Raw genomic sequence first — 70,264 nt, 5'->3', positions numbered from 1 at the left:
AATTGGTTGGAATGGGTGTAGTGGGTGGGATGGGTGTAATGGGTGTAGTGGGTGTAGTGGGTGTAATGGGTGTAGTGGGTGTAATGGGTGTAGTGGGTGTAATGGGTGCAGTGGGTGTAATGGGTGCAGTGGGCATAGTGGATGTAATGGGTGTAGTGGGCGTAATGGGCGTAATGGGCGTAGTGGGTGTAGTGGGTGTAATGGGTGTAGTGGGTGTAATGGGTGCAGTGGGCATAGTGGGTGTAGTGGGTGTAATGGGCGTAATGGGTGTAGTGGGTGTAATGGGCGTAATGGGCGTAGTGGGTGTAGTGGGCGTAATGGGCGTAGTGGGTGTAATGGGTATAATGGGCGTAATGGGTGTAATGAGTGTAGTGGGTGTAGTGGGTGTAGTGGGCGTAATGGGCGTAATGGGCGTAGTGGGTGTAGTGGGTGTAGTTGGTGTAATGGGCGTAATGGGCGTAGTGGGTGTAATGGGTGTAGTGGGTGTAGTGGGTGTAATGGGCGTAATGGGTGTAGTGGGTGTAATGGGTGTAGTGTCTGTAGTGGCTGTAGTGGGCGTAGTGGGTGTAATGGGCATAATGGGTGTAGTGGGTGTAATGGGCGTAATGGGTGTAATGGGTGTAGTGGCTGTAGTGGGTGTAATGGGCATAATGGATGTAGTGGCTGTAGTGGGTGTAATGGGTGTAATGGGTGTAGTGAGTGTAATGGGCCTTATACAATGCTCTTGATTATTGCACACATCTACCTGCATTTAAAAAGGTACATAGATCAATGCAAAACTTGCACTGTTTTTCATATGGTAACAAGAAAAATATATTTTATTCCAACAATGTGACAGGGATAAATGCGGCGTACGTTGTATTCGTTTAATTTGGTCTTTGAGCTGAGCTGGACTCAGACTTTCTTCTTGGGATTTTTCTTCATCACACACATTTGCAACAGCGCCCTCTGGCTTCAGGAAGCCCACAGCAGTACAAAGCAGCCAATCAGCAGGCGTGTGGACCTCGCTGTTGGTTGTAAGTGTTTATATTATATTTGTTGATCTGCGGCAAATGGAAGTGTTACATGAGGGTAAAATATATATATTTGGAAACCAGAAGAAATAATTGAATTCCATAAATTGGTAAATAGGTAAATGAAGTGTTTGGTTGTGTGAAAAAACTTTGAGGCCAGCTCAGCGTACACTTTATATTCTTTATATTACTGTTATTTTTATTTAGTTGTTTGTGCTTCACACACAGGTGCCTGTAAACGCTTCTATCGCCACCTGCTGGTGGGGAGGACAAAACAAATGCAAAATCATATTTAAAAAAGCTAACACATAAGCTAATGAATGAATACTTGACAATCCCTAGAAACCAGTGTCCTCTAGAAAAATATGCTGAATGAACCAAATGCTGCTGTAGATTATTCAACTATTAAACGTGCATGACAACAGCTGACGCTCTTACAGTAGGAAAACATACTTCGTTTTGTCATCATGCCATAGAACGTATACACAGAGACATTCAAATAAATGCAAATTCATGCAGATTCACTCAACAAAATGCGAATGCAATAATCAGGCAATAAGAAGACTTTTCTGAGACAAGCATGATGTCGATACTAACAAACAAATGAGTGGCTATAACTTTACTGTACGCCAATGGTACTTTAATGCAGCATTTGCAATCCTATTAATTATTTTCTTTTAATTGATTTGTGCATCAGATGTCAATTCATGATTAAGTAATTCATTAGTTAATAACTCACTTAGTAACCCAGATATTTAATTAGCTATTTTATTAGTTATTTAATTTAAAGTATTTAGTCCAAATATATTAGGAATAGATGCACTAAGGTCACTAAAACCTTTAACTGAATATACATAAATAAATTAGAATATAAACTGATATCATCACATGAAAACAAAACCCCTGTTATTTACTAATATAGATGAATATTGATTAATATTGATAAATCAGATCAGTTCTTGTTTTTTTGGCATGTCATACCTAGAATACTGGCTTCCACAGGAAAAAAAAGGTTATTCTCAAATGTTTTTGTATTTTGACTAGTGTGGGTGTTTGTGAACTTGACGTTGTGGTGCACGGGGTTTACAGTACACGGGGCGTTTCAGCTACACTGAGGCCTCTGTAATGATCCACCACCGCAAATCTAAAAGCACTTTTGAAATGTTGCATCATGGAACAGGCGCCATGGAGGCGGAGCCTAAGCAGGATTGCTGATGTCATCCTGACTCTGCGTGGCGAGCGAGAGGCGGTGCTGTCTCAGCTTTTGTTACTGAGGTTTCTGAACGGCCTTGACAGGGCAGGACACAGGCAGCCTTGGCAGACAACAAACCACAGGCCAAGATAGAGGGACAAAATCTTTGCAGTGTTCAAGGTTTTCAAAGCAATGAGGAAGTGAAAGGAATGGGGAGGATGTGTTAGAAGATGAATGTTTCCTTTGGTGGTTTTCCTCTAGCGTAGCCTCGCGTTTCTTATCAGGTGGGACGTGAATGTAAACACACGATCTGTAGCAGACCAAAACTCAAGACTACAGCACCACGGTACTATTAAGGAGCTATTTGTTTCTGCACCGAGATCAAAAGGGTTAAGGCCTTAGAATCCAGGCCAGTCAGCATAAAGGTTTGGAAGTTGTATTGTGAGGGCAAACTTGTTTCCTTCTCATGTTACACTAAACTGTAATCTGAGGGATTACTCTTCGGTACGTACATGTCCCAATGCTCAACGTTTGCATTCCTCTGCACCAGATGGTTCTGGTTCAAACCATTTCTCTCATACCTTGGATGGCCTGGGGTGTGAAGATTGTGGCTGCACCTGAGGCTGTTGTAGTGGCCTGTGAAGGTACAGACTAGGTGATCAACTATACGAATGTAAAAATCGCATTTTAATTGAGTGCTAATCCAAACGAAGTGAGTGACAATTCTACGCTGCAGCTGTAGTTTCAATTAGAGCAGATGGAGCAGCGTAGGCCTGGACCTGGAGATGTGATGGAGGTTGTGAAAGGGCAGATTTCACGGTGCAGTACCTGAAAAAACAAGGGTGTATGTATTAAGGAGAAAACCGTTCTGGCCTCCGCGGCGTGACTGTGACCATTTAGCAATAAACATATGATACTGTAGCTGTGAACCAAATCTAATATAGAAGGTGCGGTTTAACATGCCTCTAGGGAGAATTTGTAGTCTTATGATTTTACCTGTCAGCATCAGGGGAAGAGGGGAGGGGCCAATATTTGATGTAGCAAAGGTCTGAAATAAGGAAATAAACCGCTCTTACAAGAACATTTTTGTAAGTGAGATTTTACGAAAGACTTGAAAGCAGTGTAAGATATAATTTTCTATTTTATGATTGTTTTCATCATTTTTAAAACATCTCTTAAGATGAAAGGAAAAGACATACACCGTTACACTTCTAACCTGACTTCACAGGCTATATTTAATGAGACATTAATGCAGTTGATGCTTGCGTGTGCAATGTGAGGCTGTATGTGTTTCTCAGTGTGGTGAAATTTCTTGATTCAAGTCCACCTTGTCAGCTGATCATGAATTAGTTGGATTGCCTTATAAATTTTAACTGCTTAAGATAATTGGTAATTAGTTAAATGTGCCTGATTGGCTGGATGAACTTTTGCTGCATTATCGAATCAGCATCATGCTAGACTTGTCTGAATAAGCTCATGATTGGCTGACGTGATAGGTGGAGTCAAGGGCTGATTTACAGTGAACCTCATTACTCAGAACCCAAAAAAACTTCCAACAAAGGTCAAGTCCCCTGAGCAATCTTGGCATGTCCACATTTACAGCCATAAGACTGGAACCCTCCCGGAAGTGAACCCTTCAGAAAGCACCTGGATTTTTGCATTAATTACCCATATTAATCACAAACATTTGTAGCTCTCGTCAACACTGAAAACAAGCATGTACAGTCCAGGTTTCACATTTCCAAACACCTCGTGTAGCTGGTAATGAGACTTACAGAAGAGTTAGGAGGTACTTTACTCCATGCCTTCTTACAAACCAGTTCCAATTCATTGAATTGTCTCTATTTTACCTGTTCAGCTATTAAGGATGATAAGGTCAATGATTTACTGTTTCTGTCATTGGCGCTGATTTTTGTTAATGTGTTTAATATTTTTTTATATATTAGTTTAAGCAGGTTGTGTTGTGTTGTTTGACAACCATTTTACATGCGTAATTGGTGCAGAAATCAAGGTTTGAAGGGTTAACTAACGATCTTACAGCCATTTGTTGTATTTCTGTAATAGCATCTGGTAGTCAGGGGCTGGAGATCAACTGAGCAGAAATGTGGACCAGCTAACACATCTAAATGGCTTCGTTCGGGGGCAGAACTATGCAACCTGCTGTGGTTTTAAGTCAAAGTAAGAGCATTACACTTGCGTTCCTAAAGTTTCCACGCATGTACTGTCCATACAGACTGAAGAGGTAATGTCAGGTCTATTTGTGCTGATCCTGGATCAGCTCAGTCCTGTCTGTGCTGCATTCACAAACCGTTCAAAATGACACATCCCAGTCATTATAGATCAGTGTTAAAATACCCCCAAATGTATATGTAAACAGTTTCAGCGATGACAAGATTATTCTGGACTATATTTGACTTTGATTACATGTGTGTCGGTCCAAGACCAATTCTCTTCATGGGATCCTGAAAATGGACCTTAATACTGTCAAATTACACAAAACCTAGCCATAAAATGGCTTCATGATCCAGAAATGTAGCACAGCTTTTCACCTCAGCCAGGCAATTCTCTTCTTCCATGATTAAAAAGGAATATTTGTTAAGCATGTGAACTGTGCTAACTAGCATAGCAGATGCTGTACTAATAATAACATTCATGCTATGCTGGAGTCTGATGACTTTACAGGATGATTCAAATTAACTGGCTTATTTGATTGGCTATATTACCCTATGTTACCATTCTGTAGGTGAAGTATTTAGGTCCAGTCACATGATACATATGCCAACTGGCTTCTGCCACAGCTACGTAAAAGAATGTAAAACAAAGGTAGTCTGTTTAGGTCTAGATTCTCCACTTTGGTCCCTTCCTTTAGCCTTAAGTGAACGTGCAGCCATTTTGTTCTGGATTTTAAACTGCACTGTCATGCATATCAATTATAATTGTTATATACTGCAAGAAAATATTGCTGTAGAAATAAAGTTTTGGATACCAGACGACGTGTCTCTCGTGCATCTGTTGATCGTTATGTTTAGTCTGCATGATGTTTCACATCCTTACATGTTAAGATATGATCAAGATACTAAAATAAAAGGCAAAAAAAAAAAACCACCACCTTTATTTCGCCCAATTAGCTTCTTTATTGAACTGTTATACTTTATTATTATTATCCACAAAGCAGAGTGCTTTAACTTCAAAGCAGCAACTTTGCTTTAACAATGAAACACTGATAAGAAATAATAAAAAATCTGACAGAATGACATATCACATTAAAAACATAACACCACAAATACTAAAAGGAACATTTTGGCCCAAAATAGAGTAGATCTTAAAACAGGTCAAGCAGGTGAGGCAGTGGAGTGCATGTTTCTATATATATATATATATATTATAACATCTATAACTACCATCTTTTGTGCATTACTACCAAGTTTAGAATTTTCTGATAACCACCGAGATGGATTCCCGTCACAGTAAAATTTTTTAAACTATGTCCGTATGACATTGTGGCCCCATCCATCCATCCATCCATCCATCTATCGCTGGTGCTCTTCAGTGCTTCAGTTGGTGAGTGACATACAGGCAGAAATAGAGTGAATTTAAATGGTTGGGCTAAACAGAATCAAGTAATAAATAAATAAAAGATAAAAATAAATAAATAAAATATACAGTAAATCCTGGATAAATGCATCTTTACTACCTTAAGTAGTTTGAATCTTTACGTTTAACTGATCCAGCACTGAACTGTGCTAAGCTAGGTCCCAAAACTTGGACCCAGTTTTAGTCTTAAGTTGGAAATTTGGAGAAGAGGTGTTTAGTAAAATTAAAAACATGGATTATTTGTGGAATTGTCACTGAACAATAACCATTCTAACCCAATATAATAAAGACCAACACAAAACCACTTTAGAACTTTCGTTATAGCTGGTATAATGACAATAAAGATATTCTGATTCTGAACCATTCCTACCCCATAAGTAAACAGCCCATCATACACACACACCTCCATGACGGTGTAAATCCAGTCGAGTGATTGGCTGATGTTGGTGTACACTCCGGGCTTTCCGCGGCGGGCACAGCCGGTGCCCCAGCTCACCACGCCCACCAGCTGCCACCGCGGCCCCAGCAGCACAAGCGGGCCCCCACTGTCCCCCTGCAGAAGCCATGGGGGAGAGGAGAGAGCAGACACACTCCTGCTGTCGGCTGCTCAACACGCCATTTGATCCCAAAGTCTTTGTAATGGGCTGCAAGTGTACGGTTAGAGAGTCACTTTATCAAATCAGGCAATGAGCTGTTTTCCAGTTATACCCCAGTACATTCTCCCCGCTGGACTCCTCTCCCAATACACCAACATCATTTTGGATTAAAAACATTTTAGATGCATAAAACTTATGTAAACACTGATAAAATTTTACCCATCGCTTAACTTTGGACTACATTTCAAGTCCCTGAAGATGCTAATCAGTGGAGTATCACAGTGGTGTGCTAACTTTGGCCTTCGTTTATGTCTGGGACTGATTACTGCACCTCCCTTCTGATTAGACCCCCGGCAAAGTTCATACAAGTGTTACAGTACATCCAGAACTCTGCAGCTAGAGTTGACACCCACACTAATTGCTTAGCTGAGCTACCCCATCTTTTCTTAGCTACACCGGCTCCGTGTCCCATCCTGTATGAAGTTTAAAATCTTGCTTCTCACCTTTGAAACCCTGGATAACTTTGCCCTAATCTACCCCAGCCAAGGTCCCGGAGCAACCTACTCACTGTCCCATTTGTACAATGGCATTGGGGTTGTTTAAGGTTCCATCAGTGCAACTTACTACACTCTTACCTGACAAGAATCTACTCCACCTTTCAGATAGCCAGCGCAAAGCATTCTGGGAGTGATGGCAGAGCCATAGATGGACGAATTTGAACACTTGGACCAGCCAATGAAAGGTACTGTGGCTTTCTCTAGTACCCTTGACAACACACCTGAGGATGGGAGAGGGGCGGGACTTAAAGGAGTGTTGCGTATTGTGTGCACCTTAGTGTTTTCTTGCCCCGCAGACTCACCATTCTCCCGCAGGGCACCCCACCCAGTCACCACAAGCTCCTCCCCCTCTTTGATTGACAGCTGGTATGGGGGCAGGCAGACTGGATGTATAGAGGCTGTAGATAGAAACAGGAAACTGATGAATAGACTCTAAAAGTTACGTTTAAAACGTAACATTTACGTTTTAATGGAAGTGTTGCATTTTGTTGGATTTCGACAAAATATCCTCAGGTATTAAAAGCGAAATCACAGCCAAAGGAACACCGAGTCATGTCCCAGACACCCACATGTTCTGTTCTCACAGCTGGCACCCCTGAGTCAGCTAATCAAAGCTTAGCAGAACACCGTCTGCTTACTTCAGTCAGGCTGGAGCAGGAATATGACCACATAATGGACTAACGAAAAACCCAGAGCCCGACTACAATGGATGGAGGCGTCGTTGGCTCGAGACAGAGCACCTCCGGGAGTGACGTCCCAGGCGAGGCGGAGCATGGAGATATCGTAGTCATGCCGTACAGGGTCGTAGTGTCCGTGGATGACTATGGTTTCCAGGGGAATGCCTCCATACCAGGTCATGACGGTCTGGCCTAGAACCACACGCCAGGCACCTAGATCTTGTGTCCGTCTGTGGGCATACACACGTGACAGAATGGAGCGTGAGAAAGGTATTTTCTAGACGCAATCTTCTTGAGAACAAATGTTACTGACGGGCTCCCTAAAACTATAATTTTACACACATTACATAAGACTCACAGACACGTGTGCTCCTGAGTGCAGGTGTTTTTGCACACTCACCCAGCAAAGCAGTGAGCAGCACTGATGACCCAGCGTGTGGAGATCAGAGCCCCTCCGCACACATGCTGACTGTACCTCTGCACGCTGGCCTGCCATGGCCACAGTTCGGCTACAGTCTCTGTACCTCCTATAACACGGTCCTCAAGAACCACTTCCCCACAGTCTACACACACACACACACACACTGCAGTTTCTGCACCACCTACCACACGGTCGTCAGCCACCACCTCCTTAATGCACTTTACATCCTGGCATCGGAACACTCCCACACCATTACCTGAGCAAGATAGTGATATTACTGAGCCCGAGCTGCACTCATCTCTGAAAGACCACAACAAGCGAAGAGGAACATCAGAAGTGTGTACGAGTGTCTCCGTGTTCCTCGAACATTTCCAGCTGTGTGTTGCGACCGTGATGCTCTGGGGCTCTTTGTGTGTTACCTCGCAGTGAGTGAACTCTGGATGTTTGCGCTTGCTCCTTGAGGTTCAGCATTAAGGGCGATAAACGCAGCGCGGAGGTCAGAGGGCAGACTCGCCACCGGCACCTGCATGCTCCTTGGGCTCCTGCAACACAGGGCGTGTCCCAATTCACCCATAGGGACTCCACTAAGTGCACTACTTTTGACAGAGGTGGTCATGAAAAGAACTCCATCATAACTCCAGTATGACGGAGTCAAGACAGAAAAGTTTGTAAAATGGCACTATAGTGTAGTGAGAAGTGTTTGGGATTATTAACACTGGGAAGTGTTTTGAAAGGGCCAGTCCTTGTCCAAGGCCTTCACGAGAGGGCCAAAGTTAGGAGCAGAGGGGATTGTGGGAAGGGGATGGCACAGGTGAGGCTGGCCAACACACTCACTGCGTGTAGCCCATCTGCTGGCAGGCTGCACGCGTGTGTCGGGTATTCCAGTTCTCCGCACACACACTGCTCCACTTGTGGTCCTCATCAGACACCTGCAGAATCAGCCTCTCACTCACAAGTCTCACTAAGAAAGAGCAACAGAGGTACAACGGTACACTTACAGGAATTCAGGAGTTCTGACTTGCTCCAAGTCAGATAAACTAGAGTGTAGAGAGGGAGTTTAAATACATTTTTGGCACCTTGATGTGTGATGTTTGGATCAGGGTGTGTGTGTGTGTGTGTGTGTGTGTGTGTGTGTGTGTACCTGGATATGCAGAGTTGGTCCTGAGGTTGGACACACAGGTGAGCTCGTCCCTTCCATCTGCACAATCATCCTTCCCATCACACACTGCTTCTACGTCAACAAACTCCAGGGACCCAGCACAGAAGTAAAACTTCGAGTTTATGAACCTGATAACTGGGGGAGCAAAAAAGAAAACATCGAACGTTCTTTAATGCAGGTTTAAAGGCTTTAACACAGATCCTTTTTCAATATGACATTGAATGTAATAAGTTCGACTATAATTACAACAGACGCAACAAGGGACCACGTTCAGATTACAGATCCGTGGACTTTTCTTACCGTAGTACAACCCCAGAGCCAGTACAGCCAGTGTCAGCAGAACACAGCAAGTGCTGATTACAGTCGTCTTCAGTCTCTTCTTTCTCCTTCTCTCGGTCTGTAACTTCGGCAGACTCCTCGGCATGGTCCCTGTGTGTGTGTGTGTGTGTGTGTGTGTGTGTGTGTGTGTGTCAGAGAATGGGCAAAAGACCAAAAAAGTGAAGGCTAAGAAGAGCACAAAGTCTAAACTTTCCAAAGGTGAAGTATCTCTCCCGAGAGCTAAACTCGTGCATCTCTAACTGTCTCTTCGGTAAGATATTCACCGTTGGTGGTTGTGTGAGTCCGGCGTGTTTGTTTGTAAGAAACAGATGCATATCACCTTGCATCCGCACTGCTCGCCAATGAATCCGGCCGGAGTGCCATGACATCATTTGTGCAGCTATTAGTGATTTGCGCTGATTAATGTCCGGTGCTTGGTATCATTTATTTCAGGCCTGCTTCGACATTTGAACTTAAAGTCGTACGATCTCTGGATCGAAATGACGTTGTCGGTTATTTTGGGAAGGGGAAGCTTTTAAACATTTCAGCTAGTGTCCGATGTTTCTCTGAAAGGTCACACAGTTTCGCTCTTCTTTTGAGAGCAGACGTATCAAGTTCCACAAGGAGGTCTGATTAACGTTTCCCCACATTAGTGTTGTGTAAAATGTTTCTCTACAAGATGCGTAGTATATAATTACGTGTATAGTAGTATACACGTAATATTTGACGTGTTCAGCGGCTTGTGTTTAACGACCCTCGCGGTGTCTACCGTACATGTTGTTTATGACCAGCTAATATCGGTCGTTTGACGCTGTTTACAACCGCACTTAGTTTTTTAATACTAACCGTATGTGACTCGTGGAAGGGTGAAGGGGTCACAGAGGTGTTGGGCTTTTACCCGTATGAAAATGCTTGTAGTCCTAGTGTTAAAGGGAGTGACTACCACACTAAAGGGCAGAAGTTATTGGAAGCTGTATTATCAGTTTAGCGGTTAAAGGTCTCATTCCTCATCTTTTCCCCTTGTGTTTGGGTGGTTTTATACTCCAGAACGGACACATTTATAAATGTTTTTATTTTACATGAACATTTACCAGCCTCTCTTGGTCCACTAGAATTAAACGACCTTTTTCAGTTACTGCATCTTAGTCCTGAGGTCTGTTCCACCCTGTATAAACCGAGATTTGTAAATGAGACAGTTTTGTCAATTTAGTGCTTGGTGTTTGTACATCTCACCACTAGATGGCAGCACACAGACTTTAACTAGATGACCTCTCACTCCATCGTCGTAGTTCTCAATATCTGTGGTGTTTGACAACATTGGCTCGTTTTGTTCAATACGTCTTTCTAAGACTACTCATCTGTGTAATGTGACTACAGCGGACAATAGATGATCCTTTGAATGCTAGTTTGTTTGTAACCTTTATTGTTTGAAGTAACTAGCCAGGGCAGTCTTTAGTGAGGCACATTTGACGGTTTCATAGCGTCGTGAGACCCACCAGGGTGGAGGATGGTGAGAGGGTGGGGATTTCTAATGGGTGTAGTTTAACCTCCACCCTACCACTGTAGCAAGACCCGCTGAATCTAAACGCTTTGGCAGTGGATACGTTGGCAAGGAGATGAAGAGAATGAAAAATGGGTGGTGCCAAAGCAGGAGAAAGGACAGCGAGATGAACACGTTCTTCAGCTTCAGTGCTGTGGGAAACACTCCAGAGGAGAGGAGGGTGGTGTTATCACTTTTGTAAGCCGCTACTGTAATCCCATATACCATCCACTGGCCTCCTGCACTATAGCAAGTGCAGTTTGTGTCTCATGTCATGAACACATACGTTGGTGGGGGTGTGTGTGTGTGTGTGTACTCCTGTCTTTTAGCAGATGTGATGCAGTGTGTGTTTCCTTCCCTGTCAACCCCATAACGGAATCAGCCAGGCAGAATGGGGTGAATGGGTGGTGATTAAAGTGTACAACAAGGCTCATTCACGAAAAAGATCACTATCATGCTGTCTGATGCGCCTAACACGTATTCCATTTCCCATCATCCACCTCTTCGCACCACCCATGATGCTCAATCCAGTTCCACCAGTGGCCACATACACGTCAGAGCTGCCTCTCGTCATCACTGACTTACTGACCTGTTCTTTGATACTTCTGACTAATTAAACCTGTTTTGTTTCCTCATATTCTTTATAAAATACTGCCATGACTACCGAGGTTTCTCCCCGTTAGTCTTTCTCTGTCTAATCCCTGTGTGGATTGGCTATCCTGTCTGACTGTTCTTTGGCTCTTCCTGTTCTGGAATGTTTGATTGGTTACACCTTTTGCCTGACCGGTATGTTTTTGCTATCTTGGTTACTGGTCTTTAAGCCTCTGCCTCTGGATAAGCCTTTTGTAAATTAGACCATCTCTGTTGGTTCGATCTTGTATCTGCAAGCATGGTTGTCACAGTGGTGTCTAACCACTCATTCACACAGGGCTTTCCATGTGAGCTGTGGCCACAAACATGCTGTGAGTACACACAGTGCTACAAAATCACTTGGATCTACAAAAACTAAATACTCCTTCCCAAACGTCAAGAGGCACACACCTGGTTTCTTCTTCCTGTGTCAGCTGCAATACATTAATAATAACCAGGTGTTTTTCTACCTTCTCGTTCTCTCAGATGAACTATGTAGGGTTTTTTTCAGCTTAAGAAATATAGATGGATAGACCTTTCCTTACCGTATACAGGTGGGAGAATTCTGAAAAGTGTGCATGACTATAAATAGGACAGACACTGAAACTGCCCCTATAAAAGGTAAACAGGTGGTTTTATCTCAGCACTTGGGCAGAGACTCTAAGGGAGGGGTTTGCATAAAAAAATAAATAAAATTGTCATTTTTTCTGGACTTCAGTCTTGACTTGTAATGTATTGATTTAATTTACTCATTCATTTATGCAGTCATTCATTCCAATTTATTAATTCTTCCTTTTTTACTGTTGTAATGGATAATTATTTTTCATCATCTACTAAAGCTTTTTAAATAATCAAAATCATGTTCCTTTATTTTTAAATAATCACTGTGATGCATGTGACTAGATGTGTACTGTTCACTAGAGCGATTATACATGAACTGTTGGCTTCTGCTTCTAATCGCAGTTATGGTCCACAAACACACATTAGCATAAACTCTATATCACAAAAAATACAATTCTTTGTACCTGAGTATTAATAATAACTGAGTAATTTAGGTGAAGATACTTTTAGGTATATATTTATCCCCATACTTCCTCTTTTGTATTCAAATTACAAGCAAATCATATCACTCCGCAATTCACACATGTTCAGTATAAATAATGTAAATGTGTGGTTAACTTAATGGTGCAAAAAGGAAATGGTAGGACAACTACCTAACCAAGATTTTCATACAGATGATACAAATAATCCAAAATGTAAGCTATAAAAAGAGCAGCTAACAGTGAAGGCTGAAGGCTGATTGACCATGGCATGCCCATTTGTAGAAAATCCAGTAGATGAGGGAGCGTGTATAGTGCACAGAGCATTCATGCTACCAGCTCCAAGGTCATTCCAGGACAGGACAGATCCACTGGGCTTTCCAGATGACTACTTATTTGAGCACTACAGGTTCAGAAGACACAGTATTATATATCTTTGTAAATTACTGGGGCCATATATTGAGAAGACCACTAGACGTAGTAAAGCTCTTACCAAACCCCAAACGGTCTGTATCGCTTTGTGCTTCTTTGCCAGTGGTGCATTTCTGTACAGCGAACATCTTAGTAAGTCAACGGTCTGCTGCGAAATTCAAAAGGTTTGCCTTGCGCTTGAGCACTTCCTTAATATATTCATCAAATTCCACAATGATGGGGCGTCTGCTGTTTTGCTCTAAAGCAAGGTCTTCTGCAGGAGTGAGGGCTGCTACAGGAGGCCCACCACCAGCAGCAGCAGTAGCAGTTTTCTTTCTGGTTGCGAAAATATTTTATACAGTTATTTAATATGGTGTTTTACCTTTTCCTGCACATTGGACTAATCAACTGTACTTACCATTCTGGAGTATATTTTTATATTTCACCTTGACCTGCTGCCACGTTCTCTTAACCCCGCTCATGTTACTTCTAAATCAGGAAATTATTAACATTATTAATTTACTATAACACATTTAAAATGCCAATGAATGGATTAAATTATATGCTCATGCATTTAATCTGTCTGCAATTTTCTGCCAGGCAGCTTCTCTGACTTTATTAATACAGGACGTGTTGCCTTTCTTCGTAATAATGTCTTTATATTCCTCATAAAGATGTATGAGTAGCTCCTGTTCAGCAGAAGAAAAAAAAAGCTGCTTGTTCTTTCAGCTATTTCGACATTTTCTTCCCTTTTCGAATATCGATTAGTGAGGCTGTGTAAATACTGTGTGCACGCGCATGATCGCCGATTACAAAAGCCTGCCTTGAATTAGCGGGAACAGGTTGCGTCTGGATTTCGTTAGTGGAACGGAACTAGACGGAAGTTAACTGGCTAACTCAAGCGAGGCTCACTCTAATAAACGCCGCTTTCATGAGCTCGCTTCGTGGAATAGCCCCCAGGATTTCATGCTTCTTCAGAGCTGGAAACACCATTTCCTGGAGAAACGAGGAACAGCAGGAGTAGATGAACCATGCTCTGTTTAGGAGGATCAAGGGACAGTACGACTCTGTAAGCCCCGCCTTCACAGGGGAAACAAGGGACAGTATGAGTCTGTAAGCCCCGCCTTCACAGGGGAAACAAGGAACAGTATGAGTAGCTAAGCCCCTCCTTCACAGGGGAAACAAGGAACAGTATGAGTCTGTAAGCCCCGCCTTCACAGGGGAAACAAGGGACAGTATGAGTCTGTAAGCCCCGCCTTCACAGGGGGGAAACGAGGAACAGTATGAGTAGCTAAGCCCCGCCTTCACAGGGGAAACAAGGAACAGTATGAGTCTGTAAGCCCCGCCTTCACAGGGGAAACAAGGAACAGTATGAGTCTGTAAGCCCCGCCTTCACAGGGGAAACAAGGAACTGTATGAGTAGCTAAGCCCCACCCTCTTTCAGGTGAAACAAGGAGCAATATAATTGGGTAAGCCCCGCCTTCATTAGGCGAAATGGAACAGCATGAGTGGGTAAGGCCCGCTTACGTTAGGTGGAACAACGTTCAACAGTGGCCCTTACACCACGGCTTATCTGGCCTCTCAGCCCGTCTCCTCCTGACTACTGACTCCACCCAGCTCGTCTGTGGGTGGGTGCCCGAGGGTGGGTGCCCACCTCATGTAAGCACATGCAACAGATGAGTTGTCTTCTCCTTCAGAGATACCGAGACCAAAGGAAAGTGACTAATGTGAAGGGGAGACTCTCTCACTGCTCCATGTATGTGTCTGGAAGCATCTGGCTGGATGTTGTATGATTTCTTTTTTTATTAAAGAGTTTCAGGACATGATGGTCCATGTGGCGGTACTTATTAGTGCCGGACCCGTCCTCCACGGGACTCATCATGGGAATGTATTTCAGCTCCCAATTAACAAGCAGAAACGGTACGTACTTGTGCAATGAGGTGTGTGAGGGTTGTAAGGTGTGGAATGTTATGTTCCAGTGTGAGTCAGCAATGATGCTGGTGTGTGTGTGTGTGTGTGTGTGTGTGTGTGTGTGTGTGTGTGTATGTGTGTGTGTGTGTGTGTGTTTGACGCGGTAAACAGAAACATAGTGTTCAGACAACATTCAAGATCTCCGTCCAGAAGAGCGCAGTCCTGGGAACAGGTGAGATACTGTGCAGGACCCTCAAGGTCCCAGAACTGTGGGAGAGGACCCGAGTTTGAAGGAAAAAAACCCCCCTGCCACCTGTGATGTGGAGAAACCCTCACGTGCTGGGACTTGTAGGATAAGGAACTACTATTTACAGAGGGGACATTTAATATACTGTCTATATATCTGCGTAGTGTAATGCACATTTTTGATTGGTTTTTCACTTCCTCTGTTTTAAATGCATAAAAGAAGCAGTAATCACATTTATGTTTGTGTTATGGCCATATTTAACTGTTATAAGGTCACAAAACTGGTCTAACCTCGCAAAAAGCTGAAAAATGTGTGATCAACAAAAGTACCGGTGGGTGTGTGTGTGTGTGTTTGTGGTGTGCTCATGCGCACATGTATGTTTCAAATGAAGGCTATTTACCAAAAATATCATCTTTCAATGAAGGCATGCAGGCACGTCCACATGATCTCTTAATTTTTGCATGTTAATGCAAACTTTGTCACTACGCGCCTCCCCGTTGAACCAGTCCAACAAGCCCAAGCCAGGCAGAGACCAGGATCAGTGACTGGGAGAATTAAGGAAGCATTACAGCAGTTGGTGACATTGCAAGTGGAAAAGAGAGAGAGAAAGAGAGTCTGTCTCCTGTTTACTGACTTCTGGATTCTGTGCCTTCCAGACTCTGTTATGGAGGACACCCACACACAGTTACAGGTACATCCTGTTCCTTATATAAAAGTTCTTTTGTACACCTGGAGATAGGTGGGCTGTGTGTAGGGGATGTGATGGGATTAGGGACCTCAGCCTGGGGCTGTTGTGACTGGTTCATGTGGTGGACAGGTGTTTGGAAATTCTAAGATTAATACAAGAATTAAATACTAATTGAACATACACATATACTACATTAGATGTAAGTTCCCAAAGTGTTGTGTTCAAGCTATCAACATGTCCAGGTCTGATTTTAAAGGTCTGATTGAATTCATCATTGTTTGTTGACAAGGAAACATGTAAGACAAAGAACACAGTTTCGATGATGGGGTGTGTTTGTACTGTACCCAGTACATAATGGTCATAGACAAGCAGACTAGCTGTTAGATTATGTTTCTGGACACGATAATTAAACAATCTGATAAATGTTTTATTTTTTCTTGAACCAGATTGTTTGATTGATGTTTGAGTAGTTATTTTATTGAAAAATAGAGCAGATTATAATGTTAGAGATTATGTTGGAGAGATTATGACCATGTAATATGTATCAGTGGACATCCAAATATTTTGTGAGTTTTGTTCAACTCAGTAAAGTTTTGGATGCTGAGTTATTGCCTGACCAGTGGAGTCGGAGAAGCCGATTGGTGGGAATCGATGTTTGGTTTCCTGACAGTCAGTCTGATTGGCTGTACTAGTCTGGAGGACTACAGCACATGCACGTTTAGTCATTTCCTGTTCGAAACCAGTGCTTCTCAGATGTTGCTGTGGGATACGAGCACACGGCTCAGTTTGCATTTATATTTGCAGAGGACTCATTTTGATTGGGGTGAAAATCACAATTGACAATATGGCAACATAACTTTTAAGCTTTTTATCAAGAAGTGAATAGACCACAGGCCATTGACCCACCGACCACGTAATCAAAGCATTTCCCCTGAACTGTTGCCACTGCTCCTAATATCAGGAACAGCCAGGGAAGCTCTGCTGAGAATGTGAGTTGGTATTGCATTGTTTTTAACAATATGATCAAATATGTGGCTTTTAAACACTTAAAATCACAGGTTTCCTGTCATTTGGAGGGTCAACCGTGTCCTGGTCCTGGAATGTATCAGACAACTGGAAGTGTGTTTGACTTTGTGGACTTTCATGGCCCTCGGGCTCCCTGTGTATCTGTGTTGTGCTTCTGATCTTGAGCAGATATGGTGGCACATACCTGCACTGTGAGGATATATCAGGCTTGTGCTAAAATTTGTCAGATCCTATAGATGTGTTGTGAGCTGTGAATGTTGTATCTCAGTGAGTCATCGTTGATGCTGGTGTGTGTGTGTGTGTGTGTGTGTGTGTGTGTGTGTGTGTGTGTGTGTGTGTGTGTGTGTGTGTGTGTGTGTGTGTGTGTGTGTGTGTGTGTCAGCAAAAATGGCATTGAAGACACCTTTGTACATTGTTACCTTATACACAGACACAGTATGATTCAGCATGTCAGCTGTGATACAGGTTTGTATATTTTCACATCAACACATGACCCACAGAAGTACACACACACACTCTCTCTCGCTCTCTCTCGCTCTCTCTCTCTCTCTCTCACACACACACTTTCTCTCACTTTCTCAAGCAAACAAACAAATAAAAAACACCTTTTCGTTCATCAGCAATTTTCCAACAAGACTAGTCAGAGTGTCCATAATAGTCTGAATATTCACATTAATACACAATGTTCTGGACATCAATAGCAGTATCATTGGCTTCTAGAGTTACTAGTGTTTGATTACAAACCCACAGAAAGAAGAATTGGAAAATAAATTATGGATTAGGATGGATTATATAATTCCCTTCATACACACTGGCAATTCAAAGTTTATATATGTTTTATATATTATATATATTCATTTCTGGTAGTAAAAAATCATGTTGTTGTTGTCATCCAAACGACTTCAATGAAGTGGTCAAAATTCTGCCGTATCTAAACATGTGTCAGCGGTTCACGTGTGTGAGGTAATGAAACCCATTGTGGTCACGTGGCAGTCATTCAGGTTCAGGGTGTTGCCCGTTACGTTGTACTGGGTTTACACTGCGACTGCTTTTGTGTTTGATCTTTCAGTCATGTAGTGCTTTGTCTTGCTTTGTTCTTGGATTTGATATTGGATTTGGATACACAGAGATCTGGTGTTTGTTAAATAAGTGTTTGAGTTGATAAGTAAGCTCCTGAATGCTTATGTTTTACTGATTTTCTTCTTTTCATAAACAACAGCTACATGGTTGCCAAGTACCGTTCACCTTTACAAATTATTATTACAGTCCAATATTACTGGGTCAAAATTCTCCCATAATACTTCACCAAACCAGGTAGCAGGAAAACAACAGTTGCACAATGAACACAGAGCTCTGAGGTAATATCCTAGTCTAATCTAACCTAACCTAATCTAACCTAACTGAACATAATCTAATCTAATCTAACCTAACCTAATCTAACCTAACTGAACATAATCTAATCTAACCTAACCTAACCTAATCTAACCTAACTGAACATAATCTAATCTAACCTAACCTAATCTAACCTAACTGAACATAATCTAATCTAACCTAACCTAATCTAACCTAACTGAACATAATCTAATCTAACCTAACCTAACCTAACCTAACTGAACATAATCTAGTCTAACCTAACCTAATCTAACCTAACTGAACATAATCTAATCTAATCTAACCTAATCTAACCTAACTCAACCTAATCTAATCTAATCTAACTAGGGATGCAACTATAGAATATTTTTAAAATCGAGTATTCTGTCGATTTTTTCATCGATGAATCGAGTAATCGGATAAAATCACACTTTTGTGTTTTTAACACAATAATATTGATAGTGTGTAATGCAACATGAAAGTTCTCTTAAAATGAGCAAGCAATTGGCTGTTATTCCGCTTGGAGAAGCGCAGTTCACGTGCGGATGCTTTCAGGTTAGGTGCTGAAGCATTGAGGAAGTACTGTTATGGTAGGCCCAGTGCTTAATTTGTAAATCAAACGATGCCGGAACGCAAACAGCGGCATGAGACAAGGGGTCACTGAGGCCAACAATGTCACCGGATCGCACACAAAACGCAACGCTTAGGCGCACAAATGTCAAAATAACAAGCCAATCCGTTTATATAAATTACTTTAAAATGATTTACGTGTGTTTTATAAGTGTTTTAAGTGCAGAAGTGCATTTTAAGCCTAAATTCCAGCACTTTTCAAACCTGAAACACAATGCAACATTAAAATTCATCAGGTAAATGTTCATTCCTTTTTTTGAGGGGTGTTTCTTTATACTACCACATATCGTTACGGACAACACTGCACAGAATTCGGACACGTCAAGTATGAACGCTTCCGACGTTCGCGGAGTTGCACGCTACGGTCACTCGCGAAAGTATAACTAGCTTTTAGCTTTATGGAGACGCAGAAAGGCATCGCTAAAAGGGAGAGCTCTTGTGTGATTTAGGAAGCCTGAATGTGGATCTTGTGTTTAAAAAATGTCTTTTATAGAATTATTTGTTCAATAACTATTTGTTCCGCCAGGATACGGCTCAAAATTATGCCCTGGGTAGGCCAGATCCGTTTTACAGTAAATACACTGCATTACGTTGTCCACCTTGCGCAGCGAAAAATGGTCCCACACTTTTGACATTTTTGCACTTTTACCAACACCGCTATCTTCGTTTTCCGCAATTTCCATCAAAACAAATCACGCTGCCTTAAACCTGTGCGTCAGTTATAACAGTCAGTGTAAAACAATGATACCGGAGCTGCGTAGTAGTACAAAGCGGGATTTTAAACATTTAAAATAGATGGTGACATAAATTAAACGAGTTACTCGAAGAATCGTTTCACCTCTAAATCTAACCTAACCTAATCTAACCTAACTGAACATAATCTAATCTAATCTAACCTAACCTAATCTAACCTAACTCAACCTAATCTAATCTAATCTAATCTAATCTAATCTAATCTAATCTAATCTAATCTAACCTTTATGGGAGTCCCAATTGTTCTACCAGTCATTTAGACTTTTAATTTAGTCCTGAAGACATTCTGCAGTATGTCCAGCAAGACTGATCTGCACTGCTTTACAATGAAATGGATGAGACTTTTCTATCATAACTCACCCCCCCCCCCCTTCTAGAAAGTGTAGTTTGTGTTTCCCACATGTTTTCACAGACCTCAGGGGAGGCAGCAACACCAAACCCCACCCCAACGCTGCCCTCCCCAACACTGCCCTCCCCAACGCTGCCCTTCCCGACGCTGCCCTCCCCAACGCTGCCCTTCCCGACGCTGCCCTCCCCAACGCTGCCCTCCCCAACGCTGCCCTCCCCAACACTGCCCTCCCCAACGCTGCCCTCCCCAACACTGCCCTCCCCAACACTGCCCTCCCCAACACTGCCCTCCCCAACGCTGCCCTCCCCAACGCTGCCCTTCCCGACGCTGCCCTCCCCAATGCTGCCCTCCCCAACGCTGCCCTCCCCAACGCTGCCCTCCCCAACACTGCCCTCCCCAATGCTGCCCTCCCCAACGCTGCCCTCCCCAACGCTGCCCTTCCCGAAGCTGTCCTCCCCAATGCTGCCCTCCCCAACGCTGTCCTCCCCAACGCTGCCCTCCCCAATGCTGCCCTCCCCAACGCTGCCCTCCCCAATGCTCCCCAACACTGCCCTCCCCAACGCTGCCCTCCCCAACACTGCCCTCCCCAACACTGCCCTCCCCAACGCTGCCCTCCCCAATGCTCCCCAACACTGCCCTCCCCAACGCTGCCCTCCCCAACACTGCCCTCCCCAACACTGCCCTCCCCAACGCTGCCCTCCCCAACACTGCCCTCCCCAACGCTGCCCTACACCCTAACATATTCAGTTGATTTATTGAGACTGAGACTGCTTTTTTGATTACCTTAAAGCATGTCCTTAATATTTGTATTATCTGAAAACGTCTTGGTTAACTAGATCATAATTATTTTCAAATCTTGGGAAGATTCCGTATTTCTGTCAGAATGCAGAAAACTACAGAGCTCTTGTGATTCCAAAGTATAAGCTGTGAACGGGTCCCCCCGTGTGTCCCCCAGTGTGTGTCCCCCGTGACACTCCAGCCTCAGAGTGCAGAGTGATGTCACTCCACACTGTCTCTGTTCCTTCTCTGCTCATTGGTCTGTGACACACTTCCTGTCCCAGCTCCTCCCACAACCCTTAATTCATCATCACTGTCTTACTGATCACAGAGCTCCCCAGCTCCTTATTTAAGCCCTGTGTAGGGCTGAGTTTTTTGGCTGTATGTTTGTTCCTCTCTGATCTCATTTTTCATCTTTCTGCAGTTCGTTTGGTTCATGTCTGGTACTCTGATTGCTGGTTGCTTTATTTACAGCCTGATCTTGGTTTCGGCCTGTCTCGTTTAGATTTTAGTGCAATATCTCTTGTTGTATCCACCCTGCTGTTCATTTGTCTTGTGAAGGTCAGAAATAAAGTCAAATTTTAACCCAAGCAATTCCCATATAGTGAGAAATAAAGTCATCTGTTCACCCAAATTAAACCCATACAGTTAGATTATCTTGACAGCATTACTTGACCAGGTGTAATAAACTCGCTTGGCATTTGATAAACTGTATTCTTGTGATATCCTGTATTCATGTTATAAACTGTATTCCTGTCTTTTGTTAAGGGTGATGAAAACCCCCCTCCATATTTTTTGGTGGTGAAGCCGACCGAACCTCCACCTCCATATGTCGGACCTCACCCACTTCCCAGCAGCCCTCCATTTGAGCCGTTCTACATCAGCCAGTGTTTCCCCCAGATGCCTCCACCCAACATACCTCCATCTGCAGCAGGAACATCTCCACATGGCAGCCAGACAGGTACCGTGTGTGCACGTGTGCCCCAACACACCCAGTCTGGGCAAACAAACACGCACCTGAGCACACATGAACTCAGACACACACCCACCTGCACGCACACACACACTCACACACACACACACACACACACACACACCTGCGCACACACACACACCTGCGCACACACACACACTCAGACACACACCCACCTGCACGCACACACACACACACACACACACACCTGCGCACACACACACCCTCAGACACACACCCACCTGCACGCACACACACACACACACACTCAGACACACACCCACCTGCACGCACACACACACACACACACACCTGCGCACACACACACCCACCACACACACACACTCAGACACACACCCACCTGCATGCACACACACACATTCAGACACACACATACCTGCACACACACACACACACACACACACACACACACACACACACACACACACACACACACACACACACACACACACACACACACACACATACCTGCACACACACACACACACACACACACACACACACACCTGCATGCACATGCCTTGGCACACACACACACATTTGAACTAATATATGCTCGTAATCATACAATTGATGAGTATAATGGCCTCTGTCACTCTTCCTTTGGGGTGTTACCTGCAATAAAAGGGCAAGATGGAACCTGCCCTATCATGAAGTTCATCTTCACTGAGCACGTCGAGTTTCTGACACTGAATTCAGTGCTGGCAGTGAGTCCTGTGTGATCACAGAGGTGCAGAGTTGATAGAGCCTGCTGAGTGGAGGGTGAGGGTCAGTATGAAGATGAGGTTGAGGATGAGGTTAAGGATGAGAATGAGGTTGAACTTAAGTTTGAGGATGAGCATGAGGTTGAGTTTGAGGATGAGGTTGAGTTTGAGGATGAGTTTGAGGATGAGTTTGAGTTTGAGGATGAGTTTGAGTTTGAGGATGAGGTTGAGTTTGAGGATGAGTTTGAGTTTGAGGATGAGGTTGAGTTTGAGGATGAGGTTGAACTTGAGTTTGAGGATGAGCATGAGGTTGGGTTTGAGGATGAGGTTGAGTTTGAGGATGAGGTTGAGTTTGCCGATGAGGTTGAACTTGAGTTTGAGGATGAGCATGAGTTTGAGGATGAGTTTGAGTTTGAGGATGAGTTTGAGTTTGAGGATGAGTTTGAGTTTGATGATGAGGTTGTGTTTGAGTTTGAGGATGAGGTTGAGATTGAGTTTGAGGTTGAACTTGAGTTTGTGGATGAGGTTGAGTTTGAGGATGAGGTTGAGGATGAGAATGATGTTGAGGATGAGTTTGAGTTTGAGGATGAGTTTGAGTTTGAGGATGAGTTTGAGTTTGCTGATGAGGTTGAGTTTGCTGATGAGGTTGTGTTTGAGGTTGAACTTGAGTTTGTGGATGAGGTTGAGTTTGAGGATGAGGTTGAGGTTGAGGATGAGGTTGAGGATGAGAATGATGTTGAGGATGAGTTTGAGTTTGCGGATGAGTTTGAGTTTGTGGATGAGTTTGAGTTTGCTGATGAGGTTGTGTTTGAGGTTGAGGATGCGTTGCGTAAGCAGCTGGAGAGTCTGTGGAGCTCTACTGCATCTCTCAGCCTTACAGGGAGCTGCATGCTTTAAAGGGTTCAGCTAGAAACGTGCTGAAGACAGCACAGACTCTGGCCTAAACATTCCCAGGTGGTTGCTAAGTAGTTGCTAAGTGGTTGTAGTGGAGTTCAAGGTGGTGCCTTGTTTAACAGACTTGAGAGACTAATTAAACTACGTTGCCACATGGATTGATTTTTTATACGTGCACACACACACAAACACACACATGCAGTATACTGTATTATCTTTTCACACATTTGTCAGCACAAGTAGACATTTGACTGTTTATTTTAAGATCTTTCATTCATTCACTACTGAAGTTTAAATCTGATTTGGTAACCATAGTGAATTAATGAATATTTAACATTCCTATGTACAGTGTAGACCAGGGGTGTCCAAAATTTTTGCAGTGAGGGCCAGATTTGGTGAGGTGAACGTGTGTGTGGGGGGGTAGTAGATTACAGTATACACTGCCATCTTCTGGTGAAATATAAAATCTTTTTTTGAGTCTACTGCCATCTTCTGGTGAAATATAAAATGCTGTGGTCAACAGAGGCTGCAGGCCAGTGAAAATTTGAATGCGGGGACAACAATAAGTGAGTCCAATTCTGAGGTACCTGAGGTGTTAAGTAGGTGTTGAGTAGCGGGTGTTCAGTATCAGGTGTTGAGTAGGTGTTCAGTATCAGGTGTTTGGTTGGTAGGTGTTCAGTATCAGGTGTTGAGTAGGTGTTGAGTAGCGGGTGTTCAGTATCAGGTGTTGAGTAGGTGTTCAGTATCAGGTGTTGAGTAGGTGTTCAGTATCAGGTGTTGAGTAGGTGATCAGTATCAGGTGTTGAGTAGGTGTTCAGTATCAGGTGTTGAGTAGGTGATCAGTATCAGCTGTTGAGTAGGTGTTCAGTATCAGGTGTTGAGTAGGTGATCAGTATCAGGTGTTGAGTAGGTGTTCAGTATCAGGTGTTGAGTAGGTGTTCAGTATCAGGTGTTGAGTAGGTGTTCAGTATCAGGTGTTGAGTAGGTGATCAGTATCAGGTGTTGAGTAGGTGTTCAGAGAGATCTCTCACGCAGCCCTGGTAGTGAAGCATGTATACATGACCTACTGTATATGAACAGACATTTGTTTAAATGACACACTGGGCTTGTGCCCCCGCCCGGTTTATTCAGTTCTCAACACACAGTCCCTCCCCCAAACACAGCCCCGCCCCCATCCGCAGCCCCGCCCCTGACTAGGCTAGTGGTGACACGTCGAAAGAGAGCACGTTGCTATGGATGCTCGGTAGGGACCCTCCTCGTTCTGGTCCTCATCGGGATCGTCGTCTGGCTGGGAGGTAAGAAGACAAGCAGCAACATGTAGATTCATTACCCCGAGTTTGAATGTGCTTTGACCCGCCCCCTGCCCCGCCTGTCCCGCCCCTCTTTAGTGCGGTATGGACCGTTGCTGTTGTCTCACGGGACTAACAAGGTCGGGGACACATGTCCACCCATGACTGTCAACTGTGACGGACACGCCGACTGCACACAAGGCTCTGACGAGACAGACTGTGGTGAGTCGATCAAAGTGCCTCCAGCAACAGAACCCACCGCAGTCACTGCTGTAGCCTCCCATAATGCAACACTGCAGACCCACGCGGTCTGGCTGGAGGAGCCGTGATGTGATGCAGCCTCCTCTTCTGTCTGCAGTGCGCTTCGGAGCAGGAAACGAACTGCTGGTGTTAACCTCCAACTCCAGTGTTTACCTGCCTGTCTGCTCCACGGGGTGGAGTCAAAGTCTGGCTGACCAGACCTGCCAACAGCTCGGATTTAGAGGGTGTGTGACACACACACACGCACACACACGCACCTTCCAGAAGTTATGTCTACATCTGTTAAACATAGGAACAAAATATAGATGAACCCAAATACCTATATTCTTACTGAGCCCAACTCTCTCTCTGTGTGTGTGTGTGTGTGTGTGTGTGTATTTATGCACTGATATTGTACAGGAGTTATAAGTATGGCAGCATGACAATGACCTCATCATCATTTCTGTCTGTGAGCAATCAGTCTGCAGGCACCATCCAGGGCAACGTGAAGGTCAGGTAAGATATAGAAGCTGGTGTTACTGAAGCGGTTGTTACTGAAGCTGGCGATGTGAAGCTGGTGTTACTGATGCTGGTGTTACTGAAGCTGGTGTTACTGAAGCTTGTGATGTGAAGCTGGTGTTACTGATGCTGGTGTTACTGAAGCTGGTGTTACTGAAGCTTGTGATGTGAAGCTGGTGTTACTGATGCTGGTGTTACTGATGCTGGTGTTACTGATGCTGGTGTTACTAATGATGGTGTTACTGATGCTGGTGGTACTGATGCTGGTGTTATTGAAGCTGGTGTTACTGATGCTGGTCTCTTGCATGCACCTGCTTGTCCTGGTGGGGGCGCTACTCAGTCTGAGTGTTGGAACTGTTGTACTCACAAACACAATCCCTGTGTTCTCAGCTCATCGTGTCCAGGGCAGGGGGCCACCACACTTCAGTGTACCAGTGAGTGTCTCACACACACACACACACACACACATACACACACACACACACACACACCAGCTCTGTCTGTGTTTTTCTTTTGCTGTACCTTTGATTAAATTTCCTGTCTGTGCAAATAAAGTATTTCAGTTTATTTAAATGATTAATTTTGGTATCATGCTCTTAAATTGTTGACTTGTTCATTTTTTATTATATTTTATTACTTATCTAGTTTATGCTATCGTGCTTCTTTTATTTTTGTTTATAACCTCTGCATAAGACTTGCTTGCACAAATAATCACGTCTGGCTTTTGTGATTCTCTGCGCAGGCTGTGGAGACGCGTACACCTCCAAGATCATAGGGGGCACTGTGGCTGAGTTGGGCCAGTGGCCGTGGCAGGCCAGCCTGCACTTCCAGGGCTCACACACGTGTGGAGGCTCTCTGGTGGCCCAGGACTTCGTAGTGACCGCTGCACACTGCTTCCCCAAGTAGGCAGGGAGGGAGGGAGAGAATGAGGGAGGGAGGGAGAGATGGAGGGATAGATGGAGGGAGATAGCTGGCCTTCCAAGTCATGTAGTCATGGTGGAAAGTGCAAACTGAATATTTTTCTTTGTTTCAAACTAAGATTAATAAAATTAAGGTTCGATTTATAGATTGCTGGTTTTGCTTCCGCAGAGACTCCGCCTCTGCGCAGTTGCCTAGTAACTGGCTGGTGTACTTGGGCACGGTGTCACAGTACACGCTTCCACCGCCGTTGTACGTGACGAAGATCAGCATACACGAACAGTACGACCCCAAAACGAACAACTACGACATCGCCCTGCTCAAACTCGCCCGCCCTGTCACCATGACCAGTTAGTCCGCCCGTATGCACACACACACACACACACACACACACACACACACACACACACACACACACACACACACACACACACACACACACACACACAAACTCAAAACAAGCTACATCTCAGAACTTTCTTCACTGTTACAAATGTGGACATCAGTGAGACATTTTCGCATGGCTGAGCATTCTGAGGGCGTGTCTAGAGGAATGAAGAGTGTGTCCTGCTGGTCTCTCTAGATGTCATCAAGCCGGTGTGTCTCCCTGCCTTTGACACGCTGGTCTCTGCAGGCACACAGTGCTGGACCACAGGCTTTGGTACCACACAGGAGGGAGCAGGTTAGTATGTGCACTCACACTCGTGTGTATGTGTGTGTGTGTGTGTGTGTGTGTGTAATTGTGTGTGTGGGTGCATATGTGTGTATATGTGTGTGTGTGTATGCATCTGTGTGTATGCATCTGTGTGTATGCATCTGTGTGTGTGTATGTGTCTGTGTGTATGTGTATGTGTATTTCTGTGTGTATGTGTGTGTGTAATTATGTGTGTGTAATTGTGTGTGTCCACAGCGCACGCCTCCCCCATTCTGATGCAAGTGGCAGTTAATATAATTGACTTGAGTGTTTGTAACAGTGCTGAGGTCTACAGTGGACTCATCACTCCCAACATGCTGTGTGCTGGATATCTGACTGGAGGCAGAGACTCCTGCCAGGTACACACACACACACACACACACACACACACACACACACACACACACAAACATACAGACACATTCTCTCTCACACTTTCATGAAAATCTCCTGAGAAAAACAAACAATGAATATCACATTTAATGGCTGAAATGATCCTGATAACAAGCTGTTCCATTTGCTGCCCTTTGGTGGTTAAAAGCTCTTAAGATTCACCGGCAACATCAAGTCACTTTCATTTAGTTCCAGTTTAAGCCTGTCTCTCTCTTCCTCCTTCTGTCTCTCTCTTCCTCCTTCTGTCTCTCTCTTCCTCCCTCTCTCTGTCTCTCTCTTCCTCCCTCTGTCTGCCTGTCTCTCTCTTCCTCCCTGTCTGCCTGTCTCTCTCTTCCTCCCTCTCTCTGTCTCTCTCTTCCTCCCTCTCTCTGTCTTTCTCTTCCTCCCTCTGCCTGTCTCTCTCTTCCTCCCTCTGTCTGTCTCTCTCCTCCTGTCTGTCTCTCTGCAGGGGGACAGCGGTGGTCCTCTGGTGTGTCAGGAGAGTGATGGCCGCTGGTATCTCACCGGTATCACCAGCTGGGGCGACGGCTGTGGGCGTGAGGACAGTCCCGGTGTCTACAGCAATGTGCACAGCCTCCTGGCGTGGTTATACAGCAAGATGGCGGTGAGCACACACACGCACGCACGCTCACACATGCACACATACACTCACACACACACACACACACACACACACACACACACTCACACGCACACTCACACGCACACTCACACAAACACACACACACACAACACACACACACACACACACACACATGCACACATACACTCACACACACACACTCACACGCACACTCACACGCACACTCACACGCACTCTCTCACACACACACACACACACACACACACACACACACACACACACACTCACACACACACACATACACACACACACAAACATACATACACAAACACACACACGCACGCAGGCTCACACACACACGCACACATACACACACACACACTCACTCACACGCACACAAACATACACACGCGCACACACACACATGCACACACACACACACACACACACACACACACACGCACGCACACACACACAAAACTGAACTGCTTGTATTCTCATAATTACATATGCTTCATCTGAAAAGCTCAGAACCTCCTTGACATCTCCCTCCTCTCTTTAACAGCAACAGAGACCATGACAACAGTACAGTTTGAATGCACATGTTGCCGTGGTGATGTGAGTCCTGGCAGCATCACACACCACAAGAGCAAATCACCTTCACCGCATCCGGAGCCCAGTTATCAGCTTTGGGAATGTTGGCTAATGTTCAGTTTTCATGAAAGATTTAGATCTGTGTGTGTGTGTGTGTGTGTGTGTGTGTGTGTGTGTGTGTGTGTATATGTGTGTGTGTGCGCGCAGTTCAGTCACATGTTTTCTGTATTAGTTTAATGTGGATTAACCCATTTGAATGTGTTGTATTTATTACTGCTAGTTTATTTGTATTATAGATTTATTTTGTTCACATATTGGTAGTTATTCATTCTCTCATTTTAAGCTACTGAATTTTCCTTTGCACATACATTTGATTTTACCATACACTGAGTAATTAATATTAAGATTTGAGACTTTGTCTATCGGGTTGAAATGTGAATGTGTGTTGTATACATAAAACAATCACGGCCGGGAACATCCATGTTGACTGGCTGTAAGACAGTGTTCTCTCAGTCCTATCAGGCAGCCACTGGCTGACAGGTGGTTTGGTTTCACTTAGCGCCCTCTAGTGGACAATGTTTGGCAATATTTAACTAAGGCACTTTAAGGTCTGTTACTGAATAAAAGAGAAAACGTTTGTACTTTTGTCACTGAATAATATAACTGGAATACATTTAATAATTTTGCCATTCCAGAATTCAGAATTTATATATATATATATATATATATATATATATATATATATATATATATATATATATATATATATATATACACTGCTCAAAAAAATAAAGGGAACACATAAACAACACAATTTAACTCCAAGTCAACCACACTTCTGTGAAACCAACCTGTTCAGTTAGGAAGCAACACTGATTGTGAATCAATTTCACCTGCTGTTGTGCAAATGGAATAGACAACAGGTAGAAATGAGAGGCAATTAGCAAGACCCCCCCCCTATAAAGGAGTGGTTCTGCAGGTGGGGACCACAGACCACTTCTCAGTACCTATGCTTTCTGGCTGATGTTTTGGTCACTTTTGAATGTTGGTGGTCCTTTCACACTCGTGGTAGCATGAGACGGACTCTACAACCCACACAAGTGGCTCAGGTAGTTCAGCTCATCCAGGATGGCATATTAATGTGAGCTGTGGCAAGAAGGTTTGCTGTGTCTGTCAGCGTAGTGTCCAGAGGCTGGAGGCGCTACCAGGAGACAGGCCAGTACACCAGGAGATGTGGAGTAGGCCGTAGGAGGGCAACAACCCAGCAGCAGGACCGCTACCTCCGCCTTTGTGCAAGAAGGAACAGGAGGAGCACTGCTAGAGCCCTGCAAAATGACCTCCAGCAGGCCACAAATGTGCATGTGTCTGCACAAACGGTTAGAAACCGACTTCATGAGGATGGTATGAGGGTATGAGATCCTCAGACCCCTTGTGAGACCATATGCTGGACCATGTTGGCCCTGGGTTCCTCGTAATGCAGGACAATGCTAGACCTCATGTGGCTGGAGTATGTCAGCAGTTCCTGCAAGATGAAGGCATTGAAGCTATGGACTGGCCCGCCCGTTCCCCAGATCTGAATCCGATTGAGCACATCTGGGACATCATGTCTCGCTCCATCCACCAACGTCACGTTGCACCACAGACTGTCCAGGAGTTGGCGGATGCTTTAGTCCAGGTCTGGGAGGAGATCCCTCAGGAGACCATCCGCCACCTCATCAGGAGCATGCCCAGGCATTGTAGGGAGGTTATACAGGCACGTGGAGGCCACACACAATACAGAGCCTCATTTTGACTTGTTTTAAGGACATTACATCAAAGTTGGATGAGCCTGTAGTGTGTTTTTCCACTTTTGTTTTGTGTGTGGCTCCAAATCCAGGCCTCCATTGGTTAATAAATTTGATTTCCATTGATGATTTTTGTGTGATTTTGTTGTCAGCACATTCAACTTTGTACAGAACAAAGTATTCAATGAGAATATTTCATTCATTCAGATCTAGGATGTGTTATTTGAGTGTTCCCTTTATTTTTTTGAGCAGTGTGTGTATATATATATATATATATATTATGTATGTGAAAAAACACTCAGATCACCACAACAACTACCCTCAGCATTGTTGTCCATCTTTCAGTTTTGGTCTTGTCCGTTTGGGCACGCGTATGTCCAGGTACACAGCCGCTGCACACTTCTCTGCTCTCTTGTGTTCACACATTGCCAGTGGGCTGCTACTGTGTTGTCCTGCAAGCATTCAGAACTTCTGGTTCTGTGACTCCCCTTTCGGCTATAATAACACACTGGAGCCTTAAATGGTTCTGCTCCAATACAAAATGCAAGTGTTTCAACATCAGCCATTACACAAAACATCAGCGGGGTAATGGGGCAGTACAGGTGTGTGCTGACGCTGAGATATCTGCACAGGCCGAGTGGCGGCGGTACAGCCTGGAGGTTGAGTTCTCCAGAGTGGTCACGGGTTTAGGCCCACTTAATGATGTCTAGATATTGCCTTTATGTCCTTGAGGGACGCAAAGGAGCTTAACCTAATTGTCCAGGTGGACTGTAGAGCTGTAATTAGTGTCTGTAAATCATTCAAAGATAAAGCTTTGGTAAAGTTACATTTTAGTGTGTGCGCGTGTGTGTGATTGTGTGATTATGTAGGTGATCCTGTATTTCAACGGTCACCAACCACCGGGCCGCGGACCGTACCGGTACTGGTCCAAGGGTCATTTGGTACCGGGTATATACACGGTACCATCAAATGACCCTCAGACCATGTAACCGGTCCGTGGCGCAAAAAGGTTGGGGACCGCTGCTGTATTTGAGAGGGACAGTTATATTGAGATGTCAGTAACAAATTCGTGTTACTGACACTCTAATTCACAGAAGCAATGTTATATGTGTGATTAACAACCACTGTAATCTTCAAATTAAAACACTCACCAAAGCAAGTCACTTTCAGGCGCTGCCTCTTGATATAGGGACATGTTCACAGTTGAGGAGGGGTGAGTTTCCCAAAACGTTCTTAGCGCTAAGTACTTCTTCTTAACCTCGTACGTAAGAACGAGGTTACGAAGTACTTAGCGTTTGTTAGTGTTCAGTGTTAGTACAGAGTTTGTTAGTGTTCTTCCTGCCATTCACCAACATCACCAGTAGAGGGCAGCACTTCTTTGTCCCGCTCAGAACAGCTTGGGTGAGGTCAAGTTTTCCCCTCCTGAGGCTTTGAGCAGTTTGCCTGAACATCTTTGGAGCGATCCAAACGTCCTTCTGCATGACCTCTCCAAACTCTTCCTGAGCTTGACAGGTGACAGGTGACCCAGATGAAAAATTACCTTTCTCAGAGTCAGGCAGACAACAACGAATAATTAATTTCCCTGTCACTTAAAACCATATGGGATGGGAAAAGTCTAAATACAGATTTGAATTCACCATAAAAATAAAATATAATTACCTATCTTATTTTGGGACGTTTTTAAAATGTATTTTTATATATTGTACATGGTGTTTATTCCTTGAGTTTTTCACTGCACTTTCATATTCTTTTACTGCTGTAAAACACTGAGGATTATCTTGAAATAAACAACAAAAATAGTTTACATTTTTAATAACACTACTTCATACACACACATGTCTTCTTTACACATAACATCTTCAAAATGTCTTAATGGCTGATAGCCACTATTCGTGCTAGCTGGCAGGTTTGATAGACAGTAGAGGAGTCAACAGCAGGTGAGGAGAAACTGAGAGTTTAGACACAGGGACACACTTCCAGTGCTACACAGGCACGTACGGAGGAAGAGAGTGAGAGATGGAGGGAGAGAGAAGGAGGGGGAAAGAGCAGTAAAGTGAGAGAAATTGTACCTGGAATAGTCATGCCAATAAAGAGAAAAGAGAGAGAGAGAGAGAGGGAGAGAGAGAGAGAGAGCGAGCACTGGCTGGAGTGAGAAGTGACATTTGGTGAGATTCCTCCCAATGGTTAGCTGTGTTAAGAATCCCTCACCACAGTACAGTATGTAACTTATTGACTGGCTCATTTATGATCTACCAGTCTGGAGTTTGAGGCTGACCTTGTCTCTGGGGGCTTTGGTAGTCTCTTGGCTGTCTCTCTATTTCCACAAATAAACAGACCCACTTGGACCACAGTTCTAGAACCTCAGCGTGCTCCCTGGCAGGTTCTAGAATGCACAGGGCAGCTAATATCACAAACGAGCAGGTTTCAGTCTTATTGTGACACGTGCAGTCCATTGTGACACGTGCAGTCCATTGTTCTTGATTTTGTGATGCAGTTTCACTTGTGAGCCGTAACGTGTGTTTATGTCCTGCCCGAGGGAAGACCATAAAGGTCAAATCAGATTTTTTTTTTTGCTAGAATCCCCATTTTGATCTGACTATATGGTTGCTGCATGGTACGTGATCACTGGCTAGGACTGAAAAAAGGCACTGTGCAGTTTTTTGCTCTTTAGACTTTAGAAATCTGATGTGTCAGACTTGAAAAAAGACCTTTTGTATAAGTTTTCTTCGAGCTGAAGGCTTACCTTGTGAGTGAAGGCAGGATGCATCATTCTGTTAGTTCAGCTACGTCTCTCATTTGTCCTTTTGTATATGGCAGATTAAACCTTAACCACTCACTGACATAGAACGTACCTTTCCTTTCATTTAAAGTCTCTGGTTCATGTTGTGATAAGAATGGGGAAAAAAACATTTTGAGAAGCACAACACTGTCATGTGCTGAATGTCATGTAAACGTTGATCTTATTGTCTGTACAAAGATGGCATTTATTAAAGAACAATGGATGTCAAAGCTTGTGGAATATGTTTTTGTGACAAGTATATTTCTCTGATGTACTGCTCTTTTATTGCTTCAGTGGATGACCTCGTCGACCCAAAGACAAAACACACAGCTCACACTGGTTGGAAGTCACGCTAAAATGTTGTTCCAGTGTCTGTGTTTAGGCTTGCATGGCTGCACTGCTGGTGTGAAGACACTGCGAAGACATTCCAGCTCAGCGGAACCTTTTGGACGAGAGTTTCGATCCGCTCCTAGAATAACGTCTCCAGATCTCCAGAGCTGCTTTAGAAACGAGCCCAGTGCTCCTGCTGCATCATGACGTATGTGACTATTGAACATACTAATGACAGCAATGGGATACTTGCTATGGATTAGCCACCATGTTCTTCACATCATGGGTCAATAAAGACAACAGAACACACCCCTACTCAGTCTCCCTCTCTCTCTCTAACTCTCTCTCCTCCCTCCCTCCCTCTCTCTCCCCCCCCCCCCCCCCTCTCTCTCTCTCTCCTCCCTCTTGGGTACACTCACATGACACTGGCTGTCTCAGTGGCACTCGACCCTTATATCTGTACTGACTGGCATCCTGTTTTGAGTGTGCAATCAAACCCAGTCAGCACGACCAGCTCTAACAGGACCTGAGTTAGACCCCCACAACAATGAGCCAAGGTAGGTCAGAGTGCACTGTGTGTCTTTAATGCATATTCAACAGGCACCTACGAACGAGCATTTGCGTGTAGTTTAAAAATGTTGGAATTGTATATTTCAGTGGTTCTCTTTAGTTCATTTCAAATATACTTCATGGGCTCAGTTGTTACATCCTGTTACTAAGAAATGGCTGACCCAGGGATAATCAGGGCATCATGAACAGATCTTTCACAATCGTCTTATTTGTCTTGATTTGTTTGTGAACCTCTTGATGGGTTAAATGCTGATGATTCTCAGCTGTTAAAGACGTTCGTTCTGAAGCACATGCAGCACTATTTAACTTGTAGACAGAAGGGAGAACTCTGACTCAGGTAATCACCAGAGGGGGGTTGGCACACCCCCGCAGTGACCCAGTATAAGAAGGAGAGGGACCATTGGAGAACTCTAAAACAAAAAGCACGAGTTCGTCCCAACACAAATGACCCCTGTCAGACAAACAAGGCATCAGTTCCGCTACAGTACATTTGAGTTAATGAGTGATTTCTAATGGCTTCACCCCTGAGCCTTCTGCTGCCCTGTCCTTCTGTTGTGTGATTTGACTGCTTTTGTGAAGTGCAGGTGTCCCATGGATATTTGGGTGTATTTTGAAAGTTACATGGTATGCCAATAGAGGGCATTTAAATTGATCGCAGAATTTGAGACGTTGCTAAGTTGGATGACCAATTTTACATTCGGATATTAGTCGTAATCAATGGAATGTTTCTGAAATCATTACGATAGGCTATTTCATGATCAGATATGTAATGTTAAGAAAGGGACCTTAAGCATCATTACTGGACAGATATCTTCCTAATGAAGTTGAATATGCTGAATCCGAAAAGTTCTCTAATTAACACTTATGATGCATCTAATGCAAGTCTTCAAAACGTGTGTTTAATTAGCTGAAACTCTGCAGAAAGGTCCAGATTGGCTGGAGATCTCTGTGAAATAATATACACCTTTCATCGTTAATATTATATTTAGGAAAAACTGGTTTTTGTCTGTTTCATTTGTTTTCGTAGAAACCCCTGCGTACCCTGATGATGACTTCACGTATGGTAAAGCCAGTGACATTACTTTGACTTCCAAACCAAGTCCTGTAAAGCTGGCGGCGGCAATAGACAGCAACACAATTGAATGTCGAAATGATTGTGCTGCCACCTTGTGGCAATTTGTATACGCATAAACTTCTTGTGTGTTTTATTGAGATTATGAGGTTATCAGAAGAGGAGGACTGATCTTCGCCGCTGTTCTGTTTTGTTTGGGCATTGCAATCATATTCAGTGAGTATAACAAACATTGAATTAAACGTTAGTTTAGATTCAGATCTTTTTAATGGCACGCTATTTTTTCAGATGTCAGTTCACATAGTACGTGCCTTGGGATTACAGCAACAATGACACGTTGCATTAATAGGATAGTTTTGGATAGTTACAGACAGTAGTAAAAGTTAGAAACATACATATTTGTTATTAATTGAGTAGTTATTGAATATTTATTAGTTGACTCATTAGCCGAATCAATGTTTTCTTCATATGAAATCACATAGCATCTTTATAATCCATGTTTCTCTGTCACATTTCTCAAAATAACACAGCCAGCAAGCATTCCCAACATGACTTTATAACACCAGTATTGTATAGGTACTAATGTACAGTAATGTATATTTTACGAGCATTTCCAACAACACACACATACATTTTTTTTTACTTTCAAAGGTAAAAGGCTTACCTGTGGGAGTAAACGGACAGCAAAGTGAGTGTAAATACACACACACACACACACACACAATATATATATATATATATATATATATATATATATATATATATATATATATATTGTATTTGTAGGAAATAGATTTTATTGGATTTGAATTTGTGAAATTGGATGTCTGAATTTTGTGTGAACATAGCATAGCAGAAGAAAGCACACACGTGGACACCCAAAAAAATAACCTGCATTGGTTCTTTATCACACGCAGGCCTGTGAACATAGACGAACTTTAAACTGTGTGGCTGGACAGAGCCACTTAAAACAGGTAATCAGTCTCTGGGGCGGGTGTTTCCGGTTCCTCTCACCTGCTGTCTACAAGCCCAAGAAGGAATTCATCATGTTTTCTCTGAACCCATCAGATGCAAAAGAATATTTGAATACCTTTAATCCTAGAGGTTTTTTCCAACCTCTGAGGTTTTCACATAAATGAATGAAGTGGATAATGTTTATTAGACATAATATATCTGCATTGTCCCCATGGGATTAAAAAGGTTTTATGTACCTGTCTGTTTGTCTGTCATTCAAGCCAACTTTAACATACCCATCCAAGTCAGAATAAAAAAGAAAAATGTGAGAATGCTAATTTGAACAGTTCAATACTATTATTGTACTATTTCAATACCTTTCTGCTGGATTGACAGAAACATTGACTCATCTGTGACGTACCCGGTGACGCTCAAGACCAGAAACTGACTTTGTGATGTCACTGGCCTAGAACCTAACCATCTGTTTTGCTCTCCATAGGTAACCCGATATGTATCAATCAATCCAATCACCAATAAGGACCGGACCTGTGCCAACTGAAAATGACACCCACCCAGCAATAGTGCTATTAAAATAAACATTGACCAGTAAACGTCCATCGTCTGATTTCATTTAGTCTGCGTGTGTTTGATAGCTGGTATAGGTGATAACAGAACACAGTTCCTATTATAAAATAAATGACTGTCTCAATTCTTTAAAAAAAAGAGTACCAGCTTTTTGTAACGATTGGTTGTAACATTACACAAAAAACAACGCGCTTTGCCACGTAATCAAACACACTGCATAATCGCAGAAAATATTCAGATCAAGACCAAACAGAACACATCGAGTTGAACTAAGTCTCTAGGTGCGTGAATGTCTGTAAAATATTAGGTAACTTTCAATAAAGTCTAGTCTGTCGTAGTCTATTTGCGAAAAATCGTAGACTTCTACATTGGTACACATTTATTTACAAATCTATTCTGCGTCTGGTACCATCATATTTGTCACGTTATTTCTTACGTAAACAGCAACATCATAGCCTTCGCTCCCAAGATTTTATTACATTCAGTGTTCCGTCAATTCGTTCTGAACTTGGGAAAAAGGCATTCTCTTTCTCTGGTCCCTCCATCTGGAACATGCTTCAGCGGAATCAGAAGCTGTCCAGTTTGGTTACACTTGGCGAGTTTAAAGTTATACTGAAAGATCTGGAAAATACATTTATAGGCACTTGCACTTGTTTTAAATGAAAGTTTATTTTTTGGCGATACTGCATGTAAATTGTAATGATTTGTATGTATTATTTTTTGTATAACTTTTTTATATTGTTGTTTTTTTAAAACAGGTCTCTCTTGTAAATGAGTCTGTAAGCCTCAAGAGATTATCCTGTCTAAATAAAGGAATAATAATAAAAAAGAACGTCACGGCCACATACTAACAAAATCCCTTTTAAGTTATAATTTTGTCGTAGTCCTTGAAGGCCCATAGTGGAGTATATACGAGTGTGCACGTTGGTCCTTATGCTCGGTGCTGTAGTGCCGTGCACGCGCCGCTGGGCGAGTCTGGGCTGTCTGTGCGACTCCGTTTACTCCACGAATAAAGGGAGAGAGGGGGGAGCTGGGTTCGGGCGGCCGGGCCGCCATTATTGGGAAGCTAGCAAGAAAAAACACGTTCACCCACAAGCAGGACTGCAGTGTAGCACACGTTTGGTAGCGCGTGTTCGTTCCGTTTTTATGGTTGGGTTATTAAGCGGGATATTGAGGCGTGTTGGGCAGTGAAGGCGACACACGCTGCGCACGGTGAGATCGGGCTGGTATATTAGTCCACAACAAAGGACGTTATAACTGGCCAAAGCAACGTGGTAAGGCCGGAGGAAAACTAGAGGAATTTTTCTTCCTTGCGAAAACCATCGTGATAAAATAATCAACGGGCGATTCTTTGTTGGACGTCGGTTCTGAAGGATTTTGCAAGCCGCTGTTTCATCTGGGTACGTTACTCGAAAGCGCGAGCGGCCCGGTTAAACCGAGATTACGCACAGAAACCCGTGGAGCTGCTCTAGAAAACACGTCAAGCCATCTCAAGAACCATTAAAAAAGTCATATGTGAAATAGCCGACTTTGTAATTCTTTGGGATCCTATTCTGCGTCCCGTTTGCTTCACTGCAGTACCGAACCGGCTGAAGAGCTTCACGCCGGCCTGGACTGGGAGGAGGTCTGAAGAAGAACGGACAGACGCTAAAATGGTGCGCGACATGTGTATCCTGTCACGTTTCTTTTTATTACGAACGAGTAACAACAACCCGGGGCGTCTAACTTTTAATAGTCGTTATACGGAAGCACATTTAGTTAGTAAGAGGGAGCGGGTTGCTTCCCACTGTAGAAAGATGTACATTGTAGCCAGGCGGCTCGCTGTGGTCTCCGGGCTAACGGCACCGTGGCCGTTACGGAGAGGCTGTGTGTGTGTGTGTGTGTGTGTGTGTGTGGCCCGTGGTGACAGGGTGATGGTTTCTCTCCAACACTCTTACACGTCGGTCTCCTTGGACGAAGTTGTAGTCACCGCTTTAGTCTTGTAGTCTTGGGTGATATGTTAACACCGTCCTCTAATGTGAGCACCACTAACTGACTGTTAACCCACCGTCGTTATTGTTCACTTGTCTTATCAGGCAGGATTTCAGTCCTTGGTTATTAGGTTTATAGCGATAAAGTCATTTGTTTCGCCTTTCGTTGATCTTCGTCTCCTTAAACACCTCAAGGCGACAGTTTTGAACGAAAATCGTTTGTCAATAGCGTTTTATTTAGCGTTTGCCTTTTGCACATTTTTGTGATCAAATGCATCATACATTACCATAAATTTATGCTTGTAGCCAATGAACTTTGTGCCTGTCAGTTGAAATGTGTTCCCACAAACAGATGGCTGGCATGTCTCTGTAAAAATAAAAACACCAGTGGTGTTGGGTCACTAGCCTTTGTTACTACTGTGCTTGACCAAGCAAAGCTCACACTGACCGTGTGTACTGTGGTGCAACGGGCGTTTTCATATTGGACATTTATTTCACTGACTGCATGTTTTCATGGGGATCTGTGTATATCTCAGAGACACCAGGATATGGAAAACGTTGCTTTTAAATTTGCCCTTTTCTTATTAGGAAGTGACTTCACTGACAGGTGCGTTAGTAATGAATACAAAGGTAGTCATTCGTGGTTTGTGTAAATTTCATTATATGTGAACATGTAGTTAAGATCACCAACTGACCAGATGCCATAACGAATACTGATGGAATACCTGGATTAAGATAATACATTTGCTCTACACCATGGGCTGGGATTAACTACAGTGTTTTGATTATTCACAAAATGTTCAGTAGCTTACGTACTCTGGGTTAGAGTGTGTGTTCTGGTCGTGTTCCAGGAGCACCATGGCATAGCACTGGCCCGGCATTGGTCCCTCTGACGGTGAACTGAACGCGGCCTGTCTGAGCACAGTGGCTCTTACCTGTGAGCTGCCGTCCGGCCGCTACGAGCGTGCGAGGAACCCGGCTCCACTCGCTCTTCTTCCAGTGATGCACTGACGTATAATGTCGACGGTGGAGGAGTGAAATTTGTTAATCTTGCAAAACCTTCCCTTCCAAATTTAACAGCTTCTTTCTGGCATGATTGTCAGCTCAGTCCATGTGCAATCTGCCTGTTCTGTTGCAGTGAGATTCAGGGTTATTTCATAGGTCCTCGTACTACTGTTTATTATTAGTAATAGCAGTCTTTTTATATTACAATTTTGACTGCAGCATCTTGAAGTATACATAATGGATAGCTTTTACTCTGCAGGGATGGTATTCACAATACTTTGGGTGGATATAACCCACATCCATAATAACAAATACACACACCTTGTTTTTATGTTTCATGAAGGCTTCTTTCTGTAATGAAATTTGATTCATTTGCTTCCTACATGGCTTCTGATTGTCTGACCATGTAGTTGGCTAACAGGAAACACTCACTGCATGTCCAAGCTATTTGATATGTCTTCATCCCTCATGTTCAGTTATTGGTCCAGAGAGGACATGTGACGTAAGAGGATTAGGTTGTCCTCACCATCTGTCAAGAGTGCAGTGGATGAGATGATGGAATATAGTAGTTTTAGTTTCATTATGTTAACGTTTCCAGCAGAGAGAGTGAGAGAATGTGTGTGTGTGTGTGTGTGTGTGTGTTTGTGTAAGAGAAGGGGGGGGGGGGGGGGGTGCCACGAGAGAGAGAATGAGAGTCAAATTCATAGGTATGAAATTCATAGGTATCAAGGCTTAGAATAAAGACAACTATTAAAATTAAATTCTTAATTTCTCCACAGTTATAGTTAAGCTAAATAAAAGGTTAACTAAGGCCAGTTGACAATTTACAGCGTGTCTTTTTAGTATGTTAACAAACCTCATGTTATGCAAAATGGATTTATTCATATTCGCATTGGAGACGCTAGGAGAAATCCCTGCAGCTCGTTAAATTGATCAACATTCTGGTGTGTGGACATTTAGTTGGTCAGAGCTACATAAGGTGAGCTGGCCGTGCAGAAATGCAGGCAGAATAGAAAAGTGCAGTATGTTTTGCACTTGGTACTAATGGACATAGCAGTAATTTGGTCTCATATGTCGGAGTAATATTGATTGATGGATATTCAGAAATGGATAGGAGAAAAGGGCCCATAAAGAGTTTGATATTGTCTCATTACTTATTGCTTGTATTTCTGCAGCAGATCTTGCTTGTAGTGTGTGAATCATGAAGCGTTTGTATTTTCTGACTACCCTGATGATTTAATGCTTGTGACTGCTGCTCATATTAACATAGTAAGTGAGCAAGCAAGCTCCCAGTGGGACTATTATTCTTACATCATTGTATTGACTGGAATGATACTGAATCTGCACATCCATCAGTTTTATTATTAATTAGTATAATGCTAAATGGGTGATGTGATCATTGGTTTGTGCAAACATAACCCTTATCAGAGATGCAAAGTGGTTTATTATCTGGAGTGTTTTGCATATAGTGAATATATATCATTTGTTTTAAAGATGTTTAGTGACGAGTAGCAGCTACACATGAGACATAGTCAGCTTGTGTATTGTTAAACCAAAATTAACTTTTATTCTCTTTCATCTTGTATTAAAGCTTTAAAGTAATTACTTTAAAGTATTAACATAATTCTCTCGCTTGTTCTCTCTCTGTCTCTCTGCCCTTTTCAGGATGGTCATCACTAAAGGCCCCTCAATCCACACTCTGATGCTTTTCTCTCACCTTTACATTCTTCTGCACCGGTTTCTCTATAATATGGGCAAGAAACACACAAGCAAAACTGATCATATGGCGTCACATCAAAAACAAATGTGATCAAACAAAACATAACTGTTCGTAACAAAGAGCCAGTGTGAAGCTTTGTGGCAAGGCAACATGAGTGCCCGCATACGATGATGGCAAAGAAGCAAGATTCACGGGCGACCACCTACAACCTGGTTGTTGTAGGTCTTTCGGGTACTGAAAAGGAGAAAGGCCAGTGTGGCGTTGGCAAGTCTTGCCTTTGTAATCGCTTTGTCCGTCCTAGCGCAGACGACTTTCATCTTGATCACACATCAGTGTTGAGCACCAGCGATTTTGGTGGGCGAGTTGTCAACAATGACCACTTCCTGTTTTGGGGAGAAGTGGAGCGTGTTTTGGAAGATGGCACAGAGAGCAGGATGCATGTGGTCGAGCAGACCGAGTTTATTGATGACCAGACATTCCAGCCACATCGTAGCACAGCTTTGCAGCCTTATATCAAAAGGGCAGCCTCCACAAAACTGGCTTCTGCAGAAAAGCTCATGTATTTTTGTACAGACCAGTTGGGCCTGGAACAGGATTTTGAGCAAAAGCAAATGCCCGAGGGGAAGCTACAGGTAGACGGGTTTCTACTCTGTGTTGATGTCAGTCGAGGGATGAATCGCAACTTTGATGACCAAATGAAGTTTGTCACCAACCTTTATAATCACCTAGGAAAGACAAAAAAACCTGTTGTTCTGGTCCTCACTAAGTGCGATGAAGGTGTTGAGCGTTACATCAAGGACTCTCATACATTTGCAATCACTAAGAAGAACTTGCAGGTTGTTGAAACATCAGCCCGATCTAATGTGAACGTGGACTTAGCTTTCCTTACCTTGCTTCAACTCATTGATAAGGGAAGAGGCAAAGCCAAGATAATACCTTACTTTGAGGCACTGAAGCATCAAAGTCAACTAATTGCTTCTGCGAAGGACCGCTATGAATGGCTGGTGAACCACATAGTAAAGAATCACAATGAGACCTGGCCCAATACCAGCCGGCGCATGCAGACATCACCAGAATACAAGGAATATGTCTTTCTAGAGGGTACAGCCAAGGCCAAAAAGCTTTTCCAGCAGCATATCCATCGTCTGAAGCAGGAACACATCGAAAGACGCCGTAAAGGATACTTAAGTACTCTTCCACTGGCATTGAATTCCTTAGTATCTGAATTGGATGAAATTGAGCATTTGAGCTGGTCTGGGGTGCAGAAGGTGCTTGAATCCAAAAAGGACTTTGACCATTGGTTTGTGGTACTGGAGGATGCACCATGGGAGGACACCCCACATCTCGACAATATGGAAGATGAACGAATACCCTTCGATGTGCTGGACACGACTGCAGCGGAAATCATCTTTGATGCACACCTTGAACATTTGCGTAACGAGAGCAGGCGTGCTGAGATGCGTCATGAGTTCAAGATGAAACTGGCATCATCACCCTTCGTGACCCCTGGTAAGCCATGGGAAGAAGCACGCAGTTTCATTATGAATGAAGACTTCTACCAGTGGCTGGAGGAAACCGAGTACTTGGACATATACAACAGACACCAGAAGGTGATCATTGACAGGGCAAAGGAGGATTTCCAGGAACTTCTGTTGGAGTATTCTGAGCTTTTTTATGAACTTGAAGTGGATGCCAAGCCAAGTAAAGAAAAGATGGGAGCAATTCAGGAAGTACTGGGGGATGAACAGCGTTTTAAGGCATTACAGAAGCTACAGGCAGAGAGAGACGCTTTAGTTCTAAAGCACATCCATTTTGTCTACCACCCAACCAAGGATACTTGTCCTAGCTGCCCACACTGTGTTGACAACAAGATTGAACAAATATTAGCCTTGTGCTTCCCCACACGCTACCCTTCCTTTGGAAAGTCCCACATAAATGAAAGCAAAGCAGACAGGATAAACCTAGTGATCTTGGGTAAAGATGGTTTAGCAAGAGAGTTAGCTAACGAGATTCGGTCGTTGTGTACCAATGATGACCGCTATGTACTTGATGGCAAAATGTATGAGCTAGTACTTAGGCCCATTGAGGGCAACGTGAGGCTTCCTGTCAACTCCTTCCACACAGCCACTTTCGCACCTCATGGGTGCCTGTGTTTGTACAATTCCAAGGAATCTTTGTCTTATGTAATGGAGAGTATTGAGAAGTTGCGAGAGTCCACACTTGGAAGAAGGGAAAACCATATAGCCCAACTTCCTCTGTCTCTGTTGTTGATCACAAAAAGAGGAGTGGGAGCACTGGGAGACATTGGTGGGGAGACTGCTCAAATGCTAATCTCCCAGGGCCAACAGGTAGCTGTAAGACTTCAGTGTCATTTTTTGGAACCTGCCTCCCCTGGCTCAGGCTATGGGCGAAATGTGAATGAAAGACAGATAAACCAGGTCTTAAGGGGTCTGTTGGACTCTAGGAGAAATGTGTTCCATAGCAGTTCCCCACCACCACCCCCTCTGCCTCCAAGCATCAAAGATCTGCAGCAAGATCAGAGTCCAGAGGCAGACTTGCGTGTTGTCATGTGTCTAATGTGTGGAGATTCCTACGACGTGGACCAACTTCTTGCACCGTTCTTGCTGCCTCAGCACTGCAGGCCAACATCTCCCCATTGCAGCGGTACGTCGGTGCTGCTGGAACAGATGGTCAGTGGCCACAGACAGACAATAGAACTGTCTCTGCTGTCCTATCATGCTTCTTTCACCATGCGCAAGAGTCGGCTGGTACATGGGTATATAGGCGTTTACTCTGCTCGTCGTAAGGCCTCATTGGAAACCTTGTGTGCCTTTCTCTGTGAAGTTCCAGACATCGTTCCAGTCCAGCTGCTAGCTGTAGGAGAAACCCAGGCAGAGCTCACGGACTCTGATTATGCACGAGAACTGCTGGTCCAGGGTGAGGAACTGGCCCATGAAATTGAGGGGCGTTTTACCAGTGTAGTCTGTGGACCGGGTGGAGTTGTTGGAGGACATCACAGAATAGACCTTCTACAACCCTTCTTAATGGAAGTGTTGGAGAAGAGGACACTTGTTGAGGCCACTCACCTGTATGATAATAATGCAGAGGCTAGTAGCACAAATGAGAATGTGTATTCACCCCATTGTGGCTCCCCTAGTCCTGTCACGATGCTCTTAGACTCTGAAGAGGACATGGAAGCATCTCCTCCTTACCATGATGGTACTCTCACCTCTCACAGTGGATTTAGACTGCCTGACCTGGATTCAGCTGACACGTTCTCTGTCATCTCTGAACTTAGCACCTTTGAAAATAAGCTGAACCACAAAGCCCCTCTCCAAGTGAGGCCCAGACCAAGTGTCACCTTTGACCTCAGAAAGCACAACTTTAACCCCTATATGGATCCAGTCAGTCATCGGCGTTCTCTTACTTCTAATGTGACCTGGCCTCCTAGTGGGGATGGTGTCTACGATCCTTCGGATTATGCTGAGCCTATGGATGCTGTTACTAAGCCAAGACCCAGCCATGAAGAGAACATCTACTCAGTGCCACACGATAGCACACAGGGTAAGATCATCACAATCCGCAACTCCAACAGGATGCACTCTAATGGAGGCGGCAACGGTTCCGACAGTGAAGGAGATGCCAGCTCTTTGGAGCGTCGGCGTAAGTTCTCTGCGGCAGGAGTGAAACCTCGGCTGTACCGGGATCGCTCAAAGCGTCTGGGCAAGTTCAGCAGTTTCCGAACTAGCTTCTCCATTGGCAGTGACGATGAGATTGGCGTCCTTCCAAAGACAAAGGATGATGAAGTAACAACACTGAAGGGAGAAACACTTATCGAGGAAGTTGATGATCCAAAGAAGAGGAACATTCTGAGGAGCCTTCGTCGACCAGGAAAAGTAAGTTAATTACATGCTATTTTCTTCTTTCTTGTACTGTAACAGGCTTCCACCTTGCGAATATTTTAAGGTTCAGATGTACTAAATCCAAATGTCTGTCTCTACTCTTTGTTGTAGAAAACCAGGCTGAAGCCCCGACACTCCATCTCCAAGCCTCTGGAGGGTTCTTACTTCGGCGTGCCGTTGGTTAGCGTGGTGTCACCTGACCGACCCATCCCACTCTTCATTGACAAATGCATCCGCTACATTGAGGCCACAGGTAATTTTATAGATTATTTCATGCTTTTCCTTCAGGTGAAAAGGAGTCTTCAGTATAAGACATTGGACATGCAAATACACTCTGACTCGCATACCTAGATGCCGTGGTAGAGCTCTACGTTTTCAGATCAAGTTTCGCACAAGGCACCTGCTTCCTCACCTGTACATAGAATGACCTCTGACCAAATTAGATCGGCTATAGGACAGTCTATAACTCTGTTATGTGCAGTGTTCAGTGAAAGTATTATGGAGCCAGTATTCTGGACTCTGCAGAGCCTTAATAGGTTTTGTCATTAGTTGGATGGGTTGAATGCTTTAGTTCAGGCAAAACATGAAATTGCACCGAGTTCTTTGTACCCAGGATAAAGGCTGAGGAGCAGAAAATTATTTATCTGGAAATGCCTTTTTTTGTCACATGCTATTTTGTCAAATATGGATCTGAAAGTTTCTGACCTTGACTCACCCATCTCACTGTGTATGGGTGTATTTGAGGTTTTGTCAGGTGCATCACATTTCATAGAAAGCAGAACTTGTCACAGCTTTTAATTTATTTATTTTATTTTATTTCTCAGTAGTTTACTCAAAACACTTGATGTCTGGATTTATGATGTTCTTGGGAAGATAAAAGATGTGTTCTTTTCTCATACCAATTACCCAAACATGTACATTTGTTTCACAATAATTTTGTGTAAAGTACACAAGTTGTGTGTTATTAGGTGTTTTGTAAGTACTGAATCACTGTTCATTTGCCCCCCCCCACCCCCCCCCCCCCCCCATCCTCCACATCTTGCAAAATATTGGAACTGCACAAAATTCCTGATTTTGCGTGCAAACGGAAAAAAACAGGGAAGTGAGATTATCAAGAAAAACTACTTAGTGTTTTTTTTGTGGTGTTTAATAGGAACATGTATAACATTCAGACTTTTCTCTTGCCCGTGTAATTGAAGGTTAACCCACCCTCCTCTCTCTGTCTTCCCCAGGTTTGACTACAGAGGGTATATACAGGGTGAGTGGAAACAAGGCGGAGATGGAGAGCATGCAGAGGCAGTTTGAGCAGGGTGAGTTCAGGTTGTCTCTGATGTTTCCACAAGGTGGGATAGTTTGAAATGTTTGAAACTTCAGGAAAATTGTCTCTAATGACTTGTGGCAATTAAAAGAATGCCAGGTTTGTACAGAGCATGCTTTATTTGAACTAAATTATCATTTATCTGACACCTCAGAATGTCTTTTGCTAAACACCCATCCTGTTGTTCCTTCATAAATATGCCTTCTAGAAGTTGAAAAATAATAATGTAGTTTATTAGATTGAAGTTCAGGAGTCTGAAGGGGAATCATTTTAGGAATGAATCTGTAAGTGAGGTACTTGTAGAAAGATGAATTTGATGGAGAAGAACTTTGTATTTCACTTCCTTGATTTCTGAGTGCCTCTCCTCCTTCCCTATCCATTTCCTCTTTTCTTCATCTCTCTCTCTCTCTCTCTCTCTCTCTCTCTCTCTCTCTCTCTGTTGGTTTGGTCTCTCCATCTTTCTTCTACAAAGACCATGGTCTGGACCTGGTCGAGAAGGATTTCACAGTGAACACAGTAGCAGGAGCTCTGAAGAGCTTTTTCTCCGAGCTGCCGGAGCCCCTGGTTCCCTACAGCGCACAGGTGGAGCTGGTGGAGGCCTTCAGTAAGAGCTTTTGGTTTACATTTAGTACACCAACACACCCCACCCACCCAGACTGCACCTACACACTACACTCAAGGATTGACTCTCTCGCCACACATTGTACGGCAGAGAACTTTAACACAGACAGATAGATATAAGCAGCTTAATAAATTAAATTTTAATCCTGCAGAAGTAAGGTGAAAAGATGTAAAATTCCTTTTATTACCATGTCTACATGCATTGGTAAGTGTGCTTAAGGTGACAGTGTGATTCACTGCAATCCTACAGCTTTGAAATCTTTCTTTCAAGAAGTCTGTTTGCTATGTTGTAATAGATCAGGTTAAGGATCTAGAAACACTGCTTCTGGATCTGTTCAGATCCACTACGGCTCCATATGCAGGTTCTCATTGTTTTGTTATTCCAAGAGCTTTAAGGATTCAGCCCTAACAGTATTCGCTTTTGTACATTTTCTTACTTTTTAATCCAGAAAATGAAACATTTATTTATTGATTCCAGTGTCGTTGTCCAGACTGTGAATCTGAAGGAAATCTGTGGAAAAAAAGACCAGAGGACATTAGAGATAAAATTATAGACATGTACAAGAAAGGAAAAGTATATTATTACCTGGATGAAAGTAATAATATCTAAGTGTTTGGTTATCCCCGTGAATCAGTTCTGATGAAACAGAAACTTCATCACACCAACCAGGCGCTGTCTAGACAGAGCCGTCCCTCAAAACTCCACATAAGACTAAGAATGGGGAGTTGGGCAGGGAAGCACAGAGAAGTTACCAGTCACTATAAACAAGCTGCATTTCTGTGGTGGACGAGTGGAAGTGCACAGGTGAACAGTATCGGGCTCCGCATACAGCTGGGGGTTGGCTAGAAAGTGGTCGTCACTCAATGAAAAACACATCAAAGCATATCTGGAGTTTACCAGGAACAAAGTTTCAAAAAGCCAAATTTCTTTGTGTGGTGCAAACCTAACACCATCAAAACAATTCGATTCCCAGACCTGAGGCCATGACTGAGGTGCCCTTGAGCAAGGCACCCAACCCCAACTGCTCCCCGGGCGCCGGGCTAGGGCTGCCCACTGCTCTGGGCACGTGTGCACCACAGTAATCACTAGTAATCACCCTAGTAATCACTAGTGTGTGTGTGTGTGTGTGTGTGTGTGTGTGTGTGTGTGTGTGTGTGTGTGTGTGTGTGTGTGTGTGTGTGTGTGTGTGTGTGTGTGTGTGTGTGTGTGTGTGTGTGTGTGTGTGTGTGTGTGTGTGTGTGTGTGTGTGTGTGCGCGCGCGTGTGTGTGTGTGTGTGTGCGTGTTCTAACTGCACAGATGGGTTAAAAGCGGAGGACAAATTTTGATTGCGGTGTAAAAAAATCACAATTGACAAAAAATATGGCACAACAAACACCACCCCAGTGGTGAAGTATGGGGGTGGAAGGTAGGGGGGGTGGTTTTCCTGAATGGGGACTGGGTATCTTCTTAAAAAAAGGCTGAGAGTGCAAATTGCAGAGCTAGACAGTAATACAGCCTTATAGAAAAGTCTAGAAAACTAAAACATTTGGGAGAAACTAAGACTTCATAAAGGTGAATATTTGTCACTAATAGTGAATATTTGTAACTATTTCATAATCCAGCCAACCTCAACATCCTGAAGTAGCTCGACAGACTTAAAGCTACGTACAAGAACATTTACTTCAAGAGCATATAGTTGTTGCTTTGAAGCTGGCCATAGCATTCTGTTATTTGTATTCCATGAAAATCTGATGAGGGTTGAGTTCTTGGGACACTGTTGTATGATTAAGCACTTTTCCAGACACCTTTGGCTTTATCGAACAGTTTTCCATGACCGTGAAACATGCTAACTCAGCATTTATAAACAGGTTTATAATATTTTTTATATTTTTTAGTATGAGCTCGTATTCAGGATCCTCTCTGGCAGCTTTGAGTTTTCATTCACTGCTGGCCAATTGGACACCGAGGTTGATTATTGACATCCTGTTCTTTTAAGTCTAAAAATGCACATAGTACTTTCATTGTAGATTTTCTATCTGCAGGATAATTTGGTGTAGGGAGTAGTGAATGTGTCTGGAAGGCCTCTTGACAGTTTCCTAGAGATGTAATGCCTGTATCTGGGAGAGTTCCAGCTAGCGTTTTCTCTTGACATGCCTGATGTGAGTCATGACGGGCTTTCTGGAGATAGTTCCTGCACTGAATCCGTTGTGTTCACACACAGCTGATAATGCATTGTGAAAGCCTGTCTAGGTCTTCATGGTGAAGCAGCATCACAATGGCAGACCCAGAAATAGCACTAGCAGGAAGTTTACTACCAGGAAACATGGCAAATGAGGGGGCACTGGCTTTATCTGAATGATCAGAATCGTAGTGATGGGAAATGGGAAGTTCGTAATCTTTGTTTTTGTTTACCAAAGCCGATGACGATATTTCTCTTTAGTAATCTGGTTCTGCTTGTTCTGGCTCTCCAGTGATCGCCGAGCGGGAGCAGAGGCTGCATACCATGAAGGACATCCTGAGAAGGTTCCCCCGCGAGAACTATGAGGTCTTCAAGCACGTCATGAGCCACTTGAACAAGTACGTGACCCACTGCCTCAGTCCTCCACTCTCCTTATACTGCTATAGAACTTTGGTACCAGCTATAAACCCTCTGGGACCACATGGACTTCCACTATCTGCTTCACTTTGAGTATAACAACGCCTCATCTTTCTTTCTTTCTTTTACCCTATCCTTTGTTCCCCAGGGTTAGCCAATGGAACCGAGTGAACCTGATGACCAGCGAGAACCTGTCTATCTGTTTCTGGCCGACTCTGATGCGACCCGACTTCACCACTATGGACGCGCTGACCGCCACGAGAACCTACCAGACAATCATCGAGATGTTCATCCATCAGTGCGCCTTCTTCTTCTACAACCAGGCGCCCGCAGAGTCGCCAACTGGGCCCTTTGGCCTGCCCGGACCCCTGGTGCCATCAGGGCTGCCTCCGTCTCCCACAGCTGCCCCCTCGTGTATTGCCCCGTCCCCGCACTTCAGCCCCCTGCTGCAGTCACCCCCACGTTCGCCTCCCTCAAGCCCCCACACTGTCCCAGCCGAACCACAGACACTGTGACCCAGGGAGGTGTAGGTGCATGCACACACATGCACACTCACTTATACACACATACGAAAAAATACATGTAATACATGTGAATACATGTAAACCTTTACATTTGCATCTTATTGCCGAATGCCTGCACGCGCATTCCCTGTACTTGCGATCATGCTTAATTCTCATATCCCTTACACACACTCGCGTGCGATTATTATAGACACTTGAAAAGCTCTGTCCCTCCTTCCTTTATTCCTGCAAACGCAGTTACACACAAACACGTACGGCTAATGAGGACCGTGTTGCTTGGGGTATTTTGGTACCTTTGTTCAACACTGTAGGAGAGTTGGTGGATTTCAGTCTTACGCACACTTAAAATCGTAGCATGCTATTGAGTAGCTTGAGCACCATAGACCTTTTCGAGTCGTCCTAGCTTTGCGTGTACCTTTTCAAACATTCTCTTTCCCACACACACACGCGCATACACACACACACACATGCGCGCACACACACACACACACACACACTCTGTCTCTCTCCACATCCACTCTGTCCTCTATCTCTGTCGAAGCCATCCTTCAGCGTGGAGCTGTCACTGTGCAGGAGTGTCTGAACGGAAAGGTTTGCCATCCATCGGTTGTTCCTCTTCTGTCTCGTCTCCGCGGCTTCTCTGGCTCCCTCGCTCCAGTTCTTCTTTGATGGTTTCCTGGTCTACAACTGGTGCTGCTTTTTTGCTCTTTGGACCAGAACAGAATGAAGGAGATGGAGATTCTGGGAGGTGCACTAGGAATTGAAGTCCATCCAAGCACTTAGTTCTTCTGTGAACGTGCCGTCCGATGAAGAACAGCTACTTTGGGAGAGTGTATTTTTCTTTTTTTTTTTTTGTTTGTTTGTTTAGGTGAATGGAATCACTGTAGCTGCCTCCTCATTTGCAACGTTGTGTGACCCTAATGAACACCGTCCTGCCAGTGTTGGTTTTAATCCACCTAAGCCTTTATTAAAAACATGAAGGATTTTAAAAGATGAAGAAGTCACAGATTAAACGAACACGGTGGTTGGGTTTTGTTCTCGTTATGTACTAAGCGTGAAGTTCATCTTGACAAATGAGGGTGTGACGTTTGTGAAGATATGCTTCCATTGGTCAGTGTGGATGTACACCCTGAAATCCAGCCACTGGGAGTGCACCTGTTCTTTTTGGGTTTTGTGTTTTTTATTTTTATTTTTCCTTCTTAAGTCTGACACTTCCTAGAACACTGGGATTAATGGGATTAAATTGGTAGAACTTTTCACATCAGATTATGAGGGGATGCACTTTAATGTTTGACTGAAGAAGTGCACTGGCGCTTTTGACTTTTGACATTTAACCTCTGAACTTTTAACCAAGGGCGAACCGAAAACCCTCACACCTTAATGTAGGACATGATTTCTAAAACTCCTGTTAATAGGCCTTTTAGTGGACGCTCTCCATAACTGTTTAAACACACAAGCAGAAATCCATGAAAGTCCCACGCACCATTTCCACTTACTAATCTAAAGCACTTTGATTTTCCTTAATTTTATTTCTTTTGCTCAGATCTGTTTTGTGAAACGTAACACTGAATTCCACATAAATGATGGCCCATGTTGGGGACAGTTTGTGATCTTCGCAGGGCATTAGTGTGTCTTTTGTCCTGGAGTATTCCTCCATGTGCGAGATTACAGCTGAACCCAGTCTGCCTTTAACCTGTGTGATGGTTGTTTCTGTCTTTGTTACACAGACATCATTCCTGCTCCTGAGTCTCGTACACCAGCTCAATTCAGCAGAGTTTCAGCCCATGACATGAAACCATATGTTGTATAAAGATACAGTGACTCATTGTGTGCAGATTGTAAATGACGACTTCATTATTCTCGTAAAACACTTTCTGGAGCAGAGATTTGTATTGTACACATTTTGCTTCTAATGCATCCTCCATCATCCCCCTCACGCCAGCCAAGGTACAGTAGCTGAAGCACCAAAGTAGCACTCAGTGGCCACCTGACCAGAGTCGAACATGAATGTGGACGGCTGAGAAACGTTCCCACGGCTCCCAATACTTGAGACATTGCTCAAACATGCCTTTCTGAACAGAACATCCACTTCCTGGATGAACTATTGAAATGGTTTTGGTTGCGTTCGCTCCTGCAGCTCCCACAGCCAGTCTGAACCGGTTGAGAGCTGCTCTCCAGCTCTAGAACTGCAACGAGCTTCTAGAACCGGCCGAGAATTCTGTGTGCAGTCTGTGTTCATGTTTGTTCCTTCTGTTTTGTGCAGCAGACGCTCTGGTGTTGGGGTCCAGTTCTGAACCCTCATTCCTGTCATGCTGCACTCCAGAAGGGTGTTGTGGATGCTACTCCGTTGCCCTCTGTCGACATTCATGAAGCATTTCAATGCAGGAGTGCTTTTCTCTTGTTTTTAATCTTTGTTTAATTATTATTCTTTTTTTAATTTTTATAAATAGCATCACTGCTGACCACCTGACCCATGATATGTAAGATCAGGATGTGTTGGGAGTTTTCTTTTTAGTGAACACCGACCCTGAATTCCAGAAGCACTGTAACACAAACATTTGGTGTAATATATTCAGCTGTTTACTGCTGTTGAATTGGTTGAGGTAAAATCTTAATGCTGCAGAGCTTTTTTGAAAACCAGGCCTAGATGTGACTTTTTCTGCTGTAGGTAGAGCGGTCATCTGTTGCCCCCTGGTGGTGATGGCTTGAAGTGCAGATATGAGTCAGGTCTTTCAATTATAAAAAATTACTAATTTTTATCATGGTTACTATTGAAGTCATAAAATATAGTATTTTGGGGTTGTTTAGATAATTTTATTGAGTTTTATTTTGAATTGTTTAGTTGTTACTGAATTTTTCTTCTGGTTTTTGTAGCCTCTTTAGAACCGTTTGCCTTTAATTTACTGGGAGAATAGCGCCCCCTGCTGTTAACAGTGAGTTTCAGTTGTGTGACCTTATGTGGAAAGAGAATACTGTGATGTGGGAGGTGTAGACGTTTAGGGTGTGAGCGCTGGCTGTCTGTGTGACTGCATCCGTTTTTCAGCTTCTAGACCCGTTGAGGCCGAATTGAGACGTTCTTTTCTAGTGAATTAGAGGAAGTGTTATGGTGGGTGTTCATTTTTCGTCTGAGGGACGTCCTCTTTTGTTTTTTAAAGTGTGAACTCGGTAACATGCATGACTGAAGACCCTCACAGGGAGAACGCTCTGCCATTTTCAGTATTTCAAAACTCACGAAATTATGAAATACGTGTATAAAAAAAAAAAAAGAAGAAAAGTAAATAATGTTAAAGAAGTATGAGCAGGTGTGTCTTGCGCAGAGATGGCAGGGCTCTGCGTGGGCTGGCCTTCCACAATAAATCAGTTCTGTTTAATGAATGGGAAAGTGGTTCCTCTCTTTGTTCTGCATGCTTTGCCTGAGATGTTCAACGCGTCATCGCCGTGTGTGCACCACCAGATTCAGCTGTATAGTGCTACTGTAACACTGCCTTTTGCTCAGAGTGTCCCAGAAGCCTGGGTTAGAGGTCAGGAACACGCAGGGTTGGGAGGGGAACTGTACAAATGTATTCCCTTACATATTACTGATTACCTGTTAATAAATGTATCTGTAACACAATCCAAATGATTACTAAATTAAAGTAATTAATCTGAGTACTATGTAACTTTTGCTTTATGTCCAAAATAGACAAGAAAAAAATTATCAAGAAGACTTTGGCAAAAAGGTTTGATAATTTTAAGTATTTCTTAACATCAACAATTTGCCCTAAACAATATACAATGACTTGAAATTAGTTTAGTGATTAAGTGTTCACATGCCAAGACCTTTTTTTGTAGAGTACTATTCTAGAAATATTGAACAGAAGCGATGGGTAATCTCAACACCTGGGAAGTACTTCAGAAAGCAGATTTAGCAGCTAACACTGATCTGTTTGCAGCTTGCACAAACTGGTTTTTCCACCACAGAAACTGAGCACAGATTAGTTTCTATGGCAACATTCAGTGTGAACTAATCCTGCTCTGAAGAAAGTTTACTGGATGTAGTTAATTGAACATAAAGCAACCTGCAGTGAGAACATTTGTAAAACTGAGGATTAAACTGATTGTAACTGTTACAGTTACTACTATAATGAGTTACTAACTTAAATTAGAAATGGTAATTAGTCTTGGCTTAGACATTTTGATGACCCGGTAAGCCCTATGCTGCCTGAATCTGACCTTTTCATTTCATATTTCATATCTCATAGGGTCACATGAGTCTTAGTTTCACTCTCAATTCTACAAAACTACAAATTCTCTGTGTTGGCATCAATAATGTTTTATGACAACCTCAAAGAAGAAGATACGCTTCGACCTGTCCAGTGTACATCACCCTCTGTGTTATATCTATTTTATTGCTCTTTTATATTTGTGTTGTTCATTGTAACCTCTTATTGTTGGTTTTTAGGTAGACCATTTTAGATCTGTCCATGGACAACGGATGAAAAATATCCTTTAGGCTAATTCTGTCCCTGTCAAATTAACGAATAAAAAATGTGTACACCTTGTGTAATCACATGTGTACAATGTAAGAAAACTCTTAACTCCCAAAAAACTCTCTCAGCTCTGCAATGGGGAGTGGTGTGCATACTGCATACTGCACTCAGTACATTCTGTATATTGCATACAACACTTTTTATATGCTGTACACTTGGTGAATTTTCTACACTGCATACTGCACTCAGTACATTCTGTATATTGCATACAACACTTTTTATATGCTGTACACTTGGTGAATTTTCTACACTGCATACTGCACTCAGTACATTCTGTATATTGCATACAACTCGTTCTATGCTGTATACTGCATACTTGATTAATTCTCTACACTGCATACTGCTCCAGCATGCAACAAAAGCAAAACATTACAGGGTCATATGAACATATGGAGGTTCTGCCCACTTGGGAAGACTTTCCACTAAGATTGCTCAAAGACAGCTCTGGAGTAGAACGTCACCTGGCATCTTTCATGTAGTGGAAAGTTTTATTTTGGCCACATACTGTATACTGATTTGAGGCCCAAATAATGCAAAAATACTATCTGCGCCCCCCGAACGAAAGTTGTTGACCGGGGGGGGGGGGGGGGGGGGGGAGTGGGTGGCGAACGTAAGATGGACACAAATTCAGTATTATATCTCATCGATTTGGCGCCCCCTCTAGTGCAGCGCCCCTATGCGTCGCATACGCTGCATACCCCCTTTTTGAGCCACTGCTTACAGGAGTAATTCTCACTGAAGTCTATATGTAGAGGACATTCATTACTCCAAGTTTTCTCTCAGTTGTCTCAGTATTGTACGTGTTGAGCATTCTTTGCACTCACCATATGCATATAGAGTTTGGATTTGGGATCACACACAGTGGCATCTACCATCTCCCCTATGTTTATTGATGCTAACAGTTGACCATGAACTATAAGTTCTCATCTCTTTGGGATAGAACCAAAATGGTCCTAAGGTGCAGAAACAAGAATAAGAGACGCGGTGTTCATTTTCTAAAAGTAACTTCTGGTACAGATTCTTCATTGTGCATTTTGGAATGTGTTTTTGTTCTTCTTCTTTTGAGTTACAGTCTACTTTTGTCCTGTTGTCATGTGGCATGTGATATCATCTCTTTAACAGATGTTCTGTTTGCAGCTGGTAATCTTGTTGCCTGCATCTGGTCTTAGTCCTTGCTTCTTTGTAAAGTTTCTTTGATTGCAGCACGTCTGCATTGTTGGGTCTGATGTCTCTCATCTTCCTCTTGACGATACCCCATAGATTCTCTATGAGGTTTAGGTCAGGCGAGTTTGCTGGCCAATAAAGCACAGTGATACTGTGCTGTGGCACTCTGCCCCACTTGTGTGATGACATGCCATCAGTGAAGGCAGCATCAAATGTGTTTTAACAATTTTCATTCCAGATATGAGATAAGAGAAGGAGACAAGTTGAAACATGGCCACCGGTGACATCCCCCACAGCACAGGTGAGTTAGCAGGTCAAGTTCCAACTGTTTTTCCATTGTTTTCACTAGGTATAATTCACGAAGTACTGTCTCACACTCTCTCTCTGTGAGCTTCTGTAGAATATTTCATTTACCATGAAATTTGTATACCATGAGTTGCATTATTAAAATCAATGTAACATTTCTTTGATCAAAATAATATTTAGTCTGTTATGTAACAATGTATGTCTTTTATTTTGAAGCAGTGTCTGAGTGCTCTCCCTATGAACTGAGGGCTGTTCTAGTGGGAAATGTGGAGTCTGGGAAGAGTTCAGCAGGAAACACCATCCTGGACAGAGAGGAGTTTGAGTTAAAGAGAACTGCTCAGTGTGTGAAGAGACAGGGAGAAGTAGCAGGGAGGAAGATCACTGTGGTTGACGCTCCAGGATGGTGGAGGAATGAACCTGTAGAGGAGAGCAGTGAGATACTGAAACAGGAGATTGTGCTCAGTGTGTCTCTGTGTCCTCCAGGACCCCATGTTCTACTGCTGGTGTTATGTGTGGGAACAACTTTTAAAGATTATGTGGGACACATGAAACTTCTCACTGAGAGAGTCTGGAGTCACACTATAGTTCTGTTCACATATGGGGACTGTCTGATAGACACACCCATAGAGCAGCACATTGAGAGTGAAGACAGCGCCCTCCAGTGGCTGGTTGAGAAATGTGGGAACAGGTATCATGTTCTCAACAATAAGAACAGGGGTGATGACACTCAGGTCACAGAACTGCTGGAGAAGATAGAGGAGATGGTGGCAGCAAACAGTGGCTGCCAGTTTGAAATGGACAGAAAGATTCTACAGGAGGTGGAAGAGAAGAAGAGAGTATTAGAAGAGAGAGGAAAAGAGAGGATGATGAAGGCGCAGAAAAGGAGGAAGGACATCCGATCACAGATGTGTAAGAATCATATTTACCATTGCTACAAATCACACATTGTGACAATTGTTTTTAAATATGAGCTTCATGTTAGAAAATAGTTAAACATTAATTAATTACATATTCTATAAATTGCACATGTTTTACATGTAGATCACAATTTATATTCCTGAGAAATTCATTTTTGGGTGATAGTTTTTTCTCCCTCAGATACCACACCAAATTCTACAGATCTGAGGATTGTTCTGCTGGGGTGCAAGCAATGTGGGAAGAGTTCAGCAGGAAACACCATCCTGGGCAGAGAGGAGTTTGAGTTAAATAGAACTGCTCAGTGTGTGAAGAGACAGGGAGAAGTAGCAGGGAGGAAGATCACTGTGGTTGAAGCTCCAGGATGGTGGACATATAAACCTGTAGAGGAGAGCAGTGAGATACTGAAACAGAAGATTGTGCTCAGTGTGTCTCTGTGTCCTCCAGGACCCCATGTTCTACTACTGGTGTTATGTTTGGACATCCTGTTAAAAGAGAAAATGAAAAGTGTGTTAGAGGGACACATGAAACTTCTCACTGAGAGAGTCTGGAGTCACACTATAGTTCTGTTCACATATGGGGACTGTCTGATAGACACACCCATAGAGCAGCACATTGAGAGTGAAGACAGCGCCCTCCAGTGGCTGGTTGAGAAATGTGGGAACAGGTATCATGTTCTCAACAATAAGAACAGGGGTGATGACACTCAGGTCACAGAGCTGTTGGAGAAGATAGAGGAGATGGTTGCAGCAAACAGTAGAGAGTGGTTTCAGTTTGACAACCTGGAAACTAGTGAGATGAAGTTAAGTAAAGGATCTGATCATCTCAGAGTTCCTCCATTTAGTAAGTACTACATTTTAGTGTTTTTTTTTTAAAAGGCTATACATTTGGTATTGAAATAATGTAACTGTTGAAATATATATATTTCCAAGGGTACTTTGATGAAGAGAAGACATGCAACCTAAAACTAAAACTGTTAAATCCACTCTAAAATCCAAATTTGCATTTGTGGGCAAAATAATTAATCTTCATCTTCACTCCAACTGAACATATTTTGGCCTCCTATAGCCACACGTAATAATTGTGGTGATAAATAGGCTCCTATAACCATACCTCATAAATGTGACCATAGTTATTGCACATTTGAACCTTCTACTGTAGAACCATACTTAATATATGTGATTACAGTTAACACATATTTTAGCCTTCTCTAACCATACCTAATAAATGTGGTCATCGTTAACACATATTTTACCCTCCTATAACCACACCTAATAAATTCAGTGCAGCCAATTATTTTGCTGGGGTGGGTTTCCCGATACCTTATCAGAACGTGCGTCCAGCATTAATACTGTAGGTACGATCATTTTATAGGCTATATTACCTTATCCGAACGTGCTTCTACGTGCGTCCAGCAATAAAAGTTTAATTACGTCATGTATTGATTACTGGAACGCTGTGCTTAAGGAATGTCTTAGAAACAGAATCAACAAATCAAACTAAAATTAAACTTCATATTGTAAATATTAAGCAAACAGACATCAGAATTGTTTTTAAAGAACAAATTTAATTAAAATATTCTGAATTTGACAACAAGAAAGACCATAAATAAAAATGTTTTTTTTATTAAAAAGCACATTGTACATCCCTTTGTGCTGCCACAAGTGTAATGAGTCTAAATGAAGCTATATATTTTTCTATGAACATTTTTGTCAAAAATAACTTCTGGTTTTTTTGTGGTCGTAATGCGCACAGTCAAAGTGTGCCCATCTATTGCACAGCTCACATTGCACCTGAAAATAAAATCACAAGTCATTATTGAAACAATGCACTGGAGCAAAACAAATTTAAATTATACATTATGATACACAGTTATTGCAAATTATTCTATAATAAAACTGTGAACATTAAAAATACTACAATAATAACACTGCAGTCTTGGTCTCTCAGCTTTGGTCTGTTAAAATCTCTGTACTGCATTGGTAGTTGTACCATTTCTGTTATGTTCTTGTCGTCAGCATCACCTTCTAACATGGAGCAGATTATGCAGTAATCCACTGCATTGCCTATAATTAAAAATTGCCTGGATAAATATGATATGTCATCAGGACCAGTACACTCATGTACCTGAGAATAGCGGGTCTTTTACAACAGTGCGATGCATAACATTTAGCAGATATTGTTCTGCAGCTTCAGGTAATGTTTAAATCAAATATCACAAAGTGGAAAATTGGTGGTGGTGCCAGGTGGGAAATTTGTGGGAATTGCATGATGCAACCATGTCAACATGGACCACCATCTCAATGTCTAATCTTCCTAATGAAGTTTTTAATAAATCACTCAGCAACAGTAAATGCAGTAAAAAACAGTAAATGGAATTACTATAAAATTCACCTCGACATTCAAGCAAAGAACATGCTATCTCCATGCGTGCACTCTTCATAGTGTCACGTTGAGTACCCCGGCCCCTCCCTTTTGGGCGTGTGTTTACGTAGTCTACGTGCATCGTCTGCGTCTATGGATATCCGTGGTTATGGCATGTCGTGTGACTGTCTCACCTGTGACTCGTCTCGTAATCACGTGGGGCTAATGTGGTTTGTCTATTTAATGTGCGCTCGCGCAGTGTCCTGTGCTCGTCGTTGTCTAATGTTTACACATTCTGTATTGCAGTATATGTTATTCGTGTGCTATATTGTGCAATAATTGTTACAATTAAAAGTGACGTCAGTCAAAAGAAGGATGTGTCTCATCCTTCCCTGCTCCGCCGCGCATCACACATAGCTACTTGTGTCGTCTGCAGTTTGCTGATGTCTCCTGTCAAAAGGAAGGATTCTGCAAACTGAATGAAAAATAATATATATTAAAACACTTGATGAATTTATCAAGTTAGTAATACCGTAATCAGTTATGATTGTATGGTCGTTTTGGGTAAGGGCCCAGTAAGGTCCATCCCAATTAGCTCCCAAACAGCAGACACCTACCAATATAAAATATATATATACACTACCGTTCAAAAGTTTGGGGTCACTTAGAAATGTTCTTATTTTTGAAAGAAAAGCAGTTTTTTTTTCAATTTAGCTAACATTAAATGCATCAAAAATACACTCTATACATTATCAATGTGGTAAATGACTATTCTAGCTGTAAACGTCTGGTTTTTAATGCAATATCTACATAGATGTATAGAGACCCATTTCCAACAACCATCCCTCCAGTGTTCTAATGGAGTGGCGTGCACACATAGACATCAGGTGGTGCTAAAGCACCACCAACTCTGCCCTTTATCATCGAAAGTGCCCTTTTGAAACGTCGTTTTTTTTAAATTATCATTTTTATGAGGTCGGTTTGAAATTATCTTTTGAAAACTTGAGCGATTAAAAACAATGCCCTGACATGAGCCACTACCTCGCACACACCCAACCTCCTTTAACACCAGATGCGCTGCAGCAGCAGTTCAGTTCAGCGAGTGGAAGGAAGCGTCTTCAGCACAGCACCATGGACGTAGTTTTGATTTCATAAGTGGGGGGGACACAACCTGGGGTGGCGAACTGTTAAGCGGGGGGGGGGGGGGGGGGGGGGGGGGGGGTGCTGCATGATCCTAGTGCTAGATTTGTCGCTATTTGAATATTGGTTTTTTTACCGTTAAAAAGTGGGGGGGACATGACTTCGTCACTACTTAAATATTTGGTTTTAACTGTAAAAACTGGGGGGGACCAAAACCGGCTTTTGAAAAAGTGGGGGGGACATGTCCCCCCCCCCAAAACTACGTCCGTGCACAGCACACACGGTCACAGATAGCTTCTTCTCCCGTGCCCACCAGCCAGGTTACATACACATCAAGTCAAATCGTACCGTTTGCCCTCTAAGCCCAACGTGAAATCATTTTGTTGGACAGTAAAATGTCTCATACAGCACCAAACTACTAAGCATTTTTAGCCGACTGGTCACCTAGTCGCTCCAGCCCAAATCAATGATCGATAACGTGAGGACGACCACATACAAATAATTAAGGTAGAGTTTGCAAATCTATGTGTTAAGCTGAACGTCTTCTGTTGTATAGGTTTTGTTAGGCAACATAAAATAACACATTCATTTGTGAAAGAAGAAACGGGAAGTTCCCCATTGCCTGTGAAAAATGCCCATCTGCATTCATGTAATGACAACACTCAGTAGCCTATAACTCCTTCTCCTACTTTTTGGTCTTTTTACTGTCTTAATTGTAGGCCTATATTGATGTACTTGCCTGCAGTCAGTGGAGGGTAAACAGAAGTTAACTGAATGACATGACGGTGTATAGTTAATATTGGATATGAATTTTAAATTTTATCAGTTCGCTGTGTGACTTTTCTCCATTGAAAACTCACGTTTAGAGAACGTTACAAATAAAATGTGCTTGTAATTTTTTTTATAATGAAGTGTTCCACGTGCGCTAAAAAGTGCCCTTCACCCCCCCTCCCCTCCCCCGAGCACTTGCCCCCCAAAATGTCTGTGCACGCCACTACTAATGGTACATTGTGTTTGCTAACTGTGTAACAAGGCTATTGGATATTTAGAAAACCCTTGAAAACCCTTGTGCAAGCTGAAAACAGTTTTGCTGATTAGAGAAGCTATAAAACTGACCTCCCTTTAAGCTAGTTGAGAATCTGGAGCATTACAATTGTTGGTTCGATTAAACTCACAAAATGGCCAGAAAAAGACAACTTTCAACTGAAACTCGACAGTCTATTCTTGTTCTGAGAAATGAAGGCTATTCCATGCGAGACATTGCCAAGAAACTGAAGATTTCCTACAATGGTGTGTACTACTCCCTTCAGAGGAGAGCACAGACAGGCTCTAACCAGAGTAGAAGAAGAAGTGGAAGGCCCCGCTGCACAACTGAGCAAGAAGACAAGTACATTAGAGTCTCAAGTTTGAGAAATCGATGCCTCACAGGTCCTCAACTGGCAGCTTCATTAAATACAGTAGTACCCGCAAAACGCCAGTGTCAACGTCTACAGTGAAGAGGCGACCCCGGGATGCTTCGCCTTCAGGGCAGAGTGGCAAAGAAAAAGCCATATCTGAGACTGGTTAATAAAAGAAAAAGATTAATATGGGCAAAAGAACACAGACATTGGACAGAGCAAGATTGGAAAAAAGTGTTATGGACAGACGAATCAAAGTTTGAGGTGTTTGGATCGCACAGACGAACATTTGTGAGACGCAGAACAACTGAAAAGATGCTGGATGAGTGCCTGACACCATCTGTCAAACATGGTGGAGGTAATGTGATGGTCTAGGGTTGCTTTGGTGCTGGTAAAGTGGGAGATTTGTACAAGGTAAAAGGGATTTTGAATAAGGAAGGCTATCACTCTATTTTGCAGCACCATGCCATACCCTGTGGACAGCACTTGATTGGAGCCAATTTCATCCTGCAACAGAACAATGACCCAAAGCACACCTCCAAATTATGCACATACTATTTAGAGAAGAAGCAGGCAGCTGGTTTTATCGGTAATGGAGTGGCCAGCGCAGTCACCAGATCTCAACCCCATTGAGCTGTTGTGGGAGCAGCTTAACTGTATGGTACGAAAAAAGTGTCCATCAACCCAATCAAACTTGTGGGAGTGGCTTCTGGAAGCATGGGGTGAAATTTCTCCAGATTACCTCAGCAAATTAACAGCTAGAATGCCAAAGGTCTGCAATGCTGTAATTGCTGCTATGGGAGCATTCTTTGACGAAAGCAAAGTTTAAAGTAGAAAATTATAAAAAAAAAAAAAAAAAAAATTTTTTCTACCTTGTCAATGTCTGGACTATATTTCTATTCATTTTGCAACTCATTTGATAAATAAAAGTATGAGATTTCAGGGAAAACACAAAATTGTCTAGGTGACCCCAAACTTTTGAACGGTAGTGTACATTTCATGTATTTCTACTGACAAAGCTTTTCTGCACATTAGTGAATGCACTTACCTTGATACACTGCAGTGGTTGTGCAACAGTCAGTGGTTTCCCCACTTTCTGACATCTGTCACACATTCCAAGACCTAAAGACATACATTTGTTAAGATATTATGACACTTTCTATTAATTATAAAATAAAATAACCACAAAAACCATACCCAATTTTGGACATCAACCGTCATGCCTGACCAGTAAAACCTGGCACACATGGCATCCCGTGTCTTCATGATGCCCGACTGGCAACCCATTGGGGAGGAGTGAAACTCCCTAAACAAAACCCTGGCCTCCTCCATTGTTTTAATGACCTTTCTGCTGCCTTGAAACAAGAGGTCTCCTTCTAAAATGTAAAAGAAACCACACAATGATTCATAGTATAAGCATATTTTGATAAGGTAATATAGTCTGTAAAATATAATATAGTCTGTCCTACCTACAGTGTTAGTGCTGGAAGCACATTGTTATAAGGTTAACAGTCTATGAAACTATCCTACCTACAATATTAACGCTGGAAACATTTTCGGACTAACATATGATATAACTTTACTGACCTTTAATTTAAAACTTGGAGGCATATCTTCAGAGGTTTTATTAAAGGTCTTTGGCTATGATCCCTTTAGCAGAAACTGGTGCATGGTGTCCCACTTTTCCTCCATTGTACATAACTGAGCGTTGTAGAAATGACAGCGCAAACGTCATGAACGTTACATGGTTATTTACTTGTATTTAAGAAAATTGCTTCAGAAATATAAAATAGCCAAACTGAACGAATGTTAAGCGTTAAGAAGTGCTCGTTTTAAGGTCAATCAACTAAAACCAGTTAGTGTAGGACACTGGTGTCACGTTGTGGGGGGGCCCCCTGCCGGTCGCCCCTGTTTACAGCGGCAGCGGTCCGGTTTTGGTCACGTGATGTTCGTCCCTCAGGTGGGCGGGACCCGTGATCCGTATGGAGCTATTATAGTGTCACCAGAACCTGAACCTGAAATCATTATTACTTGAAAAAACAGTCTGTAAAATCCTCGCAGGTATGCAAAAATTCTAGTTAAAATTCAGGTTCAGGTCGAAATTCAGGTTTGGGTCACAATTCAGGTTCGGGTCAAAATTCAGGTTCGGGTCGTAATTCAGGTTCGGGTCGAAATTCAGGTTCGGGTCGTAATTCAGGTTCGGGTCGTAATTCAGGTTCGGGTCGAAATTCAGGTTCAGGTTGAAATGCGGTTCATCCGGGATACGTAGGATGAGCAAACAAACTCAGAGCTAATCGAACTGCATCTGGCCAATCACAAAACATATCAGAGGTCATTGGGAGGCGCGTCTTTCTGCTAAATTTCCTGTAAGAGTGCGGTCCCTGTTTGGCGTGTAAGTTTGTTTTGGCGTAAGAACGTAGTAGCATGTGCACACTTATATAGACACCCATGCAAGGATGTTTTATAAGAAACACCAGTATAGAGGCAGGCACCGTGTATGTATATTTGTTTGAGATTATCGTCGTAGATATATTGTCTTTATTTATGTTAGTAAGGTGTGAGTCTTGCTTTGTTAACTTAGTGTAGTATATTTTGTTTGTTTCTTTTCTTTGGTGCCGTCTACTGCTCCTTTCCTTGGTTGGTTTATGGTTAATCGTGTATTTTGTACGTACGTGTCTGTTTAGTGTTTTGCTGCGTAGAAAAGGCTCTTCTACCCATTACCACTTTGCAGTAAAGAGTTTTATTACGGATCCGTCTGGTTTTCACGTTCTTCTTTAATTTCCTCTTGTCCACTACGCACATGCTACTACCCCACACCCCAAACCTAGACCCATGACATCGTGGGGTCGTAACAGACGTAATCTAGACTAACAATAGAAACCAATACAAAGCGAAATATACTACAAATTGCACAAATACTAAATGCGATGCCATTCGCTCGCAGAGGTTTAAATGACGCTGATGGTGTGTAGGAACATTCACTGATAACCATACATCTATAATAATAAACCCTTTAAATTTAGTGCTGTCGTTAACAGTCTACCACTGTAGATTCCCGTACCCTCCTATAATTTAATTCGACGTTATCGCCAAACAGTATTCTGAACTAGTAATATAGAGCTGTCTAGCTGGATGTCGGCTAGTATTTCACTCAACATAATTTTTAAACAAAAGTTATGAACCATCTTCATTTCAACAAATGGCGATTCGGAGCTCGTCGGGATGATTTTAAGCGAGTGGCCGATACGCAGAGTCACCCAAGTGTCTTTAGATGTCTGTCAGCAGAGGCAGGCGGCGTTTCTGGACAACGGAGACCACAGTCACGCAGCACTGGCCACAATAAGTGCCACGATTATGTGGCAGATGCCACAAGGTGCCCTTTCTGGGTGGCACAGTGGTCACTTTCGTGCTGCTTACATGCTACTTACACGCCAAACAGGGACCGCACTCTTACAGGAAATTTAGCAGAAAGACGTGAATTTTGACCCGAACCTGAATTGCGACCCAAACCTGAATTGCGACCCGAACCTGAATTTCGACCTGAACCTGAATTTTAACTCGAATTTTTGCATACCTGCGAGGATTTTACAGACTGTTTTTTCAAGTAATAATGATTTCAGGTTCAGGTTCTGGTGACACTATAATAGCTCCATAGATCCGTCTCACCTGAGGGTCGTTTGTTCGTCTATATATGTCTTGTCTTTGTACCAGTTGACTGCTGGTTATTATTTCCTTCATCTGGAACAATGTCACGGGGTTTTTGGTTTGCGCACTTTCTATTAAACCATCCTCTTTCCCTGAGACTTGGCGTGATCGCTTCCTTTTTAGTTGCTCACCCTGCCCGTCACAACTGGAATGAACAGATGGATAAATTCGAGCATGGCGAGGCTAAAACAGACATTTGAAACCTCCACTTGTTGGAAACACTCGAGCAAATAGTAATATTTACGAGGTCTTTCCTAGGATATTCACAAAAATATTTAACAATTGTCGATAAAACACAATAAAATGCAAAAAGATTTACATTGCAATATGATTAAATACGATAAATGGGCAATATACTCACCGTTATTCCAAGACAAAAAATAGCTGGCAGCGCAAAATTCTGGGCTACGCTGACAGTGACGTAAACTTAGCATGCGCATGCGCAGTAGCCCACGGTAGGACAGCTCAAGGGGTAGCACAGATTTTCAGAACAACGGTCCGCCAGTACAATGGACTACTCCCGGGGTGGCAGCCCCGGGTCCAACCGGCCGCGCTGCGCCGGGCGCATCCACCAGCCGCGCTGCACCCAGCGGAGGGTTCGCAGCCAAGGTGGGAGGGGGAGTGCCTACCGCAGCGCCAGCAGCTCCCGGTCTCTCCCCGTTGTTAGCACTCCTCCTGGTGCGTAGTCTGGCGCCGGTTGCGTGTTTGTATGTCCCAGTGTTTGTGAGTCTTCCCGTGTGTATCCCAAACCCGTTTTTCCCTTTTGTTCCTCTATGTGTTACTGTTCCTGTGTGTATGTTTGTGAATGTGCCGTTTAATGTGTCTAACGTTTTCTCCCCGGTCTTCCCAGGGAGGGTGTGCTAGGCGATTCGGGACGGACGCTTCGCCAAGAGCAGTCACCTCCCAGACGCAGGACTGAGCGCGTCGGATCCGCCCATCGTCGTGGGTTCGGGGCACTCGGTCCTGTTGGCACCCCGGGACGGGTAGTGCCCTTGGAGGGGGCATCTGTCACGTTGAGGACCCCGGCCCCTCCCCTTTGGGCGTGTGTATACGTAGTCCACGTGCTTTGTCTGCGTCAGTGGGAACTCCGTGGGGATGGCTATGTCGAGTGAATAATGTGTCTCACCTGTGAATCGTCTCGTAATCACGTGGGGCTGATGTGGTTCGTCTATTTAATGTGCGCTCGCGCAGTGTCCTGTGCTCGTCGTTGTCTAAAGTCTGCACGTCGCGTTGTATGTTTTGAATGTTTATCGTGCGCTATTGTGCAATACACATTAAAGAATAAAAGTGACGTCAGTTGCAAGAGGGATTCCGTGTCTCGTTCCTCGCCACGACCCGCGCGTCACACATACACACAACCGCAGTCTTTTTTCAAAACCAACCCATCACACCAAAACAGTTGCTCATATGTTCAACACCAACCCATCCCACCAAAACAGTTGCTCATATGTTCAACACCAACCCATCACACCAAAACAGTTGCTCATATGCTCAAAAGCAAACTTTGACACCACAATACCGCTCAAGGCCTGCAAAAATGTACACACTACTGAGCATCATTAACCACATTACCAGAAATATTGGAAACATAATTTTCAAAGTGTGAGAAGTGTGTTCTTTTTACAGTTTCACAACTGCCAGGATGCATTTGAGCAACCCTTATTTATTCTCAAGTATTGGGCATTTACTATAGACTATAGAAATAATGAATAATGCAGAAAATGCAGTAATATCACAACTCAATGCAGAAATGAGTACTATAACCTCCATGGAGGATCCATTACACACAATAGATACAGTACAGTAACAATCCAAAACAATGTTCAGGGTGCGATTTCTGTAAATTGTAAATTGACACAGTATGTTGTATGTTGACACTGAAATCATTGGGCGGCATCACGTCGTCGGGCTGGGTCGGTCCACAGGACCTCATCAAAAACAAATCATTGTTATGCAAAACATCTCTGAGCTCTCCTAGGAAGGTTAGGAGACGCTCAGTGTTGTAGGCACCAAGTTCAGCATGCCGGTGGAGAAGCCCTCTAGAACTCATGGCAGCGCAGAGAGTGATGTTTCCTCCACGTTGGCCCGGCACATCAACGATAGCTCTCCATCCTATGATGTTACGGCCTCTCCTCCTCCTTTTGTTGAGGTTGAAGCCAGCCTCATCCACAAATATAAATTCCTGGGGTCTGGCCATGGACTCCAACTCGAAGATCCTCTGTGGAAACAAAAAGCGTTTTCAGGTGTTCAGACACAGTCAATACAGCACAAAAAAAAAAAAAAAAAAAAAAAAAAAGTACTGTAGGCCACCGTGTACATGGATTGTACTGTACTTACTTGGACATACTGGTGACGTAGGTGTTTTATTCTGTCAGAGTTGCGCTCAAAGGGTACCCTATAGGCCTGCTTCATGCGTACTCTCTGGCACTTGAGGACTCTGTCTATGGTTGTCAGGCTGACATTGTCAATGTTCTGAAAGTTCACATTGTCACCAATGATCCTCTCCTGTATCTCCCGTAGTCTTATCATATTGTTCTCACGGACCATATCCACAATGAGGACCTCTTGGGCTGGTGTGAATCTGGAAGGCCTCCCACCTGCAAATGGCAATCTTTCAACTCTAGAGAAACAGTCATTTGGTCAGAAATGGTCCTTGCAGTACACACTTTTACTGTAACCATGATTGCACTTGTCTGTATGTAGGTGCACTCCACTATAGTACTGTATACTGTAAACATCTAGTGTAGAGTAGGGACTAAAAACCTAGTACATACAGTACCTGTTGTGTTCTCTGAAGGCCCGAATAATGGTGGCCACTGAGAATCTGCTGAGGTTAGGTTGGACTCGTTGTCCCGCTTCGGTCATTGTCATGCCGTGGACAATGACATGGTCAATGACTGTTGCTCTCATTTCATCTGTAATGAAAATGTGTTGTCTTGCTTGCCCTCCTTCTCCTCTCCCTCCTTGGCCTGCTCCTCTTTGGACTGCTTCTCGCCCTCTCTGGCCCACTCCTTGACCTGCTCCTCTTTGGACTGCTTCTCGCCCTCTCTGGCCCACTCCTTGACCTGCTCCTCTCTGGCCCACTCCTTGACCCGCTCCTCTCTGGCCCGCTCCTCTCTGGCCCACTCCTTGACCCGCTCCTCTCTGGCCCACTCCTCGGCCCGCTCCTCTCTGGCCCACTCCTTGACCCGCTCCTCTCTGGCCCACTCCTTGACCCGCTCCTCTCTGGCCCACTCCTTGACCCACTCCTCTCCCTCCTCTGACACAAACTCCTCTTCTTCTGCCTTGATCATCCATTTGTATTTGGAACCTTCAGCAGACTGACTTATATAGGTGTGGTCACATCATTTGCAACATGTGTTTTCAAGTATGAGTCGTTGTGTTTCCTGAATGACACCAGGTATGTTGATTGTGTTCAGGTTTTGCTGACTGTGGGTGGCATTTTGCATCACATGGGCTTCACAGTGCATATTGGAGCAGAGATATATGCAAAATGTGTTTTAGCAAGGCAAAATGTGTTTAGAGTTTTGAGAAAAAGGGGATGAGTTTTGAGAACAGTGTCTACAGGTGAATTGTGTTTGTGGTTGTGGCAAATGGGGGATAGATTTACTAAATGTGTTTAGGTAACTGGTCATTTTGTTTAGAGTACTGGGTTTTGTGTTTTGGCAATAGAGAAAAACTGTAAATACACTTTGAAATTGATTAAAACAACTTGTGCTGAATTTGGTTCATGATTCACAGGGTACCCGCGGGTCCTTAAAAAGTCTTAAAATGTCTTAAATTTAGTTTTCCATATTCAAGGCCTAAAAATGTCTTAAAATGTCTGGAATTTTATGAGGGGAGGCATTAAATTATTATAAGTGTGTGTTGCTCAGTTCTTCTGGTTTATTTTACAGACGATATGTATATTATAATTTCCGCAACGGCCGTATACTCCGCCTGGTAAATGGCGCGATGTGAACTTTGCCGAATCTAGCGCTAGGACCATGCAGGAAACATCCGCTCCGTGGTCCTAGCGCTAGTCAACAATTTTCGTTCGCCTCTCCCCGTCAACAATTTTTCATCCCCAGCAATAGTATTATTTTTTCTTGTGAGAGGTATTAAAAAGGTCTTAAAAGTCATTGAATTTGAGATTTAAAAATGTGCAGATACCCTGGATTCATCCATGCATTAAATAACTGAAAGTAACTAAGTAACCTTTACTCAAATTACATTTTAAATGAAGTACTTTTGTACTTTTACCCGAGTAAATTTTGAGATGGGTAATTTTACTTTTACTCTGAGTAGATTTTAGGCAAAGTAATGATACTT

General features: G+C 43.2%; 6 protein-coding genes and 1 long non-coding RNA gene across 10 annotated transcripts in view; 5 read left to right on the top strand and 2 right to left on the bottom strand.

The window, feature by feature from the left end:
* Positions 1 to 46, top strand: part of LOC143488709 (sodium channel regulatory subunit beta-4-like) — a 1,308-nt gene extending 1,262 nt beyond the window's left edge. The window contains exon 3 of the mRNA XM_076987559.1: positions 1 to 46. This exon is cut by the window's left edge and continues 407 nt beyond it. The gene's annotated coding sequence lies outside the window, so the exon portion shown is untranslated.
* A 5,673-nt stretch (positions 47 to 5,719) lies between these two features.
* On the bottom strand, positions 5,720 to 10,469 carry LOC143488749 (transmembrane protease serine 4-like). Of its 3 annotated transcripts, none has more exons than XM_076987631.1 (12): positions 10,374 to 10,469; positions 9,510 to 9,638; positions 9,192 to 9,344; positions 8,885 to 9,011; positions 8,470 to 8,592; positions 8,307 to 8,350; positions 8,030 to 8,192; positions 7,693 to 7,859; positions 7,255 to 7,350; positions 7,031 to 7,173; positions 6,203 to 6,352; positions 5,720 to 5,757 (listed from the first exon to the last, which is right to left on the bottom strand). In XM_076987631.1, the coding sequence occupies exons 2-12, from the start codon at positions 9,631 to 9,633 to the stop codon at positions 5,752 to 5,754; spliced, it is 1,296 nt and encodes a 431-aa protein (XP_076843746.1). In that variant the 5' UTR covers positions 9,634 to 9,638; positions 10,374 to 10,469; the 3' UTR covers positions 5,720 to 5,751. The 3 variants fall into 3 exon arrangements, with proteins under 3 accessions (XP_076843746.1, XP_076843744.1, XP_076843745.1); XM_076987629.1 differs by lacking the exon at positions 10,374 to 10,469 and adding an exon at positions 9,868 to 10,009; XM_076987630.1 differs by lacking the exon at positions 10,374 to 10,469 and adding an exon at positions 9,812 to 10,008.
* Positions 10,470 to 15,847: 5,378 nt separating this feature from the next.
* Positions 15,848 to 29,400, top strand: LOC143488792 (transmembrane protease serine 3-like). The gene is made up of 13 exons (XM_076987697.1): positions 15,848 to 15,997; positions 21,669 to 21,861; positions 24,656 to 24,787; positions 24,881 to 25,003; positions 25,140 to 25,266; positions 25,442 to 25,537; positions 25,931 to 25,974; positions 26,283 to 26,442; positions 26,630 to 26,808; positions 27,042 to 27,140; positions 27,369 to 27,511; positions 27,994 to 28,149; positions 28,694 to 29,400. Exons 1-13 carry the CDS (start codon positions 15,971 to 15,973, stop codon positions 28,706 to 28,708), a joined length of 1,494 nt encoding a protein of 497 aa, XP_076843812.1. The 5' UTR covers positions 15,848 to 15,970; the 3' UTR covers positions 28,709 to 29,400.
* LOC143488784 (uncharacterized) lies at positions 22,545 to 24,648 on the top strand. Its single transcript, XM_076987685.1, has 3 exons — positions 22,545 to 22,601; positions 22,656 to 24,148; positions 24,217 to 24,648. Exons 1-2 carry the CDS (start codon positions 22,545 to 22,547, stop codon positions 23,493 to 23,495), a joined length of 897 nt encoding a protein of 298 aa, XP_076843800.1. The 3' UTR covers positions 23,496 to 24,148; positions 24,217 to 24,648.
* A 6,799-nt stretch (positions 29,401 to 36,199) lies between the features above and the next one.
* On the top strand, positions 36,200 to 36,826 carry LOC143488759 (uncharacterized). Its single transcript, XR_013124522.1, has 2 exons — positions 36,200 to 36,231; positions 36,711 to 36,826. It is a non-coding gene; the product is annotated as an uncharacterized LOC143488759 (long non-coding RNA).
* A 930-nt stretch (positions 36,827 to 37,756) lies between these two features.
* Positions 37,757 to 53,707, top strand: LOC143488726 (rho GTPase-activating protein 35-like). 2 transcript variants are annotated; one of them, XM_076987594.1, is made up of 7 exons: positions 37,757 to 38,196; positions 41,437 to 45,387; positions 45,505 to 45,646; positions 46,626 to 46,703; positions 47,184 to 47,315; positions 49,785 to 49,890; positions 50,058 to 53,707. In XM_076987594.1, exons 2-7 carry the CDS (start codon positions 41,659 to 41,661, stop codon positions 50,422 to 50,424), a joined length of 4,554 nt encoding a protein of 1,517 aa, XP_076843709.1. In that variant the 5' UTR covers positions 37,757 to 38,196; positions 41,437 to 41,658; the 3' UTR covers positions 50,425 to 53,707. The 2 variants fall into 2 exon arrangements, with proteins under 2 accessions (XP_076843709.1, XP_076843708.1); XM_076987593.1 differs by having other exon boundaries at positions 37,757 to 38,451.
* A 14,026-nt stretch (positions 53,708 to 67,733) lies between these two features.
* On the bottom strand, positions 67,734 to 69,246 carry LOC143488708 (uncharacterized). The gene is made up of 4 exons (XM_076987558.1): positions 68,949 to 69,246; positions 68,733 to 68,868; positions 68,291 to 68,573; positions 67,734 to 68,171 (listed from the first exon to the last, which is right to left on the bottom strand). Exons 1-4 carry the CDS (start codon positions 69,244 to 69,246, stop codon positions 67,734 to 67,736), a joined length of 1,155 nt encoding a protein of 384 aa, XP_076843673.1.
* Between the last annotated feature and the right edge of the window lie 1,018 nt (positions 69,247 to 70,264).

The sequence above is a fragment of the Brachyhypopomus gauderio genome, unplaced genomic scaffold (genome assembly GCF_052324685.1).
Source record: "Brachyhypopomus gauderio isolate BG-103 unplaced genomic scaffold, BGAUD_0.2 sc54, whole genome shotgun sequence".
NCBI classification, from domain to species: domain Eukaryota; kingdom Metazoa; phylum Chordata; class Actinopteri; order Gymnotiformes; family Hypopomidae; genus Brachyhypopomus; species Brachyhypopomus gauderio.
This window is presented reverse-complemented; position numbering and strand designations above follow the sequence as displayed.

Bases quoted from the DNA above. Each gene is read 5' to 3' on its own strand.
- LOC143488792 (XM_076987697.1), top strand. From the start codon at position 15,971: ATGGAGGACACCCACACACAGTTACAG. The intron at 26,443-26,629 runs GTAGGCAGGGAG...TTGCTTCCGCAG, and splicing joins GCTGCACACTGCTTCCCCAA to AGACTCCGCCTCTGCGCAGT. The intron at 27,141-27,368 runs GTTAGTATGTGC...GTGTGTCCACAG, and splicing joins TACCACACAGGAGGGAGCAG to CGCACGCCTCCCCCATTCTG.
- LOC143488749 (XM_076987629.1), bottom strand. From the start codon at position 9,919: ATGATGTCATGGCACTCCGGCCGGATTCATTGGCGAGCAGTGCGGATG. The intron at 9,012-9,191 runs GTACACACACAC...GCTCTTTCTTAG, and splicing joins GACCAACTCTGCATATCCAG to TGAGACTTGTGAGTGAGAGG. The intron at 8,593-8,884 runs GTGAGTGTGTTG...CCTGTGTTGCAG, and splicing joins CAGCAGATGGGCTACACGCA to GAGCCCAAGGAGCATGCAGG.
- LOC143488726 (XM_076987594.1), top strand. From the start codon at position 41,659: ATGATGGCAAAGAAGCAAGATTCACGGGCGACCACCTACAACCTGGTT. The intron at 46,704-47,183 runs GTGAGTTCAGGT...TCTTCTACAAAG, and splicing joins GCAGAGGCAGTTTGAGCAGG to ACCATGGTCTGGACCTGGTC. The intron at 49,891-50,057 runs GTACGTGACCCA...TTTGTTCCCCAG, and splicing joins GTCATGAGCCACTTGAACAA to GGTTAGCCAATGGAACCGAG.
- LOC143488708 (XM_076987558.1), bottom strand. From the start codon at position 69,246: ATGATCAAGGCAGAAGAAGAGGAGTTTGTGTCAGAGGAGGGAGAGGAG. The intron at 68,574-68,732 runs GTACTGTATGTA...CTGTTTCTCTAG, and splicing joins GCCTTCAGAGAACACAACAG to AGTTGAAAGATTGCCATTTG. The intron at 68,172-68,290 runs GTAAGTACAGTA...TTGTTTCCACAG, and splicing joins TACGTCACCAGTATGTCCAA to AGGATCTTCGAGTTGGAGTC.
- LOC143488784 (XM_076987685.1), top strand. From the start codon at position 22,545: ATGAAGTTCATCTTCACTGAGCACGTCGAGTTTCTGACACTGAATTCA. The intron at 22,602-22,655 runs GTGAGTCCTGTG...TGCTGAGTGGAG, and splicing joins CACTGAATTCAGTGCTGGCA to GGTGAGGGTCAGTATGAAGA.